Below are 72,089 nucleotides of genomic sequence, written 5' to 3'. Positions count from 1 at the left end.
TATGCAAAAAGTTTAGAATTTTGTTTCCCCTATATGAAATAGTAAATCGCTACACTATAAACATGCTCTTTTACATCTTACGAATTTCTCAAAAAAGATGCAAATTTAAACCTGTATAGTCAAATTTCAAATATTTAATAGATGATGAAAAATTTACTATATTGACACAACACTCATTTTCTTTTGAAATTTTATTTGAGAACTATAACAAAAAATGATATGAAGCTTCTTCAATATGTCCCCCTCTAATGAATAGTGGCGTTGTCACCTTTGTTCAAGGGGTGTGATTGACACCTTTTGTCATAAAATTACATCGTGTAAATATGTAAAAAAAGATTATGTGTTGAATCTTCTTGACCGCTTCGTGTACTTATTTCTTTATATTCTGAAATTTTAACGCTGCCATTGCTAATGAATATATAAAAATATATATGATGTAACAGGTTATGCACCATCAGTAGCACCGTGCCAGGCAACAGTAAATTGCAATATTAACTGCGGCAAAGATGGTTCTCCAATTTGCGTCCACAATACCTGCTTGTGCCAACGTTGCACCTTATTCTTCCCTCCTCTTCCAGCTGAATCTTTTGTAAGCCAAAAATGCACAAATTCCAGTTGTAAAAACTAAGATTGTACCCTCATACAAACAGTATCGAAAAAGAGATTAATCTTAGTATCAATGTCCTCTTTGTTGGGATATATACTTTTAACCATGGATTTGGTTTAGATATAATATTTATTATGATATAATTGTTCATTCAATTTTAATAAAGTTTTAAATAGATCATATATTAGTCTGTGTCCTTTGCTTATATAGTAGATGATTTAGTGTATAGAGTTTAGCTTATACACGGAAGATTAAATCATCGGTTCTTATAAGTATAAAGTATGAGTTCACAATCTAATGATGGAATTGGACAAACCATCAGGAATGATTGTAGCACAAGATTAAATATAATTTATCTTGATTATGGGAATGATTTAATTCCAACTTCTTGTGCTAGTACATTTTGTATGTATTGAACGGACCAAGTAGAGATAAGTATTTTATACTGACTTAATAAAATAAACTCTCTAGCCATTAAATGTACTTATGCTCTTGATCTTGATATAATTATTATTAGCTGTGTATATTATTATTGTTTTGATTTATTAAAAGGCGAGATTCTTTCGTGGGTCAATATGCCTGGTAAATTGGATAATAATAATAATGTACATTGGCGAACTAATAGTTAGTTGATGGAATCCACGTCTCGGTTTAGAGATTGATGATACACCTTTATGAAGCTTATAAGTTTTCGTGTGTAAACCCGGTCGGTGAATTTTGTATCCGACACATGAAATAAGTTAAGCGAAAGTCTAAAGGAAATAATCAATAAATAAAATCGTCAGTAATTTAATTTAATTGACTAGTATTTGAATCTTAACATGGAGAGTTAAATAAGATTTAATGGATGAATTTCGAAATTGAATAAGGAGTACAATTACAAATTTTTAGTGAAATAATTCGTAATTAATTATGGTGGATATTAATTTCGAAAATTATAAATTAATTCCATAATTGGAAGCCTTGTTAATTAAATTCTGTGGTCCCTGCTGTGCCTAAATAATATGAAATAAAGGAATCCTTTTTATGGTGGAAAAGAAAACCTAACAGGTTTTGGAAAAGGGTTTTAACCCTTAAAACTTGTGCTATAAATACATAAGGTTTTCCACCTAGAGGGAGTAGTCATGGTGGCGAATTTCAGCCCCTATTTTCCTAGAAAATTTTGCCCACACGAAATTACTATTTTCGGGTATTATTTGGGTAACACGGTAGAAGACCGTGAATTGTGATCGTGCTGATGATGGTGAATTCATTGAGTTGTTGTGAGGCTCACGTAATAGAGGAGCTTTGTTCACGCTTCAAGAGTTAACCCATGAAATCCCGTTTATACTAGTTGTCTAGATTACTTGTGATTTTGATACTGAGATTGCTCCCGCTGCACATAATAATCCATCACTCATAGAAGTTATTACAATTTCTATCGTCTTATAGAGATTTGGTGCAAGTATTTTCAAGGATCAGTGACAAATTTGAGGGTGTAAAAGATGGATTGTTGGGACTTTAATAAGACCGCGATGAGTGAAGGGGTAGAAGACATTAAAATCCTATGAGATTATTAAATTTCTTTGAATATGTTAACGACATATGAACAAAAGGTCTTGATCTTGGAATTAAGCATAATTGAGGATCAAAAAAGAAATTTTCCTTTCACTATAAAATGAAGAAATTTCGAAAAGATGTTTCACTTATATATTTGCAATAAGTTATACAACAAAAAAGGATATCAAACAATCACCTGCTCCTCATGGTCGCTTATACAAATCCTCAACATCTATTTCACTCTAATAAGGCTCGTTTCATTTTAGTGTTGATAAATAATAAGTGGGCGTTTGGACATAAGAATTATGAAATTCCAAATAAATAATAAGTGGGCGTTTGGACATAAGAAATGTGAAATTCCAAAAGAGTGAATTTTTTTTTCAAGTTGAAAATGGTATTTGAAAATTTGAGTTGTGTTTGTACATGAAAATACTTTGGAGCTGTTTTTTGAATTTTTGTGAGTGCTTTGAAGTGAAAATTTAAAAAATAGCTTTTTGGAGTTTTCAAAATTCCGAAAAATTCGAAATTTTCATGGTCAGAACACTGACTTCGAAATTCGGAAAAGAAAGGAATCTTTTTTTATGGCCAAACGGTAAATCTTTTAAAGCTCAAAATCTCACATTCATCCTACACTGACGTAATTTTCTCACCAGACTAAGGGGGAAGAACAACTATCCAGCCTCAATCCCAAGCTAGTTGGATCGGCTATATGAAATCAACATCACAAATGCTCTGTTTATGTCCATCAGACTAAGGGGGAAAAGAAATAATTTGGAAAATTTTGTATTAACGCGGATCATCAAGTTCTACCAGCAACAAAGGCCAATAGAAGCTGGATAATTTATATAAGATGCTCGACAAAAAGTTCTGTTAGCTGCTTTGCTCCACTAAACCAAAAATTTCTACACCACGCCAGTCCTTCAAAGGTGAGCAGGCTGATTGCCTGAACATTTAGAAAATAGACTCAGGCTGACTTGGTGGTAGTTTAGAAGATAAACTCTTTGCATGAGGTTTTGATGATGTTTCAGGTGGTGCCAACATCAATAAGACTGTAACCAGCAGCTTTCTTTAACCCTTTTAGATGAACAATGTCCCTCAACTCTCCAGCCTCCTTCCAGCTTCCACTAGCAACATATATGTTGGACAGTGCCAGATGATACCCGACATTCTCAGGTTCCAACAAAAGGAGTATGCTCGCTACTTGTTTCCCCAGTTGAAGATCACCATGATAATTGCAAGCGCTGAGCAAAGCACCCCAGATTCCTGGATCAGGTTGACTGGGAAGGTCTTTGATAAAATTATATGCTTGCTGCAGCCTCCCTGATCGGCCTAACATATCAACTACACAGACATGATGCTCTGTGGAAGGTTGAATTCCGAACTCATCAAGCATACGAGTGTAATACCAGTACCCCTGGTCAACAAGCCCTGTGTGACTGCAAGCCGTTAATAAGTTGATAAATGTGACTTTTGATGGAGTAAGTCCCGAATCAATCATCTCATGAAAGATTTCAATTGCTTTCTGACCATTGCTGTGAAAGCCATATGCAGAAATCATGGAATTCCAAGCAGCAACAGATCTCTCTGCTGAATTCTGAAACACTCGACGAGCAATGTCTAGCCTGCCACAGCTGCTATACATATCCACAAGTGCAGCTGATACAAACGCATTTTTGTAAAAACCACATCTGATGAGGTGTGCATGGATCTGTTTCCCATGTCTAATAAGTCCAAGTTGTCGAAAAGCTGAAAGAACGGTAGCCATGGTGATCTCATCTGGTTCAAACTCGAGTAAACGGAAAACTCCTATTGCTTCTTTAGCATTATTGTTCTGAGCTAAAGCAGATATCATGCAGTTCCATGAGCATAAGTTATGATGAAAACAAAGTTCAAACACTAATCTTGCACTTTCCACGTCACTCAGTTTTCCATACATAGTAATGAGAGCATTCTGCACACGAATATCTTGACCAGCTGAGGTCTTTAAAGCTAGGGCATGAACTGACTTTCCTTCACATGTCAATTCAAGATTTCCACATGCTGGTATGACATTGACTAGAGTAATAGTATCATGGTTGATATTGAACTTGAGCCTCATTAACTTGAAAGCATTTAAAGCTTCACAGAAGTGGCCTTTCTGGGTGCATCCCGAGATCATGGTATTCCAGCTATCCACAGCAGCAATATAAGCTATCTCCTCCAGCAAATTGAAAGAAGCTACTAGATCTCCACAAGAAATATACATGCAAATCAGGGAATTTACTATGATGATATTATTTATAAATCCCAACTTCACCTCCCACGAGTGGATCAACCTTCCAAATTGGATTAAGTTGGGCGAATCACAAGCAGGAAGAATTCCTAGAAGAGTTGACAAGCTGCATTCTGAGTTCCAACTATGGAACTTCTTAAGCAAAGACCGAGCTTCTCTACACAAGCCATTCTGGGAATACCCAGATATTATGGTATTCCATGAAACTAGATCTTTCATTGCCATATTTAAGAAGAGATGCTCAGCGTCCTTGACCCTTTTGCACTTAAAATACATATCCATGAGAGCATTTATCACCGACAGTTCTGTTCCCATCTCTCTCCGGACGGTGAAACCATGAATAGCTTTCCCTTTTTTCAATAGCATGAATTCTGCAGCTAGCGGAATAATGGAAATTAACGTCACAGCATCAGGTTTTAGAGTTCTTGTGAACTGCATTTCATGAAGAGCATCAAACGCTTCACCGACTTTTCCATTCAAAGAGAATCCATTTATCATCGAATTCCATGTTATTATATCCTTCTGCTTCATTATATTAAAGACATATTCAGCGGCATCAATGTTCCCAGACTGGGAATACAATGAAATGAGAGAATTTGCAACTGAAAGGTGGCAGCTTTCCTCATACCCTAGCTTTATTCCCCATCCTTGAATAACCTGACCACATCTAAACTCATCTAAACAAGCAGAAGCCGCAATAGCACAAGAAAGACTCACACTATCAGCGCCTTTTTCCAAATTAGCCATCTGCTTGAAGTACCACAATGACTTCTCAGAATGATCATTATAAATACAACCACTAATTATTGAATTCCATGAAACAATATCTTTACATTCTACTTCTCCAAAAACACATTCCGATGAGCTTAAATCACTACATTTTGCATAAAAATCAATAAGAGCATTTCCCAAAAGCGAATCCAAAAACATTCCCATTTTCATACTTAAACAATGAACAATCATCCCCTTCCTCAAATATCTCATATTAGACAAGGCAGAAATGACAATCACAAGCGTGGCAGAATCAAACTCCTTTCCTTCATTCACCATTTCAGCAAAGAATTTCACTGCAAATTCGAAAAACTTGTTCTTTATGCATGCTGTCATGATAGCATTCCATGTTACCACATCTTTACTTATAATTTCAGCAAAGAGAGTCAATGAAGAGTTAAAATGCTTGGTTCTTGAATAGATGATGAGGAGAGTAGTTACAGTGGGCAAATGAGCTAGCATGCCCGCTTTGAGCGCTAAGCCATGTATTTGTGAAGTACTTAAGATATCAGGCTTTTCTTTAACCAACTTAGCAAGTTGAAATATTTCATGGCCTTTGGCATTCTTGAAATCTTGAACTCTTCTTTGCGGAATTTTATCAAACAGTTGGGTGGCAAGGTAAGTGTAACCACAAGCCAGGGGATTTCTAGAGGTAATAAAAGTGCATTTGATGCGCAAAAGGGTATGCCTAAATATGGGTTTTTGGTAAAGATTACGAAAAAGGAAGTGCAAAGGTGGTACATGTTGAGGGAATTTGTTTGGCAATGATGTCCAGAAGAGAAAAGCTTTATATCCATCGCAGGACAGCTTTTTCATGAGTCATGACATGCCCATCTCAGATATGTGCTAACTGGATTTGGTGTTTTGGCTCTTCTTCTTCTGCTATTTACCAAGTATTTCCACAACATAAAATTGAGAAGTAAAATGTGACTGGGATAACGTAACAAATCTAATATAAAGGGAAGAGTTCCATAAAATTCTAAATTAAATTTTCCTATTTTAACTTTTTGAATGGTTGGAAAAAAGGGAATTATGTCTATTTGCTAAGAAAATGTTGGGTCATCGAATTATTATTATTATCATTATTATATAAATATTATTATTATTATTATTATTATTATTATCTATATCTATCTATATTATTATAAAAGCACGAATAATTTATGCTAAATGTTGAACGACTAAAATATCCTTCTAACTTTGATAGACTTTTATGCCCTTAAATATTTGAGTTAAAGGTGGATATAATTGTATAAAATATTACCCTATATGGAATTCTTTCCCAATTTAAACTCTAGATATACCGCGTGTAAATTCCTACTCTACCAATATCCGTAACTTCTATTCCAACTAAAAAGTGGTAACGTTGGAAATAAGTATATGAACTTGAACAAACTTCTAATACCAATCTAAGTTCCAACTTTTCATCTGTATGCGTTTATTTAATGTGGAAGTTTAATTATTTTTATAATGTATAGAGATAGACTTAATTATTTTTCTACTATTTAGCAATAGTCATTTAATTACTTTCCTAATATACAGAACTTTAAAATTAACTAAAACTTTGGTTATTAAATATTTTCCTATTTGAAAATCCTATGAAATCCTAATATTTAGGATTAAAATCAATTAAATATACGTAGAAACTTATTTGACGTCAGCTAGAAAAAGAATAAGACAACTAAATCCCAATTCAATTCAGTTCCAAATTACAATAGTGATACTTCTTCCTATCAAATTCGAAAGACGAATTTCATGTGATTATTGGATTCTTAATTACGCAATAGTTATAAAGCAAATGGAGGTTAACACTATAAGTATATTACTCAAAAAAGAACTATGTATAAGAGTATATTATAATAATTTAAGAATATAATATAATGAATTTGAAGTCAAGTATGAACTTTTCCATTTTTTTGTTTCTAGAATATTTGACCTTACCAGTAGAGATTTTAAATTGGACAAAATTATAATTTAATTATTTTTTTAATATTCGGAACTTTTAAATCAACTAAAATTTTGCTAATAAATATTTACTTATTTGAACTATGTAGGAAGTTCAAATATATAGGACTTTAAAATTCATTAAGATTTGAGCTTATATAAATTATTTTTATATTTAATTATGTAACATAACTATAATACTTTCCATATTATATTATGTAATATTTAGTACTTTAAAATTAACTATTCACTACTAAAAAATTAGGTTTTAGCGACGACAAATTCTGTAGCTAAACAGAAAAATCCATCGCTATCTCATTTTGCGACGGATTAGCAACGGATTATCAAGAAATTCTGCTAGCTACGAGCGTTTTAGCTTCCGGTTTTTTTTGTGTAGTGATTATATAAGAGAAGATATATACATTATGAAATTTAGAGACAGTTATTAAATTGTATAAGGGGTTAAAAAGAAATATATCTATTGTCACAACCCCAATCCCGGTCGTGATGGCGCCCAATACTAATGCCAGGCAAGCCCGACCAATTTAAATACTCTCAACCCAAATACGCAATCCGTTAACAATAATACGATTAAAATAGCAAATATCAAGGTTCCAATCCGAAACTAAATAAAATAGTACAGAAAATAATAACGAATATCCAAACATTCCCCAATAGATCTGGAGTCACGAGTCTAGAGCCTCTAGATGTAACAGCGTACTATATCCATAGTAATAAAGAAGTCTAGGATATGGAAAGATAAATGAAATAAAGGGGAGGAGTCGGGTCCTGCGGACGTCAGACACCTACCTCACAACTCCTGAAAATAAACCTCACGAAAACAGCAAACAGCTCCACTAAGTCTCTGGAGCACCTGAATCTGCACACATGGTGCAGGGAGTAAAGTGAGTACTTCCAACTCAGTGAGTAATAAAAATATATAATGGCTGAAAGTAAGAAATCCCGAAATATTACAATATAAAGCTATAATCAACGATTCAGCACGTTAAAGGATGAAACAACAGCAGACAATGACAATTAAGACCAACAGATATAAAATGCATGAATGCAATGCAATGCACATGACCGCTGCAGCGCGCAGCCCGATCCATTTGGGTACCCGCGCTCACTGTGGGGGTTCAGACTTCGGAGGGGCTCCTACAGCCCAAGCGCATAGCATTCGCTGCGGCGTGCAGCCCGTTCCATACTCAGTCCAAATATATATATGCATGCAAGCCACTCGGGCACAGTCAAATTGTTCATTTTTAGTTTTAATTATTAGGAATTATAGAGCTATGTGTTTAAGCCTTTATATATTTACTAAACATTTCAAAGCAGTGTCTAACTCAGGACTGATATCATGAAATATGCTAAGCATCATGAAAACAGTGATAAGGATCCCTGAAGGATGCACATGATAGGCACAAAGCCCCAAACAATTCATAAAATCCAAGTAGGATGATTACCAAACAATTTCTAGTCAAGAACGCAGTACGAACATAATTCGAAACGATCCCCAGTCACAATCGACCCCGCACTCGTCATAGAGTATGTGTCTCGCCTCAATATAGCGTCACAATGTGATATACCGGGGTTTCAAACCCTCAGGTCATCATCTACATCTATTACTCACCTCAAGCCGGCCACAAGTCTAGCTCGCTATGCCTTTGCCTTTCAAATCAACCTCTTTGCACGCCGAATCTGATTAAAACCAAAACGAATATGTTACAATAGGCTAAAGAAACATAACCCAATCAAAAAGACTCGAAAAACACTAAAATTCACGAAGTTGGCAAAATCCGAGCCCCGGGCTCACTTCTCGAAAAATTACAAAATTTACATCACCGGATTCCTCGTCTCGCCACGAGTCCGTACATATAAAATTTACCAAAATCAGAGCTCGTTTGACCCTCCAAATTCCATTTTTACATCACAGCTTTCCAAGCCCTAGCTTGACCCGTTTTTGATGAAATTCTACTGATTTCTATGATAAATTTACCATAAACTCGAGTAATTAGGCCAAGAGACTTACCTCCAACTGATTCTCAGTCAAAAACCTCGAAAATCCTCGCCCAAAGCTCTCCAAGTCGCTTAAAATGGTAGAAACTACCTCTTGCTCGCGGAGAAAATATAATATTAAAACCCCTCTGCCAACAGTCCTTTTCGCTTCTGCGGTCCCGCTACCGCTTATGCGGCCAAATTTCTGCTTATGCGGTCTTCACTTAAGAACCCGGACTTCGCTTATGCGACTCAAACTCCGCTTCTTCCGGGTTGAAGAAGTTCGTTGCTGCAAAGTTTTTGGACTACAAAATGGTAGATAGCAAGTCTGTTATTACCCAAGTCCAGAAATTGCAAGTGATTATTCACGATCTCCTTGCTGAAGGTATAAATCAAATTAATACTGATGTTGAAAGTAGTAATCTTAGTATTTTTACTAACAGAAATTTCATTGAAGGTCTTGTCATCAATGAAGCATTCCAAGTAGCAGCGATGATTGAGAAGTTGCCTCCTTTGTGGAAGGACTTCAAAAACTACTTGAAACACAAATGCAAGGAGATGTCTCTTGAAGATGTCATTGTTCGATTAAGAATCGAAGAGGACAACAAAGCTGCTGAAAAGAGAGGCCGTGGAAACTCAACAATAATGGGAGCAAATATTGTTGAAGAGAACAAAAAGAGGAAGAAGGCTTCTGGACCGAAATACAACCCAAGCAAGAAGCGGTTCAGTGGAAATTGCTACAACTATGGAAAAGCCGGACACAAATCTATGGAGTGTCGTGCTCCGAAGAAAGACAAGAAGAAGGGTCAAGCAAACATGGTTGAAAAGCATGATGATGTTGATGACTTATGTGTCATGCTTTCCGAATGCAACTTGGTNGACTCAAGCCTAAGTTTCTTATAAACTTCCGAAATACGCATTCGATCAAAAACCCGACCAAACGATGTTCGAATAACCTGAAATTTTACACGCATATCCAAAATCACCTAACAGAGCTACTTCAACTCTCGGAATTCCATTCCGACCCTCGGATCAAAATCTCACCTATCCACCGGAATTCGCCAAAATACCAACTTTGCCAATTCAAGCCTAATTTTACTCCGGACCTCCAAACTAACTTCCGATCACACTCCTAAGTCACAAATCATCCCCCGAAGCTAGCCGAATCACCGGAATTCGCATCCGAGCCCTCTAACTCAATAGTCAACATCCGATTGACTTTTCCAACATAAGCCTTCCTTAAAGAGACTAAGTGTCTCATTTCCTATCCAAACCAATCCAATTCAACTCTAACTCACCCGATGGCAATAATGAAACATGAAGAAGCAATAATTAGGGAAAACAGGGCTGTAATACATGAGACGACGGGTCGGGTCGTCACATCCATAATCTAGGTAAATTAAAGAAAAGGTTAAAAAATATTTCCAAAATTTCAGACGTATGTAAATAAAAAAGTAAGCCAACTAATAATAGAATTCTAATGTAAATAACTCTAGGATTCTATGATTTCTTTTGGGAATTTTAGGAACGTATAATTATTATTCAGTCAATTGCTTTTTAAAAGTTTCATATCTGCTTGACAATTGACACATTTTGTTAGGGAATGTGTTTTGGTGTTGATTCGAAAAACTAATTTTCATTCCTAGGATTTTGGTTCTTTTGTACCTTCTACGTGGTAAGTACTCCAAAAATCTTACTTCGATGTACCTCCACACCAATGTGCATTGGTGTAAGACACTAATTTCTACCCCAACTTAGTATTATGGAGAAAAATTTCGTTCACATGGTAATATATTTTTCACACATCATTTGCATGAAAGATGATGCTTTCGTTTTGTATCTCAAAATATTAATTTCAAATTTTTTCATAAATAATTGACTAATAATTTCGTGCAATGCACGAACGTAGAAACTAGTATATTACCAAAAGCATGAATCTTAATGTCGGATTACCAAAATAGCCTTAAAATATTAAATGTAATAACTCTCAAGCAAAGGCCATAATCAGAATTCCAATGTCGGCCCTCTATCCTATTAGCCATAGGATCCTATTCTTACATTAAAATTAAGTATAAATAATAAATAAATAAAAAATGAATTATAAAGATTTAAAAAGAAGAAATACGGGGTTCTTGGATAATATCCTATTTGCCTTAGCACACTAAACGTTAAACATGATCCTAGAAACACGTTATTAAACTTAAATATTTCTATATACATAAATAGATCCACACGTCCTAACCTATTCTAGGAACACTGAAACTTAAAAATTCCTATATTTGACAACACCTCATTATATTGTCTGAATCGTAAACTAATACCAATACCTCTTGGAATTAATTCCTATTACAAATTTAATAATTTGGAAACTTATTCTATTGTCTGAATCCATTAGGAATAAGGACTCAAACACTTCTATAAAAGAAGGCACTATTTTATATTCTCCATCATAAATTTTTGAGAGGTATTACTCCATAAGAAAATTCTGCAGCAAAAGGTATTATTTCTTCCTCTACGCTTACTATTGGTTAAACCTCTAACTATTTGTTACTAGCTATTTATAACTAGCATTGTTAGTGCAAGTTGCCACCATTTATTAAGAAGGTTTTTCCTTTTTAATTAAGTGAATCAGCCGTATTGAATAATAAAATTATTTCATCTTTAGAGAAGATATGTATTGTTTTACAGCTTTTTCTTAGTTACTATTACAGGTGTTTTGAGAATGGCACTGGAATCAGATTTGGCAAAACAATTTGTACCTACAAATAATCTAAGAAAGTCCGATGTTGAATGGGTGATAAAGGTAATAGTAATTGGAAAAGGGCCAATAATATAATATAAAAACGAAAGAGGTGAAGGTTCGCGGCTGCAGTTGATATTTGTGGACGAAGAGGTATTCCTTTGTATATTTATATTATATTTCTTACTTATTTTATTATTTTCTTATTAACATCAAATTATGTTCGAATAAATTTATAGGGAACAAAGATCCAGACGATACTTTTCAATGAACATGTTGAAAAGTGGAAAAAATTATTGGAACAAAACAAAAGCTATTACATCATAAATGCCGCGTGAAGGATCCTAACTCTAACTATTTATCTGTGAACAAGGAGTTGGAGATATCTTTTACCCCTTATATATAGTTAATGAATGCGACAGCTATTTTTCCACATCAAAATTTCCCAATAATATTCTCTCTTTGGAAGATGCCACCACAAAATCCACCGACGGCTCATTATTTGGTACGTACCTTTCCTTTTCACCAACTTAGAAACTTGCATGTAATTTTTCTTAATGTACTTAATAATTACTTTATAACTTACATGTAGTTTATATTTAAATTTTTTTTTTGACATACGTGGTTTGCATTCTAACCAATGTAAAGACACAAGTAGTGACCGAAAAAAATAAGAGAAGGGAAACAATAGTTACGGATGAGAGGTAACGTATAATTACTTAAGCTATTTAATATTTATCTTACGTAACTAACAGTCGATAAAATATTAGGTTAATGCAACATAACTATTACATATTCTAATTGTCAAATAGGATTGATCGTAAAATTGTGACTTTGTGGGGTGACCTAGCTAAAAAATATGATAAAATACTACGAGAATTGATAAATGAGTATTCTGTCGTAACATTTTGTGATGTGAAAAAGTCAACTTTTCAAGGTACGTATATCAAGAATATTTTATATAGATAATTATTTTTTCCCAATTAAATTTGCACTAAGATTTATTTTGTCTTTTCTAAACAGGGGAGTTTGTAATATCCACTACTCCTATTAGTAGTGTGTTGATCAACCCGACATTTGAAAAAGCAACAGAGGTGCAAAATTGGTATTATTTTTTTCCCTCATAAAATATTACTACTTATAGTATAGTTATGAATCATCTAATAATCCTCTAAATTCTATGCCAAAACACAAGCAAGATAGTATGAAAGCTGAAAATAAAGATATCACGTTAATGCCAAGTAAGCTGATTAGAGAAGCCAGAGAAGTAAAGATTGATGATGTCATAAATTACTCTACAACTATGAAGGTAATTATTTTCAAAATAATTATACTTCCTTTTTGACTGTGTAAACCTTATAATTGATATTTGTTAATATGCACGATTTATATTGTAGATTCAATGCACAAATAACAAGTTTTATAAATAAAGATGATCCGTGGTATTATTCTTGCAAAAAATGTTACAAGAAGGTGAATGTTGAAAATGAAATTGCTAATTGTAGCTTTGGTATGATAAACGACGTTGATTATGAGGCGAGGTAAACATATAACAAAATCACTTGTATTTTATTTCTTTATAGTAAATGAGTTTCTAATTTATCTAGATAACACTTTGTAGATACTGCTTAAAACTTGACGTGTCCGATGGAAAACGACATATGAAATGTCACGCTCTTTGATGCTACAAAATACTTGCTATGTTGTGATGCTAAAGAGTATATCCAATCAATCTCTCCAAAGGTTATTATTTTTTAGCTTTATTTTTAGTACATCAAATATATAATTTGATGACTATTGGATATTGTTGTGCTTCGTTTTCGTGAAGTGATATTCTAGCTAATTTATTTCTTTTGATACTACAGAAAGAAGAATCGAAGTTTTACCAGAAGCTGATCTTGAGTCAAGATAAAGAATTCACTCTTTTGATCAAAATTGATAAGAGAATTCAAGGCAATGGCGTTAGGAGGGGCGGATGCATGAAATTGGAACTATTTCTGCCATCGAAATTGATGAAAAAGTGATAGAAACGAAGAACAAAAGCAAGATGACGAGAAGCGATGACGAAGACAAGGAAGATCCTCCTTATTCAATGATAATTAATAAAAGAATCAAAATAGAAAAGGATTAGGAATTTATTGACATTATGTCATTCCAATAGATTTTCGATTGTCTCCCATAAGTTAGCTTCTATAATTTTTTTGCGAACTAGATTTAATTTTAATTTTTAAAAATAGGCAACTTGTGCTGACATAGCAGTTATAATTTACGCCTTTATGTTTTAGTTAGCATCTGTTTCTTTGGAGATTTACTCTAACTCCTTTTTTTCAATAGAATAAAGATATTAACAACTTTCTTTTATGACACAGGATATTATTCCTTTTGGAAAAATGGCACAACAAGGTAGCAACAATAATACCTGATACTTACACTTAATGCTCTTTAACGTATGCTGAAAGTTTTGAATTATTAAGTTAACTGATTATATTATCTTTTTTTAGTTGTAGAAAATCATCGTGAACACGAACATAAATTTTTTGGTAAATATATTACACATATTATTTATAAATCAGGATTATATAACGTTCGAATTTGTGCGCTAATTAAAATAAAATTTGTAGGAAAGAAACAAAAGGCAATTGCTCTTACTGAAAATCGTGATAAAGATCACGGCCGTTCGAGAAAGCAAAATAATAATGGAGCTATAATGTTATATATTGCTTAATATACAAATTGTATGCATACACACTCACGCCTTCATCCTTGGGAGGCTTGAATTTTGAACGTGCTTGCAGTGTGTACCTTGATTTTTTTTTTTCCGTGGAGCAGTGAATATATGTTCTTTTGATAGTTTTTTCCTTCTTATTTAATGTTAACATTTCATTATCCTTCAAGTATAGTGGTCTAAAGAGTTGTTGTTCTTTATCACCCCAAAAAAAAAAAAAAAAAACAGAAAGAAACAAAATAGAAAGGAATTTCTTTTTGCGGTTTACGCTGTCAGAGTCCTCATTAAATTGCTGCCTCTTATTTTATACCTGTCAAAAATATAAGTAACATATCTTTACTTAGTGTACTATAGGATATGATTTCAGAAAAAGACGTAACAACTTTCTGACTTCTTTCCTCTCTTAATGCTATTATATATGCAATTTGTTTGTGTTTCTTTTGACTTTTTTCACTCCCCATCTAACAATGATGGACTATGTAATAAGGAATTCTTACATTATTCTACCTTATATGAACTTTATATTTTAAATTGTAGAAAATTCGCAATTAGACTCTGCAATGAGAAGGTTTCAAAAATTTGTATCTTGGAATCAATCAGTACAGACCGCAGACAAACTTAAAACGAATTGGCTCTTCAAGGCACTATCAAATGAGCAGGAAAATGAAGGTAATATTCTATGTGAGTGTTTCTATTAAAAATTTATATTGCAACATATGTATACTTTGTTGATATATATTTCTTTCCTTACTCACAACTGATAAATTTAATTGACATATATTTAGGAGAAATCTCTTAAAAACCATCAGTATCACATACTCTTAAGTTAGAAAGTGTGTCAGAATGCATCCACTGCCATGCTATAAGATTCCAATATGAGCCTCCATCATTTTGCTGCGAAAATGAATCTATCAAATTGGCAAATCCTGAAGTTCCAGCACAATTATATGAGTTACTAGTAAATTGTCCGTGCTCCGCGTGATTATAAAAGATCTCATCAATTCATTAGAATATTAAAGATATTTTAACAATATTTTTTTGTCTCGAAATATAAATAGATCAGATTTCAAATTTTAATTCACCTTTTCTACTCACCTAAGTTTTATATAGATATTAGCTATGATTATGAAGATTGTTAGTAAGTTTCTGAGCCTAAGCACGAGAATATTCAAGGGGCTTAAGCTCATTTTAATAATCATATGCAAAAGCAATGGCATTAAAAATCATACTCATCAACCTAATAACAATAATTTCCGTAAGAGAACACAAAATGTCCAACTGACATGATTGCATAACTTGAAAATGTTTACAATTTGGTACCAAGCTACATCAAAATCATTAATCCACGAAAAAAGGACAAAAATGCGACAATTTGGTACCAAGCTAAGGAGTTGTTACTTATCACAAATAAATGCACCCTATTAGCGTATTCAGTTCTCGTCAAATAGAAATATAATAAAGTAAAATAAAATTACTTCAGTTTTCAATTCTATTTTTATATTTTGGATTGTTCAAAAAATATGGTCATTTTATCTCTGCTTAGTTCCTACACTCTCTAGATATTTATTTTAAAAAAAAGGTCCACCGACTTGATGCAGTTTCAAAAGTAAAATTGTAAAAAATAAATAAAACGTCCATCTGCCTAAAAGGAGATTTATTTTCTACATAATTCAAATTATTTCTCAAAAGTTGTTTGTGTCAACTACAAAAAAGTAAAAGGTAATTCTGAAGATAAACAAATGACAATTACATCAGACTAAAGAAGATGTGCAATACAATTCAATATCTTTCTTAGACATATATATATCCTATCTAACTAACTGACCCACGAAACAGTAACGTTATCTTCTAAAAAAAAAAAAAAAGAACTCTACCATTTTCTTCCCTTTTTTGGTCTTTCAAACTATAATTTTTCAAGAACAATTCATCATGCTGATCCAACCATTTGAGAAAACCACACCTCAGACCCTGCAATAAAACTCAAACAAATTCAAGAAAACTGATTAGAAAACTTTTCAGTTGGAGCAGCAATAGAATTCAACAAAAGAACTAAGATATATAAAACTTTGTGAATAAAGATTTCTGAAACGCCAACTAAACTAACATGTAATACCATTAAGTGCAAACATAATTAAGATTCCAGTTATCAATATTGCATAAAGCCTTTCGTCTTTTATCAACTTGATGAACCTTACGATATGCAAATTCCGCACAAAATAAAACTACTAAGTACCAGTAAAAATTATTATTACAGAAAAGAAAATAATAACAGACACATTGTTTTTCTTAAAATTGATTATATGATACTGACGATATAGTGGCTCGTGAGCATCCTAAAATTTAGGTCTCAATTGCACTAAGACCTCATTATTAAGCTTTTTTAAGCAAAGATGGTGACATCTACACAAAAAATAATTTAAAAGCAACAAAATATCAATAAAGTTGTAATTAGATTATTGAAAAAAAAAGAAAAAGAAAATTGAAGGTTAAAACAATATCATATACTACGATGGTTACAATTTTTTTTTATAATTAACTTACGACCAAAAAAGGGATATTCACCTCAACAGTGCTTGGGATAATGGATAAAGACGATATAATCTTTCTTTGGCTATTAATCTTCAAAGGCCGATCATCATATGTAACCCCTGTATAAGAAGGAAGAGCATACAAACCCATTTATTAACGTCCGAAATATTGACAGGTAAAAAGACATTAAATACAAGGGATAGTGATACTCCATAAAGATGTAGTCATACTCGATGGTAATCAAACACTTACCAGTTACAAGTGAAGCACGGGTCCGTGTTGTGAATTTGGAGGAAGAAGTAAAAATAGAGGAGATTTAATTTACAGATGAAAGTGGGTGAAAGAAGACGATGAGAGGTGGTATTATGTAAAAACACTAGTAAATATGCCCGCGCTTCGTATGCGGTCGTTAAAAACTTTATTCAACATACAAAATAATCCTTATACTAATATGCGAATATGTTAAAGATTCTTTTCCAACCCAATAGATTAAATTTTAAATTTTAATTCATCTTTTATCTAACAAATTAGTTTGATTTTTTTTTTTCTAATTTAGCATCGCATATCTGTTTCTAATCTTCTAGACCTCCCCAATATAAAAATAACAACACAGAATAAAAGAAGTTAAAAGAGAAATGGTAAAATCGAATATATCACACAGATCAACGAAATCAAATTCAACAAATATTTTCTCTAATTTTTTCCTTCCCTTTTCAATTCCATTTACCTTTTTCCTCTATTCTTTTTCTATTCTTTTAAATGCTCCAAATGAATTTCNGGAAAAAAAAAAGAAGAAGAAAGAAGATAAAACTCCCTTTTTCCAAATCCAATAGATTAAACTTCAAGTTCTTAATCCATTTTGCATTTAACTAATTAGTTTTATAACTTTTTTTTTCTGATTTTCCACCATTTATGAGTTTTTAATCTTGTATACCTACCCAAGACAAAATAACAACACAAAATGAAAGAAATTAAAAGTAAAAAGGGTAAAATTGAATCTGTGGCACAAGTCAGTGGAATCAAATTTTACAAATATTTTCTCTAATTTTTTGCTTCCCTTTTCTATTTAAGTTACCTTTTTCTTCTATTTCCTTTTTCTTTATCACTCCTTACGCATTTATTTTTCAAAAAAAAAAAATACAAAACTCATTTTTCTTCTTTTCTAATTTCTCAAAATAAAGATATCAAGTAACCAAAGAACCTCAATCCATAATAACGATAAGTAACCAATGAGATTCAAAGGCATAATAATGGTATGTAATTAAGGAGACACAAAGCATTTTTTATGTGATTTTTAAAATAAAACTGAGAGAGAGAGAGAGAGAGAGAGAGAGAGAGAATGGAAGGGGAAAAGAAATAAGAAAAATAAGAATCCTTTTTTATTGAAGATTATTGAAAGAGACATAGAAAACATTAGTAGTTATTCTCATCTTGTATAAGAAGGCTACTCTCACCTCTTTAATATCTCTTATCCTTTGAACAACAATAACAGAAAAATCAAACGCATAAAATAACAAGCATATATAAAGATTAAAAGGAATATGCACAAAAAACCATTGCCTGTAATTTAATTTGAAATAAATGAATAAGGAAAGTCAGTCCCATTCAACGCAAACAAAAAGAAAGAAATGGAGAATGAACTATCAGAAGTCCCAATCTCCTTTGACATCAGAAGGAAAAAAAAAAGTTACCCGAATTAAGACAACCGTAACTCCAAAGTAGAGGTTTCAATAGTTTTATTTATCCATCCGCAGTTTCATATATTGCTATGAGACATTTTGAATACAAACAATAAGACAGACACTCAACAATGAGAATGTTGAGTAGTAAGACATGGAAAGAAATACATGATCATACCTTCACGAATGAAATATCACAAAAACTCTTTAACACAAACAAAAACGTAAATAGGAAACCAATTAATGTTTAGTACGATTCAAGTCATTCCAAACCAATTTACACTCAAGAAAAATGATAGAAAGTAGAAGGAATAAAAAAACGTATCAAGCTACATAGAGTAGAAACTATGAAAACTTACAGCTTCATTTTTCTTCTTTCCTTCCGGCCATGGCGGCAAGAATGTAATTCAATCTTGGAGTTCATAGATGAGTAAATCACTATATAGAGAAAGATACAGATGGTATTGACATAAGCAAAATTTGATTTATCCTCAATGTCTAGAAAAGAAACAATAGTCAATATGTGTGAACTTCAAAATGTCTAACGCTTTGCCTTCTCATCTATTCAACATTATGCTTTTGGAATATGAAAGCTTTGAATAGCGATAGCCATTCTTCTAACGCTTTTTCTTTCATTAATGTGTGAGCATTGAGCATTTAACTGCATTAAGTTATTGTTTTATGTTGGCATGCATATTTTACAGCTTTTAATATGACTTTTTGACCAGAAAATGAGGTAAAAAGCCAAAAAATTGTAGAAAAAGATAAATACAATTGCTGGCCATAGAGAGGTGCCACATCACCTTCTCTATTCCCAGCTTTATATATATATATATATATAGATTTGCCTCTGTTGGGAATAGAAAGAGGTGTAGTGTGCGGATGAGATGTGTATTATTCCACTATTGCGGAGAAGCCGAAGAGGCGTAATTAATATGATGATAATTGTGGTGACTGTTGGGGTGTTTTAAATTTATTTAGAGCACTTACATAATAGGAAAAAAGGCAAAAATCTAAGAATATAGATAAATAAAATTACTGGCTTCTGAGATATGCCACGTCCCTCATTCAAACCCCAACTTTATTATATATATATAGATTTGTTTCCCAATCAGAAGAAGCTAAAGAGTTTCGGAGAAATATTAGAGCATATAATAGCATTTTCGCATTTACGTCCTTTGGTGTTAGACTTGACAAGCAACTAGCATCCTCAAGGAAAGGAGTTTATATTTTTAAAGCACAGGGTCAAATATAACACGATCTTCCATCATTGCTCCCACACGATAACAATCCATGTTATTTTCAATTATACTTTTTTGACACAGACAATGAGTTGTGCAATCAAAATTACAAGAAGCAGATTTATCAGAGGAAATTGTGAAAAGAATCATGCAGATAATGGATGGTAATCCTTATGCTTAATTCTTTCGCCAACTAAAGGATCATTTGGAATTTCAAGATCTACAAATTCGAATTGCAGCAAGTGCAACACTAGATCAACGTGTTTACAATAAACCCTCAGTAGATCAAATTGCTGCAATTTTGATAGACGGAAACAATCCAAATGTACCATTCGAGAGAGATATTATAATCATGAACATTCTGGAAACAAACATAGAGGGAAATATTATTTTGGATGTTATGATCCACTACAGTATCGTATACTTTTTCCAAATGGCGAAGTAGGTTGGCATCAAGGAATACTAAAAATACGTGCATCAAACACAGGATTGGGCACAAGTGATGTGGCAAACATCAACCAAAGAATCTCAACCCTCACTTCTGCCGAAGAAGTGATTAGCAGAGAGCAACAAGGTAAAGTATATATTACAAACAACTTACGCATTTCTCCAATTTCTTAACTTAAAATTACATATCATCTTATGTTTATAGTGTAACTTCTTTCCCTTGAGCATCTTTAAGCTTCTTCAATATATTTTTCATAAATGGTGATGAAAACGATAGTGAGGAACAAAAAGGGATAATGTATGTTGTATGGAGGTTAGTTTAATAACTATATTTTCATATTGCAGTAACTTTTCCCCTTATTCTATCGCTCTCAATAACATGACAATAGCATATTTGATTTCTTTGTTCTTGAAATAATCTCAAAACTTAACTCTTTTTGCAGGTGTACAACGTGATGTTAAATCTTGTGTGTCCTGTAGAGAGTACTACTGCTATAAAATACAAGTGCATAGAGGAGAAAAATCCATACTACTACTATGTGGACGATTATTGCAATAATTTGTGGCTGACATGTACATCAAATTGGAAACAACGAGACTTGAGTATTTCTGATTTGACCAATCATATTTTAGAAGGGAAATATTGCAAGGTGTAGTCGATAGTATCATGGCTGGAGAATGTAGAGGAGATAAAGTTGGTCAGAGAGTAATACTTCCGGCATTATTTATCGGAGGTTCTAGGGATATGCGTCGCCGATATATGGATGCTATGACACTGGTTCAAAGTTTTGGCAAACCAGACCTATTTATCACAATGACATGTAATGCTGCTTGGGCAGAAATTCAAGAAAATTTATGCGAAGGCCAACTTCCTTAAGACAGGCCTGACTTCGTAACAAGAGTTTTCAGAGCTAAATTGCAGGACATAAAGGATCAAATATTTCACAAACAAATATTTGGGCCAGTAGCAGCGCATGTATTTGTGGTTGAATTTCAAAAAAGAGGTCTACCTCACATACACCTTTTATTAATACTTAAAAAGAAGGGCACAAGATAACATCACCAGATCAGTATGACTAGTTTATTACAGCGGGACTGCCAGACAAAGACGAATGTCCACTATTGCACGAATTAGTTGTCAAGAATATGATGCACGGTCCATGTGAAAACTATCATCCATCAAATCCATGCATGAAGAATGGTCGGTGCAAAAACCGTTATCCTCGACCATTTAGCAATAAGTCAATACAGGTAAATGATGGATACCCTATTTATAGGAGAAGAAATGATGGGAAGAGTGTAAAAGTTTGTGGCATGTTCATGAATAATCAGTGGGTTGTGCCCTATAATCCTTATCTACTAACTCGATACAATTGTCATATTAATGTGGAAGCTCGCTCCGGAGTTATATATATATATATATATATATATATATATATATATATATATATATATATATATATATATATATATATATATATATATATATAAAGGTCACGATAGGTGTGCTATTTATATTGAGTCAGTTGATGGGGAAAGAATAGTTGATGAAATTAAAATATTTCAAGATGCGCGTTGGGTATCTCCGCCAGAATCACTTTGGAGAATTTATGAGTTTATTCTCAGTGAGATGCAACCTCCGGTCATTAATCTTCAGCTAAATCTCCCAGATAAACAAGCAGGTATAATTTTTTTTTTATCTAAAGTGAACTTTGTTACAGTATTCTTACTAATTAAGATTAAAGTGACCTGAAGAATGTTATCAAAGTTTCTAATGAAAGTTTAATAACAATATTCCATTGAGTATACTATGCTCAGTTGCATACTTCTGCCATGAATTTTTAAATCAAATTCATATTAAATTATGAAAACAGAAACAATTTGTTGTCTTCGTTTGTCTTCATTTTTCGATGGTGCAGAACGTGAAAGACCCTTTCAAACCTTTATTGTCTTCATTTTTCTTTAGTTCCCTATCTTCTACAGGATTTGTCGGGTCTCTTTTCATAACCATGATGATTTAATTCTCTTTATTTCCTTCTAAGCTGCTACTTTTTCCCCCCAACTTTCAATGTCTCATCCGTATGCAATGAGTGACAAAACGCATTTCATGATATCCTGCTTTGACGAAGGTTCAAATTTGTGTGTAGGTTATTGCATTTGCCACATTCACTGTTAAATACAAATTTTTAATTCTCATGTCTTTTTCATTGATTGGTCACATGAGATATATTGTGTTCAAATACGTTTGTGCTCACGTTATTGGTTTTATAACTTTAACACAAGATATACTAACCTATAATTTTATATCTTTATTTAGTGTACTACTGGAAAAGACAAAATTTACAAACTGTTATAGCATCAGACAATGTCAAAAAAATAATGCTCACTGAGTATTTCAAGATATGCTCAACAGACGAGAAAGCACGAATGTACCTATACAAAGAATTCTCAGAGTATTATGTATGGAACTCTCAATCAAAGACATGGGCAAAAAGACAAAAAAGATCGGTAATTGGTCGAATTGCTATAGGTAACGAAATTAATATTTCACTCAATAAATTATTTATATCTTTTGTAACGACCCGACCGGTTGTTTTGAGTTTTTACACTTTGTTCATCAGTTCCCGGGCATGACTTGCCCCGTGTGGTGTATTATGACTCATGTAGTCGTTGGTTTTGGTTTCAGGGTAATCGGAATGAAATGAGAAAAACAGTTCTCAGTTTGAAGCTTGAAATTTGAAAGGTTTGACCAAGATTTGACTTGTTTGTATATGTTCTCGGATCGGAAATTTTATGATTTGGTTAGCTCCGTTAGGTGATTTGGGACTTAGGAGCGTGCTAAGAAATGCATTTTGAAAGTCCGTGGAAGGTTTAGGCTTGAATTGGCGAAATTAAGATTTCGGCGTTTTCCGGTTGATAGGTGAGATTTTGATATAGAGGTCGGAATAAAATTTCGGAAGTTGCAGTAGTTCCGTTATGTCATTTGGGATGTGTGTGCAAAATTTCAGGTCATTCGGACGTGGTTTGGTTGGGTTTTTGATCAAAAGCGTATTTCAGAAGATTTTTAGAAACTTAAGCTTGAATCCGATGTGTTTTGGGTGAATTGATGTTAATTGAGGAGTTTTGATGATTGGAACAAGTTTGAATAAGGTATTGGGTTATGTTTGTGCTTTTGGAAGAGGTCCCGGGGGACTCGGGGTGATTTCAGAATGATTTCGGAGAAGTTTGGAACCTTGTTACAGCAACTGATATTCTGCTTCTGGTATTTTCGCATCTGCGGATTGGGAACCGCAGATGAGGCGCCGCATAAGCGGATATTTTGTCGCAGAAGCGGATTTGTGGAGAATTGTCTGGAACCGCAGATGCGGTTGAGGGCCCACACCTGCGGAGCCGCAGGTGCAGATTGTTTATCGCAGATGCGATTATTGGGAACTCAAGTGATTCCGCAGAAGCAGACGTTGAACCGCAAATGCGGTACTGCTGATGCGGTTGAGGGGCCGCAGATGCGGGGTCAGGTGTCATTAGTGAAATCCGCAGAAGCGGGGGCGCAGATGCGCTTATGGGATCGCAGGTGCGGAAATATTGGGCAGAATGTATAAAAATGCCCCTTTGCGATTTTCAGTCATTTGTTCACCATTTTGATGCGATTTTGGAGCTCCAAGCTGTGATTTCAAGAGGGGATCAAGTGTACCCACAGAGGTAAGCTACTTGGGCTTTACACCTTGTATTTTTGGTGATTATTTCATTGTTTAATCATGAAAAATTGGTGGGAAATTAGAGGAAGAGTTTGGAAATTAGGGCTTGAAATTGGAGAGTGAATTTTTAGAGTTTGAGTGACCATATGAAGTCGGATTTTGGTAAATTTGATATGTATAAACTCGTACGAAGATGGGGATTCTATTGATGTGAAAATTTCTGAGCTTCGAGAAGTGGGCCCGGGGCTCGGGTTTTGCTAATTTCGGGATTTGTGCCCATTGTTGATTGTTTTCGCTTGGGCTTTGTTCCCTTGGCATATTTTGACGTCCTCGTTCTGATTTTGGATAGATTTGACGCGCGTGGAGGCCTATTCGAGGGGCAAAGGCATCGCGAGCTAGAGATGTAGCCGCTTCGAGGTGAGTAATGATTTTAAATGATGTTCTGAGGGTTTGAAACCCCGGATTGCACATCGTAGTGCTATATTGAGGTGAGGCACACCCTTGACGACGAGCGTGGGGTCGTGCACTATTGGGGACTGTGACTTGGTCCGTCCCGATTGATGATTTTACCGCGTATTTGACTGAAATATATTTGTTATCATCATTATTTGGGCTGCATGCCATATTTGGGCTTTGTGACAACTATTTGAACCCTTCGGGGAGTGTTGTTGATGTTTCCTCACTGTTTTGACTTTATAATTTGAACTCAGTCATGTTATTTCCACTGTTTTCAAAACTCAGCCATGTTTACTCTGTTTTAATACTCAAAGGATATTTAAATGATGTTTTGGGCTGAGAATTACTGTTTTACTGTTGCCCGAGAGGCTTATGTGATTTTTGACTGAGTAAGGCCGAGGTCCTGTGTTGTGAGGATATCTTTTGGGTCGGGCTGCACGCCGCAGCGGTGATACACTGATACTGATTATGAGGCCGAGGGCCTGAGATTGTACGCCACGAGGTGGCTTGATATTGATATGAGGTCGAGGACCTGTTTATGATGCCATGAGATGACTTGATATTGCGCTTGGGCCGTAAGGGGCCCCTCCAGGAGTCTGCACACCCCCAGTGAGCGCGGGTACCCAGTGTGATGTGAGATATAGCCCGAGGGGCTGGTATTGTTCTATGTGATTGCCCGAGGGGCTGGTACTGTTCTGAGATATTGCCCGAGGGGCGGATTTGTTGATATTGTGCCCGAGGGGCGAACCTTATGTGCTTATCTTTATTATTTGCCTATCATTTACTTGCTTAATTGTGTATTTGTGCCCGAGGGGCAGATTTCTGTGCTTATCTGCACTAGTTGTTCTGCATTCATTTGCGTAACTGTTGAAAAGTCATTTTCAAAGAGTTTTAATCTGAGCTAAGATGTTTTAAGGGATTTTACAGCTTCATTGCTTTCTTACTGGTTTTGTACCACTTCTATACAACATGTTGATGCACTTTTCGTGATTTCTTATCACTCAGTCTTTATTTATGATTATTACTCACTGAGTTGGAGTACTCTCTTTACTCCCTGCACCTTGTGTGCAGATTCAGGTATTCTACACCCGGTGGCGGGTTTTGGCTGATCGGAGGCAGAGTTATCGGAGTTTAGCAAGGTAGCTGCCGGCGTTTGCAGCACTGCTTTTCTCCCTCCTTATTTTATTAGTCTGTTCTTAGTACAATCCGGACTTTGTCAGTTGTATTTAGACTTAGTAGATGCTCATGACTAGTGACACCCCGGTTTGGGCTGTGTTTGGATTGTACTTCCGCCTTGTTATGATATTATCCGCTGTTTAGCATTATTGAATCATGTTTTAGCTTGTATTGTTGTTTAGCTGTTTAACTTCGAATTGGAAATGTGTCGGCTGGCCTTATCTTCACGAGAGGCGCCATCACGATCGGATCTGGGTTTAGGGTCGTGACATCTTTCTAGAAATTTCATCTATTTTCCTTTTATCTTGAATAATGCAGCTAATCCTAGAGAAGGTGAAAGGTACTACTTGAGATTGTTGCTGAATCATGTCAGAGGACCCTTTTCGTTTGAAGACTTACTCATGGTTAATGAAAGAGAGTGTCAAACATTCAAGGAAGCTGCAAAAGAAAGAGGGTTGCTAGAATTAGATAACAATATTTCTGAATGCTTACGCGAGGCAGCTCTCTTCAAAATGCCATCGGCTCTTAAAAATTTGTTTGCAACTATACTGGTACATTGTAATCCAACGGACGTTAGAAAACTGTGGGACACATATTACGAGGATATGTCAGAGGACTTTAGAAGAATACATGAAAGTTCATCTGATACTCAACTGCAATGCATGTGAAGAGCATTAATTATTTCCTACAAAGCATGGGCAAGAGTGCTGAAAAATATGATTTACCTAAACCCGATCAGTGTCGAGATGAAAATGTTCCCATAGAATGCAGAGAGATTATTGAAGAAAAGGCTATACAAGTATCTGAAGAAGATTTTAATGCCCAATCAAAGCTAAATCCTGAACAAGAGCTAGCTTTCAAGAAAAGGCTATACAGGTATCTGAAGAAGATTTTTAGTGATTTTTTGCTTCGCGTCGGCAATGGAGAAGAGCATAAAATAAAAGATGATTTGGTCCTTCTACCAGAACAAATGGTTATCAAGTCCAATGGTGATATCGGTGGTGAGGATCGTTTAATAAGCAAAATATTTTCATCACTAAATGAAAATGGAAGTTGTGCAAAGTATATGACAGAAAGAGCTATCTTAGCGAGCAGAAATGAATATGTTGATCAACTAAATGAGATGTTGATTGACAAGTTTCCCGGTGAAAGCAAAACATTTATCAGTTTTGACTCGGCAGAAGATGATACCAACAATTACTACCAGAAAGAATACTTAAATACTTTAACACCAAATGGCCTTCCACCACACAAGTTCGTTGTGCAGTTCATTATTTTAAATTAATATTCTATCTACTGTTAGTTACGTAAAATATTAAATAGCTTAAGTAATTATACATTACCTTTCATTCGTAACTATTATTTCCCTCCTCTTATTTTTTGTTGTCACTACTTGTGCCGTTACATTGATCAGAATGCAGGCTCCATTTGCAAAAATTAGAAAAAATACAGTACAAACTACATGTAACTAACAAAGTAATTATCAAGTACATTAATGGAAAAAGGGAAATTACATGTAAGTTTCTAAGTCAGTGAAACAAAAATAAAGTGTACTTGAAGTTCTCGAAATTTTCTAGCTACTAGCATAAAAGATTCTAATACCATATTATTCTATGATATTTGTATCAGCTGAGTGTTGTTTGTATAATTGAAAATAAAGAAACAAAGGAGATTTAAATAAATAAATAAATAAATAGAAAAAGGGGCATATTAGTCCAGTTGAAACCACATAACACCCTTTGCAATTTTTGATGAAATTTGGGTCTGCAAAATACCAGGTCACAACACCGCGTCTGGTTTATATCTGGAAAATAGCCATTTCAATTTCATTTTCTTGGTCAGCTATATCGTTACTTTAATTTTAAGTGATAGTTAAAACTTAAGGTAGGCATATACACACAAAGAAAGGCATGTAAGTATTGGATTTTCTTTCTTCAGTCATGTAAACTCTTTAAGGAATAATAGTTTTAAAGTGTGGTGCTGCAGAAAGAAGTTAACAAAACTTAGTAACTTCTCAAATTTTTTTTTTTTTAAATTGAAGTGAATTAAACCTGAAAATATGTTCTTATTACTCTTTCTTTATCATTTTTTTTAATGAAGATATCCTTATTAATTTAAAATTGATCTCCTATTGTATACAGGTTGATTTTGAAGAAAAATGCACCCATCATGTTATTGAGAAACTTAGATCCATTAAATGGCTTATGCAATGGTATAAGGATAATATGTAGAGGTTTTGACAAAAATGTCATACATGCAGAAATCATGAATGGTCAATGTACTTCCAAACATGTGTTCATCCCCAGAATTCAACTTTCGCCTCCAGAAAATGAAGGATATCCTTTTAAATTTATCTGAAAGTAATTTCCAGTACGCTTCTGTTTTGTAATGACAATAAATAAAGCACAAGGGCAAACAATTCCAAATGTTGGACTGTATCTGCCGCAACATGTTTTCTCGCACGGACAACTATATGTTGCATTTTCAAGAGGAATATCATTATCCACAAAAGTTCTGGTCATGACGGAACAGCCAAAGCGTCGGAAGGGAACATACACAAAGAACAGCGTCTACCAAGAAGTCTTAGGTAAAAAATCATCATGACAAAACATATTTCTATACTATAAGTATATAATTATATTATCTAACTAACATGACTAAATTGAACATTTGTGAAGGTTTAGATGATGCTGTCCAATCAGTTTGAATTCATAACTTATGCTAATGTAATGATATTTTCCGGCATTGAATGATTGTTGGATTCTATATAATTCTCTTATTAATTAAATTGCATGCTCCTTTATATACGTAATTCCCTAAGTCATTATGTGCTATTATCAACGTGCAACGCACGTTCATAGAAAATAATTATTATAAAAGCACGAGTGGTCCACGCTAAATAGTAAACGGTCAAAATATCCTTAAAATATTGAACGACTTTTATACTCTTAATTATTTATATTAATTTTCATGGTAAGTAATAAGAAAAGGACACAATTGAAAATACTACATATTAATAAGATACAGAGTTGTGATAGAACATGGATTTAACCGTACGAAAGAAATAAAAATTGGTTTTGGAAAATGCACGTACACGTAAGAAAAAACTATTGAACAATAAGAAATCAAATAGGCAATGTTTCTCAAGTACTGTTTTATATCCTTGCGTTAAATTTTTCTCTTAGTATTTAGTGGTTTGTTTCCATGGAATACCTATGTACTCTATTTACAACAGTTCTCTTTATTTTATACAATTGTCTTATTTAGATAATTAGTAGTAGTAGTAGTATATATATATATATATATATATATATATATATATATATATATTGGAATATCAAAATCTTGTAATATTTATCAAATGTATATCTATACCTACTTATCAATATCTACATTATTACAAAATCATGAATATTATTTCTTTTACACCTTCTAAAAGCTAATTTTTTTTTTTAGAAAGATAAGTAACACTTGGATATATAGCATTGTAACATTCAAACTTTCTTCCTAATTAATATTCATGATTTTGAAATTAACTAAATTTTACTTTATAAGTCCATGTTGGATGGACTTTGCAATGGATCGGAAAGTGATTGTAGTTTTTAGTTTACTAAGGTGTCCTGCGGGTACCAAGCTTCGTTTTGATAAGATATTCAACATTTCTGTTGATTGTGCTCATAATAGGAATCAACTTTTGAAGATATCAAAATTCATAATTTTAGCTCATATATAGTAGGAGTCTTTTGTACTTGCAACGTAATTTTTTTTTTCTCTTTAACATGTTGGATGCCTATCTTTTGCAAATTGAAGTATAAACTTTTTTTGTGGTTAAATAGATAAATTTTTGTCAGTAAATTCTAGCGATAATATTTGATTGTCTTTTAGGGATCTTAGCTTGAAGATCAATGAAGATGTGATAACAAAGGCACAATATTGATAAACAAGTTAAATCTTTGAAGATTTATTAGCTTTTAGAGACCTTCTTCTACTTTAAATCTTTGCTGTCAAGTAGAGAGCTTACTTTTTACCTCATTGATACAACTCTTTGGATACGTGATATTAGAATTATTCAGATAATCACGACACATCTCATTTTTGCATGGTCTTCACTCGATCCATAGATACTTGTACAATCGTAGAGAAATAAATTCCTATACAAGTTTAGTTGAAGGCGTATGATATTATGTTTATTAGTTTGATCGAGTTGTGCAACTAATTGTTCTTTTTTTACGTGATGCAGGTTATTTTGACCTTAGAGTGGCAGTTTACACTCAAGGTAACTTCCGGTCCACTGTATGTGATAAGAAGTTTATTTCATGTTAATAATTAAATGAGCAATTTATTGCTAAGCATTATGCATATCACTTGTATTCTTATTCAGTCTTCTCAATTGATTATCTATGGTAAAACTTTCCATTAATAATCTACGAGGTATGCCATTGAAAACATCAGTTAACACCATATACAATTAAAATATTTATTTTACTCTGTATACCTACTTTATAAAATTATTTTACCATGTATACCTACTGTATTCTAAAATATAATACTATATATTCCAAATTAGAATATTGTGATATATTTCATTTGGATATTGTATTCCAAATTAGAATATTGTAGCATGTTTCGTTTGAATATTGTATTCCAAATTAAAAATTATTGTATATTTGCATTGGATACTGTATTCCAAATTAAAACGTTGTAGTATATTTGGTTTGGATACTGTATTCCAAATTAAAATACTGTAGTATATTTTGTTAGAATATATTTAAATTGGATATTGTATCCCAAATTAGAACACTGTAGCATGTTTAGTTTGAATATTGTATTCTAAATCAAAAATTATTGTATATTTGTATTAGATACTGTATTCCAATTTTAAACGTTGTGGTATATTTGGTTTGGATATTATATTCTAAATTAGAATACTGTAGTATGTTTTGTTAGAATATTATGGTATGTTTAGTTTGGATATTGTATTCTTTATTAGGATTTTAGAGTAAGTGATGTTTGGCTATAACTATGTATTTTTAGTGCATTACTTACCTTACATTTTAGGTGCTTTAATGCTAAACTATATGATATCTGTTCTTAATTGAGTTATTTTATATGTAGGNTTGATAAGAAATAAGACACTTAGTCTCTTTAAGGAAAGCTTAAGTTGGAAAAGTCAACCGAATATTGACTATTGAGTTAGAGGGCTCGGATGTGATTTTCGGTGATTCGGTTAGCTTCGGGGGGTGATTTGTGACTCAGGAGTGCGATCGGAATTGATTTTGGAGGTCCGGTGTAGTATTTTGGCGAATTCCGGTTGATAGGTGAGATTTTGATCTGAGGGTCGGAATGGAATTCTGAGAGTTGCTGTAGCTTCGATATGTGATTTGTGATGTGTGTGCAAAATTTCAGGTCATTCGGACGTCGTTTGGTTGGGTTTTTGATCGAAAGTGCATTTCGGAAGTTTTTGAAGAACTTAGGTTTGAATCCGATGTGATTTGATGGTTTTAGCGTTGTTTGATGTGTTTTGATGATTGGAACAAGTTTGAATGATGTTATGGGATATGTCTGTGCTTTTGGTTGAGGTCCCGGGGGCCTCGGGTGAGTTTCGGGGTGGTTTCGGATCATTTTGGAGAAATTTGATATTGCTGGTTGTGGTGTAACACTATAGCATCGCAAATGCGAAGGTTATTCTGGGAATTGCGAAAACACTGTAGGATTGAGTAGAGTAAGTTCTTGAACCCGGGCATCGGGGAACGGATTCGCGGTTAGGATAGACATATACCTAATTGCCTTGCTTGGTTGAAATACAGGAATTATAAATGCGTTCTTGTTGATTCTAACTCCATAGACATATAGGCGTTAGGTTAGCTTGAATAGGCGAGTAAGAACTCGACAGATTCTTATGAGCAATATTAACCCTGTCAACCAATAAACTAGATAAGTTAGTTAGTTAATTCAATTGAAGACTACAATACGAATGTTAGATAGCCCATAACCCTAGATCGTTTTCATTACATTGATATCATAAAAATCTGCTCTTTCTCTATCCAAAGTTCATTATTTATTTTAATTAGTTTAGAATCAAATATTTCTAGGTTTAATTCTTGTTTAGATAATTATGATAGCCTAATTTAGTTAATAGTTAATCACAAGTCCTTGGGGAACGATACTCTACTCACTACTTTATTACTTGACGACCGCGTATACTTGCGTGTGCGTTTGGCCGCAACAAGTTTTTGGCGCCGTTGCCGGGGACTTAGAAATTAACTATTTTTCTAGATTAGGCTTTTAATTTTATCCATTTTATTTTTTTGTATATTTTTATTTTTATAACTATTTGACTTTTCTTCTAGTGTGTTTCTAGTTCTCTCAATATGACATCTGGGAGGTCTGAATTTGAATATGGGAGTAAAGGTTTGTATTGAGACGTCTATTCTCGATTAGGCGAATATGCGGAACGACGTTGTCTTCTGACAACGTTGGTGAATGATTGGTCTAAGGAGAGAGATGAACTTGCACATCAAATTCGTAATTTTTGCTTTGTTGTACATAACTTAGATGCAGATTTGAGCACAAAGGTTGATGCGTGTAACGCCCAACAAATTAATAATGAGTTGTGTGAAACTAAAAAAAATCTTCTAGACCAAATTGAGGAGCTAAAACGACAATACCAATCACTAGACCATGTTTTTCTTGAGGATGCCAATATTGAGAAGAGTGCTCTAAAGTCAAATGAGGGAGTAGATAACATTACTTTGGGAGACTTGAGTGTGTGTAAATATGGGAATGCAAATAGTAGTAAAATTCATGAGTTAGAGCGCATTAGACCTCATTCCAATCATTTTTCCACATTGTGTTTAGATAGTAAGATAGTAATCGAGCCATCCGAGTCAATGAAGGGGTCAAAGAGTGAGGATGAGAACGCCTATATTCTTGAATTTGTTGTGCCAAAAAGCAAAAATTACATTCCTCATCTAAAGCCCGAGAAGTGCAGAGTAAAAAATTTATTACTTGGCCTGGTTATCTTTGTAGCCCCACCAAAGGAGCATAGCCACAGACTGGATGCCATGTTAGGGGTACAATTCATAAGTTCATGGTGGAGACAAAAATTGGTTCAAGTCGTGCCGCGACTTTAAATTAGACGCTTGTTGGGAGGCAACCCAGCTTTACTGCTTTCTTTTATTTTTATTTATTTTTGTTTATTTTGTTTTTCTATCTTTGTAGCGTTTTTTGTAGGATTATGAGCATAGAAGAAAATCCACTGGAAGTGCGCAAAAGTGAGCTATGTGGTTGAAATAAGTGTGGGGTGACCGCACAAAGGATCGTACCTGGGAGAAGTCTGAGTATCCCGTGAGCTACTAATGCTTCGGCCTTTGGCCTTTCAGGGAGTTTCTTGACCACCCCTATTATTATTTTTCTTTGTTTGTGCATTGGGGACACTGCACTCTTTTAAGTGTGGGATGAAAAAAAATTTCTCTATATAATTAGTAGTAGGATATTAGAAAAATATTAACTTCTTATTTTTGTTTTTGTAGTTGTGTAGTATTTTAGTAGCTATGAGAAAAAATAAAAATTAAAAAAAAAATTGAAAAATTTGGACTTTTCCCGACGATGGATCTCCTAGACACTTTTCTTGAGGGATTAAAGTCAAACCGAAAAAAATTAAAAAAATAGAAAAATAAAAAAACATGTCTTTTAGCTTTCTTTAGGTAGTAATAATCCCCTGTGATTTTTCTTTGTGCATCGGTTCTTTTTCATGGGGTGTAGTTTGAACCGAGTAGTAGTTTTTCCTTTTTTAATTTTTATTTTTTTAAATTTTTTTAGAGTAGATTAGAATTTAGGGAATAAATGGAGGAAGAATGATAAACCTAGGCGCCCTTGACTTGTTTGATAGTAGCATATTTAGGCTTTAGCATGCGTAGTATCTTCTCTATGATTTGAAATTATTGATGATGCCTTGCTTAGTTGGCTAGCATGTTTTGTGATGCCTATGTCTCATTTACTTGACTTGTGTTCACTTTGTGCTTAATGCTTAATATCTCGTAGCTTTGTGAATACTTGCATTAATTGAGAGTCGGAATGAAACTGTCCTTAGTGAGTCATGTGCCATGAGTGGTGAGGTTTTTGTATAGTCTATGTATGGTACTTGTGTCTAGAACTTGCCCGGTATGTGAATTGAAGCGAAATTTCAGGTGATGCTCGGTTTGAGAAATGATTTAGGCTTTCTTTGATCCTTTTGAGCTTATTGCTTACCATAAATAAAAGTTATCCCTAGTTAATCCCTTTGAGCCTATAGATTTTATTTGGTACCCACACTACAAGCCTATACCCTTTTTATTCTTAATTAATATTGTTTTGATCCTTTTTCCTCTTAAATCACTTTAATTGTGAGATGGGCGCTAAAAGAAGTAAGAAGGAACTAAGTGTGGGATGGCTTTGGAGTGGAACCAATAAAAGGAAGAAAGGTGCACTTGTTTTGTAAAATAATACACCACTAGCGGAAATTGAAAAAAAAAGAATAATCTGAAGAAAAAAAGAAAAAGAAAAATAAAGATGAATAAATTGTTGTCTTGTTCTTGCTAGTGAGTATGAATTAATGTAGTGCTTAAAGAAGAAGGGAGTATTTTTTGGGGTGATATTGTTTGTGAAAGTGAAGTGGATTGAGGAATTTGCGCTTAAGTTATCAAGTGATGTATTAAAGTGCTTAAGAGGTTGAGTCACTATTCCTAAAATATATCCTTCCCGTCCCTTAACCCACATTACAACCACGAAAAGTCCTAATTGATTTTAGATCGAGCAAGCCTACAGTAGTAAAGATTTACATTAAGGGCAAACCTATGGTACCAATTACATGCATATGACTTCTTTTGTGAGGGTGAGCGATTTTCTTTGATATATGTGAGCATGAGATTCGAATGTGTGGATTGATTTTACTTTCTTTGCTTTGGTTGTGAGGGCACATGGTTTCACGAAGGATAGATAACATTATTAGACTTCTCTAGGATGTTGGGTGTTCAAGCCATGANAAGTCCTAATTGATTTTAGATCGAGCGAGCTTACATTAGTGGAGACTTACATTAAGGGCAAGCCTATGGTACCAATTGCATACATGTGACTTTTTTATGAGAGTAAGGGATTTTCTTTTTATATATATGAGTCCTTAAAATATATTTAATCATGAGATTCGAATGTGTGGATTCAGCTTACTCTCTTGTTCTTGTTGTGAGGGCACATGGTTTCACAAGGGATAGGTAACGTTATTAGACTTCTCTCTATGATGTTGGGTGTTCAAGCCATGAGAGCATTGTGATATTGAGTCGATTTTTGAGGTTAGGATTGTTATAAGTATGTTATTTTTGTTATGAATATTTATGAAGTATGGCATAAGAAAAGGGAAATGTATGTGATTGCATATGCTAAAGTTGAATTGTTGCAATTAACCATGGTCATTGGTGTAGTATGTTTAAATTGTGTAAAAACAAAGTGCTCGAGGATAGTGTAAAGTGTTGGTTGACTCGAGGACGAGCAACGTTTAAGTGTGGGGTATTGATGTTTGGCTATAACTATGTATTTTTAGTGCATTACTTACCTTATATTTTAGGTGCTTTAATGCTAAACTATATGATATTTGTGCTTAATTGAGTTATTTTATATGTAGGTACGTTGAAAATGAAATTGAGATTAAAGTAGGGATTTTATATGTCTTTTCTACACTATAAGAATGGATGATTTTAGTTAATGGATATGCAATGATGGAAGACAAATTGAAGCAGTAAACAAAAGAACAATTGGAAAAGAGGAAAAAACGTGAAAAACACAAGTTAGGCAGCAATTAAATCAAGGAGCAGGTGACGCAAGCCAGTGTCTCTCGCGTTAAGGCTTGCGACGCGCGATTTGACGCGAGGTGCGTCGCGCTTTTCATGTGGCGACGCGTGGTCCGAGTTTCAAGCTTATTTTGTTTCCTTTTTGGTTTTGGATTTGGTTATTTCGCCTAGGATTTTATCTTACACCTACAAATAGTTCTTAAAGACAATTTGGAGGAGGAAGAAGGTTTTAGAGAGGAACTTTTGACGAAGGGAGAGCACAGAGCTGCCGTGGAGGCCGGGTTTCATCTTTTCTTCCACCAACTTAGTAATTTTTATGTTTCTTTGTATGATTTGTTGTTTTGCTACCATGTCTATGTGGAGCTAAACTTCACGTTCTAGGGTTGTGGTTCTTTCATGACTATTGTTATTCGGATATTTATTATGATTTCTTAGTTTATCATATTGGTTTATTTATTTAATCCTGAACTAAATTATTTAATTGCTTGATCAACAATTGAATACTATCTACGAATCTTGAATTGAACTCGAAAGTGGGAATTCTAGATTGCATATAGGATTGAGTAGAGTAAGTTCTTGAACCCGGGCATCGGGGAACAGATTCGCGGTTAGGATAGACATATACCTAATTGCCTTGCTTGGTTGAAATACAGGAATTATAAATGCGTTCTTGTTGATTCTAACTCCATAGACATATAGGCGTTAGGTTAGCTTGAATAGGCGAGTAAGAACTCGACAGATTCTTATGAGCAATATTAACCCTGTCAACCAATAAACTAGATAAATTAGTTAGTTAATTCAATTGAAGACTACAATAGGAATGTTAGATAGCCCATAACCCTAGATCGTTTTCATTACATTGATATCATAAAAATCTGCTCTTTCTCTATCCAAAGTTCATTATTTATTTTAATTAGTTTAGAATCAAATATTTCTAGGTTTAATTCTTGTTTAGATAATTAGGATAGTCTAATTTAGTTAATAGTTAATCACAAGTCCTCGTGGGAACGATACTCTACTCACTACTTTATTACTTGACGACCGCGTATACTTGCGTGTGCGTTTGGCCGTAACAATATGCTAGGTTTGGATTTTTCAAATTAGAATATTGTGGTATCTTTAGTTTGAATAATATATTCCAAATTAAAATATTATGGTCTGTTTAATTAGAATATTATATTCCAAATTAGAATATATGATAAGTGAGGTTTGGATTATATTCCAAAGCAGAATATCGTGATATGTTTTAGAATATATGAAGGTATACCGTATAATATTTTTGAAATATTTGATATAATTTCAAAACTTAAATATATCATGAAAGTGAGTTTTATAAACGGGTATATCACGTAACTTCGCTTATGAAAAGCTGCATCGACATCATGAATGCTAATGTCCAATATTATATTAATAAACGTTGATGTCTTTAAATTTTTTAATCCAGGACGGCTATTTCTTTTTCCATGTGTTTCCTCCTGTATCCTTTTTTCCCCCTCCTATTTGGGAGATATTTGGTTATGAATGATCCACAGAAAAGCCAAAAAAAAGAAAAAGAAAAAGGAAAAGAAGAGCGTAGGTTCCTGTCAACACTTCTCTGCGTCTAAATAAATTGCTTCTCTCAATCTGTTTCTAACAAAAATATTTTACGTTTATCCCTTTCTACTGCAATCTTTTAATTTGTTTTTCTCTTATTGAGATATTGTTGATTTTACAGTTTGATCTTAAATTCAGATATATTACTGATCGAAATCTCAATCATATTTCTTTCCTCAATGCCATGCCTCCTTTCAAATATTGAATATCAGTATGTATATTTCTTTCTGTCTAACTATCTCGAGCTTAAAAGCACTAGGGGTGATAGTGAGTCTTCTTTTATTGGACATCCCTAAGCGGAGAAGATGGTGAGTCTTTATTTTGTAAAATTTCGTATTATGGATTCGAACTAAATTCTGAGAGTTGTGAATGGCTGGTTGCTTTGGTCAAAGGTTAATATGATAACTATCATGAGTGACTTGACCATACGGAATATGAATGCTAAAATCTTTGAGACATTAGAGGGGAGCCCTGTGTCATGATGAGTATGTGTTCCAAAGCAATCTAAATTTATGATTAATCTGTCTAGGATCATACATTCAGGGATCTTCAAAATTATAAGAGAATTTCATATTCAAACTCCTTAACTTTCACTTATGTTATGCATAACGGTTGAACTGTAATAGAAGGTAACGGAATTTCGGTAAAATTAGTCAAACAAACAAAACTTGATTCACTAACCACCACCAATATGACTCATTCTTGATTCATAACTTCTCCAAATCGCTTCGGAACTTAATGATTAGTGGAGAAAAGATAAGAAATGTTTGTCGCATGACATTCCATAAATATAAAATTATATAGAAATATAGAGTGAAAGCAACAAATATCTAATTAATTTAATTTAATTTGTAGGGTTTGAACGATGTCCAATTACTTTAAATTTAAATAATATGTCTACGTGCAAGTAAAATTTATAATTTTTATAGAAATTTATATCATTTAACAAGGGATATACATGCAACGCACGTACATAGAATCTAGTTATTAAAAAAGCTGAAATGCATGGATGTTTTACCTATCACATATAGGAGATTTAAAACATCACCTATTCCAAAAAGGGAAAGTTCGACACAATTGGGATTTTTTTATTTTGGAAATTGGAAGGAGTTACTAATTCATGATCCGGCATATACAGAAAGTCTAAGGGGTGTTCATGGTTCGGCTTGCATCGGTTTTTCTCTAAAAAGAAACCAACCATGTAAGTCGATTTTTCTAATATTGGAACCAATCCAAACCAACTAATGTCGGTTTTTTATCGATTCGGTTTATGTCGGTTTTGTAAATTTTTCGGTTCTTTCGGTTATTTATCGTTTTTTTTTTCTTAATATATGAGACATATACTACTAAGCACATATTTCGGCGACTATACTTTCAACGTAACACTATCAAACAGATTGCTCTTCAAGAAAACTATCGTTTACAAAGATACATTGATGACAATTGAATCAAATAGTGATGAATAATTTAAGGACTCAATTAAAAGTTAATTATTTTTAACATGAAATAGATTCTTGTACCTAGCAAAAGAAAATTACCAATCAAACTAGATTGCAATAGTAAAGAACTAGACTAAAAATGCAAACGATTTACATTTACCAAAAAAATTTAGAAACTATATATATATATATATATATATGTATGTTTTAAATTTTTTCTATATTATCAAATTTTAAATAACTTCTATAGTCGGTTTGGTTCGATTTTTTTGTTTTTTTTATTAAAACCAAAACCAAACCAAATTTGATCGGTTTCTAAATTCAAAACCAAAACCAAACCAAAAAAGTATCGGGTTTTTTGGTTCGATTTTTGGTTTGGTTCGATTTTTCGGGGTTTTATAAACACCCCTAGTTCTAATAATCTCGAGGTAACAAAAAAATACGCGGGCATTTGTGGGTTCAATGCAAAAATTGTTGTGGATTAAATTTAACCTCGTGAAATTCAAATGCATAAGATGTTAAAAAATGGATCTTTACAACAAAACAAAAAAAAGATGTTACAAAATTGATTTAAGCTAGCTAAGTAAAATGATATATGTAAATAATAACATTTCAACTCACTAAAATTTGAAGTGTAGTACAAGTTATAATCTAACTATTGAAAAGAAAACTTTGTGAGGCGTATGAAACAGTCAATTTGAAGCATAAAGTGTGCAAGGGATGGTCTTGGATACGAAGATTCTTCTTCTCCCCGCTGCCATGGTTGAACTGTTGATTTGTTGTTTTGTTTCAATAGTATAAACCCCACAGCATCAGCAGTAACAAAAGTATGTTCTCTCTCACTATTTACTTTTTTTTTAGATAAGATGATCATAATTCAACATGGATAACACTTTTTAGCCTACAACAACAACAACAACCACCCAGTAGAATCCCACTAGTGGGGTCTTGGGAGGGTAGAATGTACGCAAACCTTACCCCTACCCTGAAGGGACAGAGAGGCCGTTTCCGGTCTTTTTAGCCTATAAAACAGAAATCTTATAGCCTGGGGAAAATGTTAGACACTGCAACTTCTGTGAAGGAAAATTGCTCAGATCAGGATCATACATTCATCTTATTGTACTTTCTATGTCTGAACAATCAAAATTTCTTGCTTGTACGGACAAAAAAAAAGAAGCAAATATTTCCTATCCTAATCAAGGACTAATCCTCCATACCAAGCCTATGAATTTTAACGTACATTCTCTATGAAACATTGTTACAGCCCTCTTGAAGTGCAAGATGTTAAGAGCATTGGAGCAGATTTTGCACAGTTCTTAGGAGGGTAATACTCATGGAGTCCAAGCTTGACGGTCAGGAAGCCTCACCAAGGCGGATGATCATCTTCCGTAGAGTTGGGAGGTGCTGCTTTCCAACCAGGTTTCTCATCCCAATACATATCATAGTATATATGACCTGGTGTGTGATTCTCCACACAACACCAAATGCCTACATACCTCTTGACACGGTTCCTGAATCGTTCTTCCCTTGTCTGTTACAAATTCAGTACACATTATTCTCGGTTTCATTTAACCAAAAACTAATATATAAAGACTGAAAGGGAGGGAGAAAGGTGGGGGAAGGAGAGTAGAATGAGGGGATATTACCTTGTCCGTGAAACCATCAAAGGCATCTTGCATTGATGAGAACTGGATTACTTTCACATCGTTAAACTTGGAGAATACAGTCTTCAACTGTTTATAATAAACAAAGTTTAGAACATAAACGGCTATTTCTATTTGGTGACACTAATACTTTCTAAAAGCACATGACGAGCTCATTAAAGTTTAAAGTTTTAGAAGACGTAACATTATGTTGCTGTTTCTACCCTCCCCTCCTTTTCCCGAGTACAATGAATGAGATTCCAGGGAAGGGGAAGGGAAAGGTATTTCTTGGTAAGAATTGAATCACTGGCTACTCTAGGGTGGGAGAAGTTGCCAGCCATTGAACCAGATAAAATTCCTAGTTGTTACTATTCAAACTATCCAGGCATCAGGTATTACTCTTGTCACATCTCCACCAGTTTTTTCTTCTGGGTGTCTTCTCACTTATACTTCAGTAGACATGTTTCATTTCTAAGGTAGTACTTGGTTTTGTAACAGTGGGAAAATATCTAATCCATCACCAACTAGTTCAGGTTTTACTGAAATGAGCAAATTTTCGACATCAATTTGTAAGCACTGTTGTCAACTACTTTGTGAAAGTTCGTCTTTTTGCCAATAGTAGTAATCTGTTTCCGATAAGAAATCAGAATTACTAAGACAAGAGAAGGTTGATCCAGTTATAGAGCCCTCCAAAAAGTGGTATAAGGGGATGGGTTGACCTGGTCCAAGAAAAAAGCAAAGAGATAAATCAGAATTACCGTTTCTTCATTAGTGTGTTTGGGAAGTTTGAGAACCCCAGTTTGACTAGTACTGTTAACCTGACAGCCAAGTGACCCTTCTTGGCAGAGATGTACATCAAGCCACGACTTTTTCACCTGAAAGAATAACAAGAGAGAATTAATCTATTTAGTATATGATGCAAGCTTCTGGAGTAGACAAGGTATGAAGCTAATGGAACACCTCTTGTGGCATTGATGGATTCTCGAATACTGTGTACTCCCTAATACTGATTCCAGGTCCGAATTCCTCATTTGGCATTTCCTTCAACATCACATTAACCTGTACAAAAAATAGAAGATCAAGAAAGGTGAAGACTCGTAACTATCCATCTCATCTTTGACCTTTATACAACTTCTGGACAGTGAATTAGAGTGCAGAGAAGTGCACTTCAGGTCATAAATGCAAATATCAAAAGAACAACTGCTTTCTCCTTTACAAGGAGTACGCTCTAAAGTAGAAAAGAAAAGTTCATAGCAATGACCTCAACTGCTATTTTTCTCGATATGCTTTACACAGTTGACATTTGGAAGGAGTATGTTAGTTAAGATATACAGACAACAATGACCCAAAAACTACTGAAAGAAAACTGAACTTGAAAAATATTGACATATCAGAACACGAGGAACCTTCATTAACCTTTGATTATTTTGGCAGATTTTATACAACACTATTTTACGGTATCCATGAAATTGGACCTATAGAAACTTAATAGTCCTAGAGAGAAATTGACAATGGTTATATGCTGTAATCATGTATTGATTTTCTTTCCTTTCTTAGGGCATGTAAACATAGTTAAAGCCCATGAGGGAATAATCAAGCTGTGTTCTCTCTCAAATTCTCTTCTTTCTCACAACAACATTATATTCTGGACTATTGACATACTTCCTTTACTCAATGGAGAACGATCGAACAGACCTTTAACTTCTATTCAAGACACAGGTATTAAAACTCCAGAAACTCCACATTCACATCTCAATGTGATCTCACGCACACAAAAACAAATGTGAAAGTAATTCATCGCACAGAACTATTTTCCTTTTAGTAATTTCTTTGCTTTAGTCACAATTTTCTTGTCATCAGGTGAGGACATTTAAATAGTACCAGTTTAAAAAATGAAATATGTACCTCAAAAACATGATCCAAAGGACAAACAAAAGGTTGCCTTGTTAAAGAACCGTCCAGAATACCAGGATGTCCAAACCACAACCTATCTAACCTGCACCATAGTGGGGGCATTACCTAAAATCACAAAGAACAACATAAATCACGGTGTATGCTTTTCGCGTAACAATGAAAGAAAAGGTAATTGAACAGCCTTAATGATTAAAGGAACAAGGACGTCGGATCATGTCAAAACGCATCCAAAGTTCAGAGATGCTTCTGCCATGCTTATTGGCCAACGTATTGTAACTTATTGTGTGAAGTATCCATATAAATTTCAAAATCTTTTATCTTCTCATCTTATAGCTCACTATACGTGGCAGAAATGCAAAGTTCACAAAATACATGAAGCATGTAAGCTAATAAGTAAATGATCAGGGTAGTATCTCACCAAGGTACGATTCAGCACCGAAGCAACAGCAAGCGCAGTCCTTATTTGTTTCATCTAGGGGATAATAATTCAATAATCATACTTTAAACATGCAAGAAAGTCCATAAAATTGTAGATAAAACAGCAGATTGGGGTTGGCTACTGCTTACCTGATAATTAACAAGAGCAAAGTGTGTATCTATGGAGTGCACTCCATCCAGTAACAAGTTCTTGGGGATTGAAGGCTTAAAAGTTAAAAGCCCTCCTGCACAAAGGATTAATTAACACACACCAAAGCATACTTATTTATTTTTTGAAAAAAAAAGGAATTATTACACCAAATTCATTGTTAGTAAAATTTTGTAGGAAGCGGGATATATTTCCAATATAGTCTGATCTCGATCTAAGTAATATGATTTATTCATTTAAAACACAATTACTTCTTTCAACATTAAGGGGCAAAATTTGTTTGGAAGCTCACTTGTCCAAGCTTCATTTTCAAGATTGGAAAGTGTACCGACTTCTAAGGCCAAAAGGAACCTTATTCTTGATCAAACTTTGCTTAAAACTAAAGACAAGTAGCGGTTTGTCAATCAAAATATGTTGTAATTTACTAATGTGAAAAACGTAGAATATGGGTCTAAGATGAACTTGATTGGAGCAGCATGGTCAATGAGGATTCATAGCCAACCCCAACTTGCTTGGGATTGAGGTATAGTTATTGTCGTTGTTGTACAAAGATTCAAGCATAACTGCATCTGTCCAGTCAGATATTGGTTCATGACTTTCGACAACTTCCATCATCCCGAAGTGGTTGTTGGATTCGTACGGGATCTAGGGAGGCCAGGTGGAAATAAGCTATTCACTTTTTTTTCAAGTTAAACTAGTTAGATAGTCCAATGCGCAGGCATAGAAGATGCAAAAACAAAAGAGAGACATCTCCGAGGGAGACTAGAAACTTGCAAAATGAAAGGAGAGGAAAATTGAATGCTGAACCACTGCTAGAGATATACGAAATAAGGAGATTAGAATGCTAATAGGGGTAAAGAAAACCTGGTGGATCATAGTATTCAGGTAAATCATAGAACACCATGGCTTCACGTAATCGGTGACGCTTTCCTTCAGTTCCAGCATATTGGAATGTTGTATGTACAGCATAAGGCTCCAATCTTAGATGTTGAAACATAGCCTGCAATGGCAAAAGGAGCATTAGGAACATTCTGCAGTTACGAAAGTCAAAATTCAGGAGTAAGCATCTACTTCTGAGGAAAAATTAGGAAAGATTAACATTTTCATCAAGCGAGTCAACAGGATTTTAATATCAGGATGAGAAAAGAAATAAAAAATCTCCAAAGTGAGGAATTACCTGGACAAAATAGGTGTGCCCACTACAAAAAATACTTGCTGGGAGAAGACCAAGCTTGAGATTTCCATCATAAGCATAGACGAGCCCACTGTCATCATCAACAGAAGGTCCCAACTGTCTGCGCACAAGTTCATTGAAACCATTCTGATCCCATATCTTGTCGTCAGCTAAAATCATTTCTTTCCATTCCCTGGCCAGTTTCTTTGAAGACTCAGTGGCCCGCCAGTGGAAGATTCCGATATTATAAGCAGCGCCAACTATGCAAGGAAGACAGAAACTTCTTATTTAACAGAATGACTGACGAAGACGTCCTAATACCCAAGAATAAAGGAAGACCAATAGGTTCCCAGACTGTGGATATATAAAACAACAAAGGACTGTTTAATGACCCATCAACTATACCAGTAACTATGATGTGCCCAGGAGAAGTGAAGTATCGCGGACTGCAGAGATTAGTTAACACCTAATGTTAAGGGTTCTAAGAATTTTTTTTTTGGGTAGGAGTCCAATTCTCTAATTCTTTTTAAGAAGGAGTCCGATTCTCTAACTCCATGCATATGGCTTCACCCTACCGATAGACTTCCCCACAGACAAAAAAATAAATTCACAGGTTAGAAAATGTTTGGAGACAAGGTCTCCCAAGCAAATGTTTGGAGAAAAGACACGGACCTCCCTTAAAATGTGTAGACAAAAATCACGATTGACACTAAAAATTTGTATCTCTCCACGCCTACAAAGTAGTCCAAGCTCACTAAAGCTTTTCGTCTTCGCTTACAAGATCTGGGAACCGGATTTAGAACTATGATCTTTGCATGCAGTTGCATTTAAAGATCGTTCTATGCAATTCCATCCAACGTACATGATAGTACCATTTATAGAATCCCAAAGCCACAGCTTGAAAACAAACAATGAAATCTAAGCATCTCAGGAAACTATAATTTCTTGTGCATCAAAAGATCATTATGAGTCTGTTGTGATGCATAAAGTGGAGCATAAGACACGTTATGAGTTTCGCATTGAAGCCTTATAAGAACCACAGACCGATAGTAGTCAGAACACATTCAGATTTCAAGTGAATTGCCCTCTAAGCTTCCTTATTTGCACTCAGCAAGACTAATCACCTTTATACACCCTATCCCTCTATAAGGAATAGGTCAATGAATTTCAGTGGATGCCAAAATCAAAAGCAAAAGCCACATCTTCCACGTTGAAAAGGAAGGATGCTGCTTCATTTAGCTACCGAGCAGTATAGAAGTGTAACGTCACTGGTTATCAAACACTTATATTCCATAGCTAATAAGATATCAATCACGTACTAATAATCCACTTTAAAATAGTGATGAACAAGAAAGGTCTAGACAGTAAGTAAGCACACACTTTGGATAAAAACAGAACAAAGCTGTTCTCCATTACAAGTAACACCCTCGTGATTAGTCAGCTCCATTAAAGCTAAAATCTAATATTATGCCAAGCATGAAAATGTCTTGGAACCAACTTATCTCTATTGACAAACTTACAAAAGAAGTTACAATAAAGGATGACATAAGAACAATTTGAAGTCACATGGTGATTCACCATCCTTTGAAAAGCTTTGTTTCCATCGAAGTCTTACCTTGTTGCCACATGTCCAATCTGTCATCGGTAACTGTTGGTACAACTTGATCAGTAGAGGTCAATACATCTGCTTCAGGGAAACGTGCAATATAAGGAAGAGGATTCTGTTCATTGAACATAGCATGCAGAATTTGGCATTAGAATTGGCAAGGTGAAGATAAAGCAACACGAAAATTCCACTTATCAAAAGAATATAAAATATAAAAATAAAAAGAGCGCGAAACAAGAATTCCTCAAAGCACCTAGAGAGAGATACAGGCTAAGCAGACAGCAAGAAAATATGAGAGGATGCAACAATAGGAAAACACTTAAGAAATTAGTGTACAGATAAAATAGAGAAGACGTTAACAGCTTGAGTAGAAATAGTACACGAAGTTAAATTCCACAGGTAATATAGGTTCTGGTACATGGACTCAGAAACACCAACTTCTCCCCTCTTACACCAAATTAAACTAGCATCCCCCAATAAAAATATAGTAAGAAAGAAGGTCATTCATGTTAACTGGAAAAGTGCTAGCTGAATAAATTGATTATTCTCCCCATATTTCGCCGACATGCCACTAATAATGCACTAAAAAGCAGAGTATCAATATATTTGCAGACAATTTTATATCCATATAAGGAATGACCGTTGATGCAGGAAGTATGCACAAGGAAGAGCGAGTATCTTGTCTTCTAGAATTTGGGGTCTCACATATTCTCTAGATTTCCTAACACAGCTTGTCTGATCTAGCCTAACTTTACCAAGTTATAAATCATTAGATGTAAGAAATAATTTTACAGAGTTTACAAAGCTTTGCAGTGTTCAACAAGTTTTTTATTTTCTTACTTCCTCTGGAAGGTTAATAAACTTGCAACTAAAAATACTGATAAGTTGCTTTCGATTTGGTCTGCTCCAATATTCATACAAAAAAGGAGGTGCTAGGTTTAAGGTATCCGTGTTCTTTTCCAGATAAATGGTGGAGATCATTTTTCTTCTATTGATATATTATGGTAGAGTATTATCAGTTGATCATCATGAATATAGGTTTTCATCTTGATTTCATATGGTGCCTGAGGCAATGTCATGTTCATGTTTCACCTAATGATATTCAGTGCAACTCCTAAACTGGTTTTCCTGTTTTTTCCTTCTTTTTTTGGGCGGGGGGATTAAGCATTGCCTTTTCTGCTTCTTGTCCCACTCCTTTTCTTTGCAAGAGAGGGAAAGAATGAAATCCTATCCTTTTGAACACAAAAATAGTCTTTCTTTTAAGCACCTACCCTGAACTCATCAAATTGAAGTACTACCCATCTAGTTAACCAATTAACAACTCATAATAAGCCCTAAACTTTTAATTATCCAGAAGTTCTCATATATCAGCTAGTCTTCAAAAGATGGGTGAGTAGATAAGCAAATCATTACCTTTAACTACACCAATTAAATAAGTCATAATAAGACCTAAATTTGCTATCAATCACCAGAAACTCTCAAAAATCAGCTAGGATTGAAAAGACGAGTAGATAGACAAGGCATTACCTTTAACCACACCATATCGGTATCACACATTAGGAGTTCAAAGCCAAAAGGTAAGATAGAATCTATGAGTACAACTTTCTCTCTCCCCATTTTGTGAAATGTTGGTGAACCCCATCCAACATCTACGGTGCTCATATGGCTACCCATATCAAAAACTGGTACTCCTTTCCAATAAAGAGCCTCTAATAGCTTTGTGTCCATTGCACCTGACAATCACAGACTTAGTGGTTTTTTCACAAATCAAGTGATCAAAATATTATCCTCTCTATCAACAAACAGAGTTTATTGAAAGACATACATTTATCACTTACCAACGAGAAGGTTTTCAACACCCATATCCGTCAAATGTTTAACCCACGTCAAGATAAAATCCATGAAAGCATAGTTACCAAAGGTCACAACTACAACATTGCCTATAACTCTTTCCTGAACCAGTTCTTTTGATAATCTGAAACTTTCTAAATCTGGCATCTTTGAACCCGCTGGGGGAACTGTCCAAATTGGCTTCAATAATTTGCTTTGAAGCTGGGGATTCAGTGCTGTTGAATCACCATCTGCTTGTAGACGAGAAAAATTTGATGCTTGACTAGAAGGTTCTGCTTTTGCATCTGGAACAGAAATTCATTGCTCTGATTTTCTTTTGTACAGTAGAAAGAACAAAAAATGGGCAGTGGAGAGGAAGAAGAAGGAAATACAGACAAACTCGTTTTAAACATATCTAGCACAGACAAAACACACACATGTTGACGGAAGGTAAATTGAAGAGAACAGCAAAATTCAAGCATTTGAGGTGCTCTTATCTCTTGTTGCCTTCTGGAGATGATTCTCCAGAAACCTCAGTCATATGATTGGCAGTCATATGTTTCCCCTTTTTTCCTTATAAATGCTAATAATAGACTTCAAAGTTAATCAAATAAGCAAGTCTTCTAGCCATTACATTGTAGGAATGCGGACAATGGCTGGACGACAATCACTACTAGAGGACTGCAATTCAAAGCAAGCCAAACTACTAGAGAGTAAGCAATGAAGTACTCATAGTGATAGGCTCCAATCGGATTAACAAATTTGGAATCTATTGCTTGTAACTCTTCTCCACACATGCATCTCACAAGAGTTCCAAATGTGAATGGTCTTTGTATGGCTGTGGCCGAGAAGTCACTCATCATTTATACAATACAAATTTAGTTCTTGGAAACTAATAGAATCCATCGCATGCTAACACTGTATTTGGTTACGGTAAAAAAGAGAAGGAGCTGGGGAATGGAAGTAGAAGTTGTGGGTACAGATCACTTCCTGCTATGTTAAGGAAGTAAAAGACAAGGCGCAGTAAAAGAAAAGGGTTGAGTACCCTTCCACGTGAACTTTAACAATCTGTCCAAAACTAAACAAAAAGGAGGAAGTATATTACACTTCTTCCCTTCCGTACATATAAAAAAATCATAATCAATCATCAACGCTTCACCTCCGGGAAATAAATCAGTTACTTTCTCTCTCCTTGCACTCCTCTCACATTATAGGAACCAAACAGTGTTAAAGTCGAAATTGATGAGTCAGACTTCGACCTCAATGTACACACTTTTCGTATCCAAGTCAACTAATATGACAACTACGCCAATGCCAAATTAAAATAGGTGAAAAAATTTAACCAACCCTCCATACTCATTAGTGAAGCAGTGACATAAATCAGTCACCACAGAGCTCAAAATTGAAGCACCAAATGCTGCTTGGATACAAAAGTCAATCCAAACCAATTCGTTCGTCTTCCAGCACAAACATAAAACACTGTCATGATGTTCCTTTTCTTGATCTAGTATTGCGTCCTCTTCTTCCCTCTTATTTCTTATATTCAGCTCCACAAGTGCAAATAATTTGCTATCATACTTCAAGATATTGGAATCCTCAAAGGACTAGTTCTCTTTAAATTCTATCTTCTATAACTATCTTCATACAAAGAAGACAGAAACCAGGGAAAAGAATAATGCTCGTGAATGTACAAACTTCAGAATCTAATAAAAATAGAAGAGAACACTCTTTTTTCAAGACGTAACCAATGTCAACAAATTACGTAGACCATTGCTAAACTGGAAAGTCAGTGCAAAAATGCAAGTTTTCTTTTTTAAATTTCTCCAGACACCCTAGTACACACCTATAAACACACACAAACATACAAGTATTGTAGAAAAAACCCGAAAGCAGAAATCTATTCTTAAGTACAATGATCACCAACCAACTCAAATGTCATACAACCCACTGGACCCTGCCCCACCCCACCCAAAAGAAAAATAAAAGGCTCATAAAAGCAAACCTCAAAATCTTATAAGGTAGAAGGGGGAAAAACCATTCTCAAGACATAAGCAGCTAATGAACAAAGTTAATGAACCACTGATGGGTTAAGTATATACAAAGTTATATAGTGTAATGATTATTTTAAACCAATCAGTGAATTCATTTTTGTGAGATTACCAACTAATGTTCAAGAGATTTACCTGTAATTAAGTGGATATTTTACACGGTCAGTGTATAGAACTTAAACTCATACAGATATACACATAAGTAAATTAGAAAAGCATAAACCCAAAAATGCCAAATGCAATTGTTAAAGTACCTGAAGAAGCAGAAGGAGCAATGGAGAGAGAGAAGGTGGAGGAATGAGGAGAAGAGTAAATGGCTGAAAACACATAAACAGAAGAGAATACTATCCCGATCAACACCGTTGCATAGATCGTCAAGAATAATGGCTTGGAATTCGCCATTTCCTTAAATGGATTGTTCCAAGCCATAATTTTTTTCACTTTTTCTTTGAAAATCCCCCAATCCTCCTACTCTATACCATTTTTGTCTGAGGAAAGGAAATATATGTTTGAATTATCAATCTAGCTGTGTAGCAGAGTGTGGCAGCCAGCCTTCAAAGTCAACCGCCACCAGCCTGTCTGAAATCCGAATCTGTTTGAATGAAAAACACTTTAATTTGGAAAAATGAAATTGGAAATGTAGAATTTTAAATGTACAGATTGATTCATTAATTAAGTAGTGATAATAATTGGATTAAGTAGAAATCGTGCTGCTAGTGGACTTGTACTTGGATCGGTGGCTTTTTTCATTTATATTTTTTTTAATTATGACAGATATAACAAAAGAAATTGACCAAGGCAAGTGGCGATGACAGACTTTTTCCTTTTTGGAAAGAGATGGTGAGACTTAAAACATGTGTGGTTTATACTTTTAAGAGAAATTTAGGAGATAAAAATTGAAAAAGATATGGAAAAGAGAAAAATACCAAATGCAAGGTTATAGCATGTTCGGCCTAAGCTCAAGGATCAAAAGTGCTTTTTTTTCAAAATTTTTGGTGAGAACCAGTTTGTATTTGGCTAATTAATTTGAAAAACACTTTTGAGCAGCAATTAGTATTTGACCAAGCTTTTTAAAAGCGCCTCTAAGAGCTTGTTTGGCCAAGCTGCCAAAATCTACTTATTTTGAAAATTACTTTTTTTTGGAAGTACTTTTTTCAGAAGTACTTTTGAAAAAAACACAATTTGTGTTAAGCCAATTCATTTAATAAGTACTTTTTGCAACATTTAGTATACAAATTGTGTTTGACCAATCTTCCTAAAAAGTGCTTTTGAGTGATTATCAAAAAGGATAGTCCCAATGTCTTATAATTCTTTTAAAGAGGAAAATGAACTTAAATATTTATCATAGGAGACTTTTAGTATTTTTATTTTATTTAATTAAAATATAAACATAAAGTAAACAAACATATTAAAGTAAATCAATTTTAGTTATACCAAAGCATATAATACTATCTAGTATAATTACTTATTGTTACATGATGATTTGAATAATCAAAATACATTATTCAATATGAATTAGAAGTCTATTCGACATATTACTATATATAGATAATCCACCATGAAATAATAAGTAAAGTCACTCACACATGATAATATTTCTCAACAATTTTATATTTACTTCTATTATACAACGCCTCCATATTAGTAGAAGACTTGCCTTGCATTTCTAAAGGAATATCAGAAGGCCCATCTCCTTCCTCAATCTTTGCAGTAATGTCTTCATTAGCATAATAGTTGAATTCCTTATCGGTAGAAGAATATCGTCGGATGAAATTATGTATATCTATGGTAGTTGTAACTAGATGATTCTAAGTGCCAAACTTGAAAGATGGCATTGAGCGTAATATAGAAATAATTTTAAATATATAAAATAAAAAATTTCGTAAAAAAAATAGTTAAGTATGTTTAAATTCAAATTCAAAGAGTAACTAATTATTAACAACACATAATGTATAATTTAATTTTTTTTATAAATTTAAATACAAAAAGACACTAATTATTACTTAACCTTACTAACTTTGTCCTAAATTGCCAACTGGCCTATTGTGAGGATGCCACTTAGCTTAATGTGGATGCTTTTTCTTCTTCTTTTAATAATATAGATAGATAGATTATGCGATGCAATTGTAAATCCATTACCTATTTATAGGTAATTTTCACAAATTAGATTTGATAACTGTTTTAAAGATTCGGGAACTAATAGCATATAACATAAGAAATTATAAATGATTACTTATAGGAAGAGAATTTGTAACGACCCGCCCGGTTGTTTTGAGAGTATTATCCCCAAACCCCTATTTATTGCATCCAACTATTTCATTTGGTGGCTACGTGACTTGCCAGGAGGATTTATTTTTAGTTTCGAAGTGAAATGGGACACTTAGTCCCTAAAATGGAAGCTTAAGTTCTAGGAATTTGACCGTAGTTTGACCTATGCGAAGACGACTTCGGAATGGAGTTTTGTCAATTTCGTTAGCTACGTTGGGTGATTTTAGACTTAGGAGCGTGTCCGAATTGTGATTTGGAGGTCCGTAGTTGAATTAGGTTTGAAATGGCAAAAGTGGCATTTTTGCAAAGTTTGACCGAGAGTCGAATTTTTTTATATCGGGGTCGGATTGGAGTTCTGGAAGTTGGAGTAGGTCCATGGTGTTATTTGTGACTTTTGTGCAAAATTTAAGGTCAATCGGACGTGTTTTGATTGGTTTCGGCATCAGATGTAGAAGTTAGAAGTGTAAAAGTCCATTTAAGCTTGAATTGGGGTGCGATTCATGTTTTTGATGTTGTTTGATGTGATTTGTGGGCTCGACTAAGTTCGTAGACATATTAGGAATCGTTGGTATCTTTGGTTGATGTCCTGGGGGCCTCGGGAGTGTTTCGGATCATTATCGGATTCATTTTGGACTTAGAGGAATGACTGATGCTGGGCTCTTTCTGGTGTCATCGCACCTGCGGTGGGATTAGCCGCAGGTGCGGACTCGCAAAAGCAAGCTTTAAGTCGCAGATGTAGAGCTGGCCTTGCCCAGCAGTGGTCGAAGAAGCAAAACATTTTTCGCAGAAGCGCCTTCACTTCTGCGAAGGTAGGGGCGCGGAAGCGCATTTGATCGCAAGTGCGATCTTCATCCTGCAAAAGCGGTCTCGCAAATGCGGACCCTTTGTCTGCAAAAGCGGAAGCCCAGGACTTAAGTGTTTTCCGCACCTGCGATGTTTTTCCGCAGGTGCAGCATCGCTGAAGCGGTTCCTTGTCCACAGATGCGGTTCACCGGGCAGAATGATTTAAAATCGAGGGTTTGCCTTTTTCTTCAGTTTTTGAGATATAGAGCTCGGATTGAGGCAAAATGTCGAGGATTTATCAGAGGAAATATTTGGGTAAGGATTCTTGACTTGTTTATGATTAATATTCACTAATCTATCGTTAATTTCACCATTTAATTAAAATTTTGGATTGAGAAATTGGGGGAAAAATGTGGAAGATCCTTAGGCCGAATTTTGAGATTTTAATCGACGTTTTGTGTCACGACCCAAACCGATGGGGCGTGACGAGTGCCCGAGTTCTACGTATCGAACATTCCTAAGCATATGTCTAAGATATAACATGAAATAAGTGTAGGTCATGCATAACGCCTGGCAATAAAATACTGATTCATGTGAATAACATACGCGGAAAAACATGCCCAAAAGACATATATACATATATATACGGAATACAACATGGCGAGCTGAAAAGGACTCATACTATCTAACAACACATGACTATCTACAGACCTCTAATAGAGAGTACACTGTATAAAGGACGGGAGTGGGCCCCGTCATACCCATATGTATACAAAAGTATCGTACCAAAATCAATAGTAGCTCTGGATCAAATGGAGCACACCAACTCTTGCTGAGCAAGGATCCTAAGAAGGGGGACCGTCAGCCTGTCAACCTGCACCTGCGGGCATGGAATGCAAGCCCTTAGGCAATAGGGGCGTCAGTACGAATAATGTACCAAGTATGTAAGGCATAAAATCAGTATATAAAGACATGAAAGAAACGTGGAGTAAAGGAGTCAACATGTAAGTCTGAATAGCTCTATGAATCATGAAACATTTATAATGTCATGCATATGCGTATAAATGTCATGTCATGCATAGGTATATGCGTAAATAACATCATAAAGCCTCTGAGGGCATCCCATCATATCATCTCAGCCTCCATGGGTAAAATCATAAACGTATACCAGCTAATCAGGTGGTGGTGCATGTATAACACCATAACCTTTCCCCATACCCCATATAAATATACTATACACGTATATAACGCCATCTGGTCATGGGTCAATATACATGCATAAATGGATGCAATGCATAATGAAGTAAGTCAATAAGATCTCTCGGAACATCATGAGACCCATGAACAGACGATATGATAGTAGGACATATGGGGAATCCAAAACATAGGCAACCCTAGTACTTCTAAGAATAGAATCATTTGTGAAAGTTGCATGCTTGCTCGCTTCGTTGTATCATATGGATCATGCCAAAAGGAAAGGAGGGATAGCCTTAACATACCTCAAGTCGTCAATGCAATTCCACAACAAGCTTTTGATAACTAGCGCGCCAACCCTATAACAAAGAAATACATGTACGACTTAGATGGCGCCAGTGTATTACGTATGTCAAACGATAACTTAATTCTAAAATAAAACGGGCAGCATTTCCCCTGATTTTACTGCTCCCTCAGGCCTACTATAGGCGAGATACAAACACAATACAATCAGCAACTCAAAACCAACCTAATTACAATTTGGAACCTTTAATACAACAAAAACCCCAAATATATCATAACACACCCAATCAACAACATATCAATTAGCCTGAAAATGCAACGACGAGTGACCAACCTACTACCCTATCACATGTGGTGTTTCTCCATGCCTTTTATCCTTCCAAACTCCATAAATCAGTAGCAAAATAGGCCAACACAAATGGACTACAAAACAGAAAACTAAAAGTGGAAAAAAATCGAACTCACGACTTCCAATCACCGTCCCGTGAGTTCTAACTATGAGGAAACCACTTTTCAACCTTCCTTGATATTTAAACACTTAATTACAAAAATTAGACGTTTCTTAACTATGAATTAACTTGCAAAAATCGAACTACAAAGAGAAAAGAGAGGCGATATAATGATACTTACATCGTAGGGATCGTTCTGATGTTGTTGCTTCTCGATTTCGTACCCTGGATGTTAGTATTCTTGGAACCCTTTGAAGAGCTTAAGGAAAGGTTTTTATGGTGTTCTTTGGTCTGGCTTTATGTAAAAGTGAAGAGAGAGACGAGCTAAAACCAAGATATAAACTTTTGAAAAGGCAAAGAGGTGCTAGCTTGGCACCCTCGCATTAGCCCATCTTCTGACGCTTATATCTTTTTATCCGGATGTCGTATAAATGAAAGGTTAAGTGAATTGGAAACTAAACTCCAAGACCTTCAATTTGGTATATAATATGTCCCAAAAATACCTCACACAGTGCACGAAATGTATTTCTCAAAAAGCTCCATACAAGGCAAATCCTTAGTCGGTTTTTCCGCAACTTAAATCCGATTTTTCCCAAACTTTATATTTTCTATCCAAACATCATATATAGTCATATTATGACTTTTAAATCATTTAAATCATGGTTAACAAGTCTCATATTCATTATATGTTGCCTTGGGACGTACATGATGTAACAATCTTCCCCCTTTAGAAATATTCGTCCTCGAATGTTAAACTCCCCGAGATCTATAGAAATTTTGGCAGAGTCTCCTCTGTAATGGCACCACTACCAACCTGTCAGACAGGAAACCCAACAATACAAAGCCATACAGGTCCACAATCATCAATAACTCTAATGGCCTCACACGACCAAGGACAATAACTAACATAAGAATCAAGTACCATATACGTACCTAAGGCTGTGATATCTCAGTCCGATCCTCCTTCGGAAGCGGAAACAATTGAGGATACCTAGACTTCATGTCTTTCAGCTTCCCAAGTCATCTCCTCCATATTATTGTTCCTCCAAAGTACTTTAAACGAAGATACGTCTTTAGTTCTCAATCTCCGAACCTGTCTATCTAGTATAGCAATAGGAGCTTCCTCATATGATAGCTGCTTTGTGACCTGAACATCGTCAATTGGAATGATCTAGAAGGATCTCCGATACACTTACGGAGCATAGACACATGAAAAACAGGATGTACTGACTCCAAGTTGGAAGGCAAGTCAAACTCATATACTACCTGGCCTACTCTGCGTATGATCTTATAAGGTCCAATGTACCGAGGGCTAAGCTTTCCTTTCTTACCGAATCTCATAACGCCTTTCATCGGTGATACCTTTAGGAATACCCAGTCATCTACCCAAAACTCCAAGTCTCGTCGTCGATTATTTACATAGGACTTCTGACGACTCTGAGCTGCTAATAGCCTTTTCCGTATAAGCTTAATCTTCTCAACTGCCTGTTGTACTAAATCTGGTCCTACTAACTTAGTTTCCCCAACCTCGAACCATCCGATAGGTGACCTAGACTTCCATTCGTAAAGAGCTTCGTATGGAGCCATCTGAATGCTGGAATGATAGCTATTATTATATGCGAACTCAACAAGTGGAATATGATCATCCCAGCTACCCCTGAAGTCTATCACACAAGCCCGTAGCATATCCTACAGTGTCTGAATAGTACGCTCAGCCTGACCGTCTGTCTGGGGATGAAATGTTGTACTAAGAGTTACTTGAGTCCCAAATCCTTTTTGGAAGGACCTCCAGAAATTTGCTGTAAACTGAGCACCTCTATCTGAGATAATAGATATAGGGACACCATGAAGTCGTATTATCTCCTTAATGTAAAGCCTTGCATAATCCTCTGCTGAATGCGTAGTCTTGACAGGCAGAAAATGGGCTGATTTTGTAAGTTTATCCACAACAACCCATATAGAATCAAACCTACGCTGGGTACGAGGTAAGCCTATGATGAAATCCATATTAATTACTTCTAATTTCCAAGTCAGAATCTCTATAGCATGCAATAATCCACCGAGTTTTTGATGCTCAATCTTAACCTACTAACAATTAAGGCACTGAGCAACAAACTCTGCTATATCCTTCTTCATTTCATCCCACCAGCATATTTCCCTGATATCATGATACATTTTTGTCGCTCCTGGATAAACAGAATAATGAGAATAGTGTGTTTCTCCCATAACCTGCTGGCGCAGCCCTGCCACATTAGGAACACATAATCGACCTCAGTATCTGAGGACTCCGTATCCTCTAATCTCAAATGGTGTCTTCTCCTTTTGAGGGGCTGTATCTCTATAATGAGCTAGCACAGGATCCTCATACTGGCATTCCTTCGCTTCAGTTACTAAGGAGGATGTTGCCGTGTCCTGGATAGTAACTCGGGTATCACCTGAATCTAGTAATCGAACTCCAAGATTAGCTAGCTGATGAATCTCACGGGCTATCTCACTCTTCTCTGGCTGTAAATATGATAGGCTACCCATAGATCTACGGTTGAGGGCATCGGCTACTACATTCACCTTCCCTGGATGGTATAAAATATCAACATCATAGTCTTTCAGTAGCTCCAACCATCGCCTCTGACGTAAATTCAATTCCTTTTGCTGGAAGACATACTGAAGGCTCTTCTGATCCGTAGATATCAACATGGATGCCATACAAATAGTGCCTCCACATCTTTAGTGCATGAATCACCGCGGCTAACTCTAAATTGTGGGTCGGGTAATTCTTCTCGTGCTTTCTTAGTTGTCTAGAAGCATAAGCTACAACCTTACCATGTTGCATCAGTACACAACCCAATCCAATGCCCGAAGCGTCACAATAGATAGAATAACCATCCGTACCCCCTGGGAGTGTCAGAACTGGTGTCGAAGTCAATTTGTCCTTTAATGCCTGGAAACTCCGATCACAAGCATCATTCCACTGAAACTTAGTTTCCTTCTGAGTCAACTTTGTCAATGGTGCTGAAAGAGAAGAAAATCCTTCTACAAATCTCCTATAATAACCTGCCAAACCCAGGAAGCTATGAACCTCCGTCGGTGTCGTGGGTCTAGGCCAAGTCTTCACTGCCTCAATCTTCTGTGTATCAACACGGATACCCTCATCTGAAATAATATGTCTAAGGAAAGCTACAGAATTCAACCAGAATTCACATTTAGAGAATTTTGCGTACAACTTCCTTTCTTGTAAACTCTGAGCACAATACGCAAATGATATGCATGCTCAGCCTCTGAACGAGAATAAACCAAAATATCATCTATAGGTACAATCACGAACAGATCTAGAAAGGGTTTGAACACACGGTTTATCAAGTCTATGAATACTGCTGGGGCATTGGTCAAGCCGAACGACATAACACGAAACTCAAAGTGCCCGTATCTGGTCCTGAATGCTGTCTTCAGAATATCTTTCTCTCTAACCCTTACCTGATGGTACCCCGACCTTAAGTCTGCCTTCGAGAAACACCTAGCACCCTGCAACTGATCAAGTAAATCATCAATCCTCGGGAGCGGGTACTTATTCTTGATCGTCGCCTTATTCAACTGTCTGTAATCAACACACATCCGCAAGGAACCATCTTTCTTGCTCACAAATAACACAGGTGCTCCCCACGGTAATGTACTGGGTCTGATAAAGCCTTTTTCAAGAAAATCCCTCAGTTTTTCTTTCAACTCTCTCAGCTCTGCAGGTGCCATTCTATAAGGAGGAACAAATATCGGCTGAGTATCTGGTAACGTGTCAATAGCAAACTCAATCTCCCGCTCTGGCGGAAGGCCTGGAAACTCATCGGGAAACTCATTAGCCACCGGGATAGATTGAAGGGTCAGTGACTCTGCTTTCACGTCCTGTACCTGAACTAAGTGATAAATATAGCCCTTTCTGATCATCTCCCTTGCCTTGAGATAGGAAATAAACCTACCTCTCGGCGATGCAGTGTTACCTTTCCACTCTAGAATTGGCTCCCCTGGAAACTGAAATCGAACCATCTTTGATCTACAATCAACATTAGCATAACAAGAAGCCAACAAATCCATACCCATTATAACATCAAATTCTACCATATCTAGCTCAATCAGGTCTGCTACTGTATGGCGACTAAGAACTACTACTATACAATATCTGTCACGACCCAAAATCCACTAAGGGTCGTGATGGCGCCGGACACCGCAGTCAGGCAAGCCAACCAAATTACTTAATTAAATTCTCGTTTTAAATATTTCTGAAATCTCTCCTTTTATACGTTTAAGCTGTACATAGTAAATTTCACTGAATAGGAAAATGAAACCTTTAACAAATTTTAAAATTCTGAATAAACCCATAGACATCCCCAGAACCCGCTGTCACAAGTGCATGAGCTATTCCTAAGAAACAATACAATACAACATTCGTACGGAGTAGAAATGGATAGAAGGCAAATACAATACACTGAAAGAGACTATACTAGCTGCGGGTCGCCTCGAGTAATGCAGCTCACCTAGTTCAAGTATCATCCATGCTGCTACGCCCAGTAGGCCACTAGAAGTACACGTGCCTGTGCAACAAAAATGAACAGAAGTGTAGTATGAGTACAAAAACAACGTGCACTCAGTAAGTATCCCGCCTAATCTCGAAGAAGTAGAGACGAGATGGAAACTTCGACACTTACTAAAGGTCCAGTAATAATATTATTAATGTGATGACCCACGGGTTTATTAAGAACAACAGTAGATTCAAGTGAATTACTAAACAGGTAAAAGTTCCTCTTTATTAAAAATCTCCGGATTCATAATCCATTAATTAACAATTATCTCAAGTCGGGGAGAGCGGATATTAGTATCAACAAATATCAAGACAAGCAATACGAGCACGCGCAACTCATGCCGAGGTCGTACGGCCCGATCCAACAATATTTAAACTGTACACTGCCAGAGGGTCGAATGGCGCGAACCATAGATGCATCTATTTAATCTACCGAGGCGTTCGGCCCGTTCCACAACAGATAAAAACATTCAAACAATCAAATCAGTAATCCATCAAGGAGCAAATATTCAGGAAAGGCAAGTTCCTATTTTAAAAGTCAAGAAATGATATCTAGCCTTTTTTTTGGAAATTCATTTATACGTTCGATATGTTTTAAGCATTTTAAGTTTGTCAACAAGGTTGCAAGTATTACAAGAAGGCATGCTTTTGGGCCCTAAACTACCCGGACTGAAGCATAATAGTAGCTACGCACGAACTCTCGTCACCTCGTACGTACGTAGCCCCCACAAATAGGAGCACATAACCAATTAACTCACCTATGGGGACAATTCCCTCTTACAAGGTTAGAAAGGAGACTCACCTCGCTCCGAAGATCCATAACCGGCCTTCCACGCCCTTCCGAAGACTCAAATTGATGCACCACGCTCCAAAACTAGCCAATAATTATGCAAATCCATTAATATATGCTCAATTACTCATTACAATCCTATCTATAACAATTCCTAACCCCGATCGAAAGGTTGACAAAAATGCCCTCGGGCCTACGTTCCCGGATTCCAAGATTTTTCGAAGAGTAAGTTTACCCATAGCCTCACGAACTCAAATATATAATTTACTCTCAATTTCATATCCAAAATCGTGGTCAAAATCCAATAATATAAATTTCTAGGTCTTTCTACCAAAACCCCAAATTTCTACCAATTTACATGCTAAAATCCATACATAATCGATATATTTAACTCAAGATGGATGGGATTAGCTTACCTTATCATTGATGATGAAAATCCCCTCTTGAAACTCTCCAAGAATCGCCCAAGCCAAGAAAATATGAGTGAAAATGGCCAAATCCTGATTTTAAAAGAACTATTCTGCCTCCAGCACTTCCGCACCTGCGGTCCCTTGACCGCTTCTGCGGTTCCGCAGGTGCGAGCCAACCTACCGCTTCTGCGGTTTCCTCCAGGCTCCCCTTTTCCGCTTCTGCGCCTCGTCCACCGCAGGTGCGGTCCCGCATCTGCGGCAAAATGACCGCATTTGCGGTCCCAACCTAGCCGCCCATTTTCGCTTCTGCGGCCCAAGTCTCGCAGGTGCGGTTATACCAGCAACCAGCAACTTCAGATATCTCCAAAATTCCATTTTTGATCCGTTAACCACCCGGAATCCACCCGGGGCCCCCGGGACCCCAACCAATCATACCAACCAGTCATAAAACACATTACGGACTTGCTCGAGGCCTCAAATCATATCAAACAACGCTAAAACCACGAGTCGACCTCCAATCCAAGCTTTATGAACTTTAGAATTTCAAACTTCTACTTTCGATGTTTAAACCTATCAAATTACGTCCGATTGACTTCAAATTTTGCACACAAGTCATATTCGACATTACGGACCTACTCCAACTTTCGGAATCGGATTCCGACACCGATATCAAAAAGTCCACCTCCGGTCAAACTTCTCAAAAACCTTCAAATTTCTATCTTTAGCCAAATGACTCCAAAATGACCCACGAACCTCTGAATTCACTTTCGATCGCGCTCCCAACACCAGAATCACCATAGGAGCTACTCCCAGACTCGAATTCCCAAACGGACGTCGGTAACACTGAAATGCACTGCAACCCAAACCTATGAAATTTCTTCCAAAATGCTAACCTCCAAAATAGGCGCCAAAACGCTCCCGGGTCATCCAAAACCCGATCCGGGCATACGCCCAAGTCCGAAATCATCATACGAACCTGATGGAACCTTCGAATCCTGATTCCGATGTCGTTTACTCAAAAATCCAATCCTAGTCGATTATTTCAACTTAAAGCTTCTGAAATGAAAATTCTCCTTCCGAATCAACCCCGAACTTCCCGAAATTCAATTCTGACCACGCGTACAAGTCGTAATACCTGAAATGGAGCTGCTCATGGCCTCGAACTATTGAACGACGCACTAGGGCTCAAAACGACCGATTGGGTCATTACATCCTCTCCCACTTAAACATACGTTCATCCTTGAACGTGCTAGGAACTGTGTTGGGGTTGTCCGGAATCACTGTTTAACACCTCGAGCACCTACCCCTGCTACCACAACTCAGCTGGGCACCCTAGTTCGGTCAATCTGAAGATATCCTTTTTCACTTAGGCAAATAAGCCTTAGAGCCCAATTTCAACATCTGAAATCCTCTGCCAGGCCTGCTTCTGCCATATGAACACCGTATCAATAACTACACGCAGCACCAAAACATGATTGCGTATCTTAGCTGAATTCACACCTTGCACCACTTTACTCACAGGACCACAATAGCATTCTCTGATCGAATAAATCGAAATTCCACGAATCTGATGCTCCCATTGAACCTCATGACCTACATAGGTCTTGCTCTAACTCTTACAATACGGCCAAGATGGAAGAGGTGTGTAGAAATTCATAACCAATTGCCGAACCAACAAATCATTGGGCCTACACTCCTGTCAGGAACCATCACCTCATCTTGAACCAAATAATGGCCTTAGCTCCTTAATGTACTTCATATAATCCGATTGCACTGATCCTAGATCCGGTAACCTTATCTTGCTCTGTCGAACTGCTCAGGCAGCAAGTCACCCCTGACATGACCAAAAGTCTCATATGGTGCCACAATGTGCCAATAGGCTACCAACTCGAACGCGATACATAAGGAAAATGAACTCTGGAAGGAACTAATCAAATCACGCAACTAATATGAACCTTCCTCAAAAAATGGAGAAACAAAACACATAGAATGGAATATAAAGGATTGTAATGATCATCACACTGTTGCGGCGTGCAACCCGATCCGCACATAAAACTCACATAAGGAGATACACATCGAGCTGAATCGCTCATTACAACAAGATATCGAGTATCGATCACAAGCATGCTAAGTGCATAATACCACCCCTGAGGGGACATATAGTGCCATAAGCCAACAAACTCAAGCACAACTGAGGTGCGATATGTGTTCTGAAACTAAAGAGCCGTACTGCTCACACACCATCGCTACGCGGAACCTCAACACATAAGAAATTACCAAGCCCTTTCGCAACTCACACGGTACAATATAGCATTACATGAAATAACTGACGATGAAATAACACCCTGACCGCCCTTCCACAAGGAGCGCCTTACTGAAATGAACACATCTGGCCTGATATAAAGCCCATATTCACATTTAAACCCCTCCGTGGACCTCAAGCTGGTTTTGATCGCACTGAACTAGGCTAATGACCCTTCAAGGTCCATAAATACTCCCCGTTTCCTCATAACACACAAGAACAACCATCATAACCGGAGTAGTCCTCCACGGTCCACAACCCAAATAACCGTGTGCCCTCCAGGCATAAATTCTTAATTTAGCGACATCACTACAATTTCATACTTGATTTAACTCTTCAATCGATCAAGTTACTACATGCTACACTAATACAACCTTTCCGTGGGCACGCTCCCACAACCTTCCGTAGCAGATAACAGATCTGTACATCCAACTCACCGGTCGCGCTAGCGCTAAAAAGCGATCAAGAACCCTTAGCTAGGATGCAAAGCCTTTTTCCATAAACACCAATCTCAGGTTACGCTGAAGACAATACCAACTTACTTTAAACATCGAAACTACTTTCCTGCTCATCCGAGCTCGTGACATTCCTGTCGACACCGAACTGTAACCTTGATCCTTACTTCAAATTCCATACCACTCTCTGCACCCAACACACCAATATACGATTAAACACGATTTTTCATCATAACTCCAGAACCACTAATAGATTAACACTTCATCATATAGAAATATTTCACTTAACTCACTTCAGGAGAACCATTGCGACACACAGGTGAATCCTCGTAACCGTAGAATACGCCAAATTTCTAAGTAGTGGTCTAAGCCACCATAGCCCTTCCGGAATCCGCCTACACATGACAGGCCATAACAGTTAGAATACTTCTGAATAACATCAATCACGACGGCCGATAAGCCTCACATGTACCACCACAAATCACTTGCATAACTTGATCGCGTTGAAGGAACTGATCACTACCACCAATATGCCAATTCAACTATGGCTAACCAATCTATCTTCTTCCAAATTAATTCTTGATTGCCTTAGAAATAATAATAATTCCATTCAACACATAACACCCTCCATCCGCACTCATCCCGAGTGACCTTGAATCACGAGACCATGCTGTCTCAATTCCCCCTAACCATTTCATACCTCCCAAATGCTACCCTGCAGGTCAAAATATCATAGAATCTTCTGGGCACCCCCTCATACGCTGCTACAAGGCTTGATTCTTAACTGAATCTATAGGCTCGAAGCCATTAGGCACCCCGCTTTACCCCTTTGAATCCACTAGGACTGTTGTTGAGAGCCACCCGCTCTGACTTGGCCCCGAATATAATCAACTCCATAAATCTTCTAGCACATGAATACCCTCTCGACGAAGCACCCGGCAGGATCACTTCCCTCGAAACCCACATCTATACAAGGCATAAATCCTAAATCCTTCCCCAAGTCTGAACATGGGCAAACAAGGCCAACTATAGCACACCTTTAACAATTCCTTTGCTCAAATCATCGCTTATGTCCTTTTCGTAGCTGGAATGACCCATCAATACGCAAATAACCAAAAACCTCACATGTAGTTAACCATGCAACCCTAATCATAGGCGGTGGGACTCTCCCACTTAGCTTGAAGCCATTATTACATAACTCTGGACTTCACCCGGATCTTTGATTTCTTATTGACATAACCTTGCGCAATCAACCGCCAAAATTCTCGAAATCTTTCTATAAAACCTCCTTTTATACTCTGAATCATCAACCACATTCGCACGACCGATCTCCTTGCTGTATAGCCAATAGAATTTCCGCAGAAGCTTCGCCAACCACGCAACTACCGATCCGCTCACTAAAGATAACCCACCTGTGGGATTTACGTGCCGACGTCTTCCAACGCTGCTACACGGGGTGCAATCCCCACGACATTAATGACCCATCCTGAGTCCAAGCTGACTCTCTAGCTGCACAAGTTCATTCACCTCTCATGGACATCAATTAAGTGCGCGGCAACATCCTTCCAATTCAAAGTTAGGTCATATCCTTTTTCATTTCAAGCAGCTCCTTTCCGTTATATCAAATCTCCTGCCGCCTAATAGCCCATACTCCAAATTAATCCGTAGGCCCCAATCATCAAATCACTAAAATTCCCAAATCACCCCAAACTCTCCCACTTTTGCGAAACTCACCCCTTTAGTCGACTATTCGACCTTTACTTCTTATACCTGGCCTTCTAGAAGTTTTAACCGCCGCCTGACACTCCCCACATGTCCTTCCTTATCCTTTGCTGCTCCGTTATTGCCATACATAAAATCTATCTTCATGGCACTTGAACCCACAACTGCTGCTAACTTTAAACCTTTTCGAAGATCATTTTTTTTCTCAAACCGTCGACATTAGAAACACTGATTCAATCCTAAACTACCGCACCCTGCGATATCTGATAGCCGCATCTTCAATACTATTTCACAATAGCTTACCCCGAAGGCAAATTGTAGAAGATCATAACATCGGCAAACTTAGTACGTTCAATTAGGACAACGACACCTCATCATAGAAGAAAACTCCACCACGCTCGCAAATACCAAGTCTCATTACTCCACCAGCCCATCTCTGACCATTCTCAGTCCGATTGCCTTTCCCCTGCCGGGAATAAAATACCGAATCTCTAGATCATGCACTGGGTAAACCTCCATTCAAGTCATTCATTGCCCCGACACGTAGGCAAACATCCTACCATCATATCAATACTGCGGAACAATCGTTCATAGCATCATGGAAACTTGTTCCTAGCCTCAAAGCTCTTAGAAGCATCGCTACTGAGCCGAAACGACAGAATATCCTTTCACAAGGCGGCGATAATAGCCCAGACAACCATGCAGGGAGAAACATCCCGCACCACATCGGTAGTACTATTACAATTCTTCAATTCTCGATTTATAACAGGCGGTTCGCGTCGCATAAGATTGAATATGAAGGAATTAAAGGCGTAGCCTCCAGGGAACAAATCGCACGATGGGAAATCAAGAAGGGAAGTACTCCTAACAGTCCTGCAGCCTCCCGAGGATAAGTACAGATATCTCCGTACCGATCCACGAGACTCTACTAGACTTGCTCATGACTCGTGAGATCCTAGGAACCTAGTGCTATGATACCATGTTGTCACGACCCAAAATCTACTAAGGGTCATGATGGCGCCGGACACCGCAGTCAGGCAAGCCAACCAAGTTACTTAATTAAATTCTCGTTTTAAATATTTTTGAAATCTCCCCTTTTATACGTTTAAGATGTACATAGGCACTGAATAAGAAAATGAAACCTTTAACAACTTTTAAATTTCTGAATAAACCCATAGACATCCCCAGAACCCGGTGTCACAAGTGCATGAGTTATTTCTATGAAACAATACAATACAACATTCGTCCGGAGTACAAATGGACAGAAGGTAAATACAATACACTGAAAGAGACTATACTAGCTGCGGGTCGCCTCGAGTGATGCAGCTCACCTAGTCCCAGTATCATCCATGCTGCTACGCCCAGTAGGCCACTAGAAGTACATGTGCTCGTGCAACAAAAATGCATAGAAGTGTAGTATGCATACAAAAACAATACTTAGTAAGCATCCCCCTAATCTCGAAGAAGTAGAGACGAGATGGCAACTTCGACACTTACTAAAGGTCCAGTAACAATATTATTAATGCGATGACCCACGGATTTATTAAGAACAACAGTAGATTCAAGTGAATTACTAAACAGGTAAAAGTTCCTCTTTATTAAAAATCTCCGGATTCATAATCCATTAATTAACAATTATCTCAAGTCGGGGAGAGCAGATATTAGTATCAACAAATATCAAGGCAAGCAATACAAGCATGCGCAACTCATGCCGAGGTCGTACGACCCGATCCAACAATATTTAAACTGTGCACTGCCAGAGGGTCGAATGAGGCGAACCATAGATGCATCTATTTAATCTACCTAGGGGTTCAGCCCGTTCCACAATAGATAAACACATTCAAACAATCAAATCAGTAATCCATCAAGGAGCAAATATTTAGGAAAAGGCAAGTTCCTCTTTTAAAAGTCAAGAAATGATATCTAGCCTTTTTTTTGGGAAATTCATTTATACGTTCGATATGTTTTAAGCATTTTAAGTTTGTCAACAAGGTTGCAAGTATTACAAGAAGGCATGCTTTTGGGCCCTAAATTACCCGGACTAAAGCATAATAGTAGCTACGCACGGACTCTCGTCACCTCAAGCTTACGTAGCCCCCACAAATAGGAGCACATATGACATAACCAATTAACTCACCTATGGGGACAATTCCCTCTAACAAGGTTAGAAAGGAGACTCACCTCGCTCCGAAGATCCATAACCGGCCTTCCACGCCCTTCCGAAGACTCAAATTGATGCACCACACTCTAAAACTAGCCAATAATTATGCCAATCCATTAATATATGGTCAATTACTCATTACAATCCAATCTATAACAATTCCTTACCCCGGTTGAAAGGTTGACAAAATTGCCCTCGGGCCCACGTGCCCAGATTCCAAGATTTTTCGAAGAGTAAGTTTACCCATAGCCTCACGAACTCAAATATATAATTTACTCTTAATTTCATATCCAAAATCGTGGTCAAAATCCAAGAATATAAATTTCTAGGTCTTTCTACCAAAACCCCAAATTTCTACCAATTTACATGCTAAAATCCATACATAATCGATATATTTAACTCAAGATGGATGGGATTAGCTTACCTTATCATTGATGATGAAAATTCCCTCTTGAAACTCTCCAAGAATCGCCCAAGCCAAGAAAATATGAGAGAAAATGGCCAAATCCCGATTTTAAAAGAACTATTCTGCCTCCAGCACTTCCACACCTGTGGTCCCTTGACCGCTTCTGCGGTTCCGTAGGTGCAAGCCAACCTACCACTTCTGCGATTTCCTCCAGGCTCCCCTTTTCCGCTTCTGCGCCTCGTCCACTGCAAGTGCGGTCCCGCATCTGCTGCAAAATGACCGTATCTGCCCCGCCCATTTTCGCTTCTACGGCATGAAGGGCGCTTCTGCAGCTCCGCACCTGCGGCCCAAGTCTCGCAGGTAAGGTTATACCAGCAACCAGCAACTTCAGCTATCTCCAAAATTCCATTTTCGATTCGTTAACCACCTGGAATCCACCCGGGGCCCCCGGGACCCCAACCAATCATACCAACCAGTCCCAAAACACATTACGGACTTGCTTGAGGCCTCAAATCATATCAAATAACACTAAAACCACGAATCGACCTCCAATTCAAGCTTTATGAACTTTAGAATTTCAAACTTCTACTTTCAATGTTTAAACCTATCAAATCACGTCCGATTGACTTCAAATTTTGCACACTATTCGACATTATGGACCTACTCCAACTTCCGGAATCGGATTCCGACCCCGATATCAGAAAGTCCACCTCCGGTCAAACTTCTTAAAAACCTTCAAATTTCTATCTTTAGCCAAATGACTTCAAAGTGACCCACGGACCTCCGAATTCACTTTCGATCACACTCCCAATACCAGAATCACCATACGGAGCTACTCCCAGACTCGGATTCCCAAACGGACGTTGGTAACACTGAAATGCACTACAACCCAAACCTATGAAATTTCTTCCAAAATGCTAACCTCCAAAATAGGCGCCAAAATGCTCTCGGGTCATTCAAAACCCGATCCGGGCATACGCACAAGTCCGAAATCATCATACGAACTTGATGGAACCTTCGAATCCCGATTCCGATGTCGTTTACTCAAAAATCCAATCCTAGTCGATTCTTTCAACTTAAAGCTTTCGAAATGAAAATTCTCCTTCCGAATCTTCCGAAATTCAATTCTGACCACGTGTACAAGTCGTAATACCTGAAATGGAGCTGCTCATGGCCTCGAACTACTGAACGGCGCGCTAGGGCTCAAAATGACCGGTCGAGTCGTTACAATATCTATATACCCGTCTAGCTATCACTGATCCCAACAGGTGCAGACACCTCAAAAGGTTTAATCAACTCAGGTTTTATACCAAACTTGCTAGCAACCAACGGAGTGACATAAGATAAGGTGGAACCTAGATCAATTAATGCATATACATCATATGAGGAGACTGATAATATACCTGTAACAACCTCAGGTGACGACTCTTGATCCTGTCATCCCGCTAATGTATAAATGCGGTTCTGAGGACCGCTCGAGCTAGATGCTCCACTTCTGCCTATACCACGACCGGCTGGTGCCTGTGAGCCTTGCCCAGAGGGGCATACTGATGATGACGAACCAGCTACAGATCCCGCTGGCTAAACTATACATGCACCACCTCTCGTCGGACAATCTCTCATAACATGGCCTGGATAACCACAAGTATAACAAACACCCAACCCACGAGGCACTGTCCGACATGCTGCTTGCCACACTGAGCACATCGTGGCAAGGGTGGCCTCATCTGACTTGACTCACCCCTATACTGAGAACTAGAGGCCCTAGAACTCTGACTGGGCCCTGGATAGGTGGAACCATCAAATCTCCTACCAGCAAACTGAGGGGGTGCACTAGCCGTTGAGGGTCCTCGTTTGGGTCTGCTCCAGTGAATATCGGAGGGTCTAAATTAATGAAATCACGAACCCTCGCACTAATGGCCCTATCTGCATGACCAATACCTACCTCCTGGCGCCAAACATGTGCAGACACTAATCGAGTCAATAGCTAAATAACATCTCTCATCTCCTGACCCGGTGCATCTGGTTGAGGAGCTAGGGGTACTGGAGCGGGTGCTGGAGCTGATGCCCCTCGAATATCCTCTGGAGAGGGAAGGGTATGTGAAGTCTGAGATGGAGTCTCACTATGCGACTCTCCCCGAGCCCTGGTAACTCATGGCACTCGACTTGTAGTCTCATCAACCACGGACTTGCCCTTCTGGGCGGCTGTAGCTTTCTTGGGCATCACTGAAAACATAACATATCGTTAGGAAAATGAATCCTCATATCGCACGATCTAAGATAAGAAGGGAGGATAGCATCCTATATGTCCTGCAGCCTCCTGTTTATAAGTGTGGTGCACAAAACACTTATTAACAAGACTCTACTAGACACGATCTGTAGACAACCCTAGAATGGAACTACTTTGATGCCACTTTTGTCATGACCCAAACCGATGGGGCATGACGAGTGCCCGAGTTATACTTATCGAACACCCCTATGCATATGTCTAAGATATAACATGAAATAAGTGTAGGTCATGCATAACGCATGGCAATAAAATACTGATTCATGTGAATAACATACGCAGAAAAACATGCCCAAAAGACATATATACATATATATACGGAATACAGTCGGGCGAGCCGACAATGACACATACTATCTAACTACACATGACTATCTACAGACCTCTAATAGAGTGTACATTATATAGAGGATGGGACTGGGCCCCGTCATACCCATATGTATACAAAAGTATCGTACCAAAACTCAATAGCAGCTCCAGATCAAGTGGAGCACACCAACTCTCGCTGAGCAAGGATCCTAAGAAGGGGGATCGTCAGCCTGTCTACATGCACTTGCAGGCATGGAACGCATGTGAGCACGTGATTTTTGCCCTAAGTGAATTGTTCCCAAATATTCAAACAAAATGATTTCTTTCATTATTTTACAAGTTGTGAATTTTGTGTTATTTTCTGTTAATTGTTTGCATTTTATTTGTGCATTTTAATTCATATAAAAATATAAAAATACGCTTGACATTTGCATTTAGGATCTAATTTCATATTTTAGGATTAATTAGTGGTTAAGTTGTTTTTAGAACAAAATATAAAGAAAATTACAAAAATAGTCACTTGTTTGCATTTTTGCGTTTTGTTTAGTTTTCTTTTGTTTACTAGGATTTATTCTATTTTTAGATAATTAATTGGTCTGAATTTGGAGTTAAATAAGGTTTGGTTAATTTTGCAAAAGAAATAAATACAATAAACAAAATAGAATACAAAAGAAAAGAAAGGAAGAAAATAAACAACAATCAAGGGCTAAGTTATTTGGGCCATTTTCGTGACCCTTTCCAATACCCATTTCCCCAGCCCAATCCACAAAGTATCCGGTCCAGGTCTCCTTACCCTAAAACGACGCCGTTTCGGCGTCACATAATCCAGGCCATTCATTCCCTATGATCAAACGGCCCTGATGTGTTCACAATGATAAATAAATCTGTCCGAAAAAACATTCCAAACCCTAAGACATTCTTCCCCTTCCTCGTACCCTGTAGCGCCACCGTCCCCACCATGCCTCCGCCACTCCGCCGCCGTCCGCCGGCGGCGGCGATGCTCCAAACGACCCCTAAACTTCACCATTGATTCTTCTCGACCTCTTCTTTCCATATCTAACCTTAGATTCCCTCAAATCCCGGCCAAACATTTCGAACGTTAGATCAAAGTTTTCCGGCCATGACACCACTTCGCCCAAATCAGTCCAAATTAAAATCATGGAACCACTTTGTCCTCCTCTATCAAACTCCCAAACCCCGTCCCTCAAATCTGACCGGAACTCTTCGAATATCGATTTGAAGTTTCTGGTCAAAACCTTAAATTCCCAAATCTTGTCAAATCCATACCACATGGTATCCTCCTTCCCCTTATGGCGAATCCAGTGTCAATGGTGCTCGAATCTCGCCAGAGTTGGTTTATTTTTAAGGTGATAAGCCGACAGAACCCTAGAGTCAAAATTAGTGAGTTCGTTTTAATTTTGTTTCTGTTTCTCGTAATTCCATATTTGTTCTTGCTCCATGAGTAGTTGATAACATGAAATTGTTTTCAAATTGTCACTAGTTTAGGAGTAGGATTTTATTCAAATGCCCCAAGTTTAGTTTGAGTTCTTTATTGATTATTCGTCAGTTAGGGTTGCAGTTTGTTCATGTTAATTGATGCAATGTTATTTTAATATGTTCTGTGGATTTGATGGGGTAATTCATACCAACTCTAGGATTTCAATTTGAGTTTTGCTTTGATTATTGAAGTTGCGTCGATCTGATTTGGTTTGAGTGTGAGTTTGAAGATTTAAAGCAATTTTTGTTCTTTTAAGTTTGTGTTTGAGAATAATCTGATTCTAGCTTGAATCTAGTTTAGTGCTTAGTGTTAGTTGGAAGCTATTTGATTAATAAGTTCAATTATTAAATGTTCTTAATTGGTGGTGTTTGGTTATAACTGAAATTAGAGTAGTTAGTTTAACTATAGTCAGTTGTTCAACTAGGACAAAAGGGGTTTGGGTGGGTTAGTAATTTCAGGGGCAGTCAAGGGTAGGTTAGACATCTAAAATGGACTGGTTTGTTAAGACATGGTAATTTTAGAATTCAAATAAGGGTAAGATAGGCAATTCAAGGGTAGGGGATATAGCAAGAATTTCCTAGAAGCTTCTAGATGTGGGTTTTAAGGTAAATTTCAGAAGATAAGTGTGTTAACTTGAGTAACAAGTCAGAAAATAGAGGGTTAAGTAGAAATAAGTGAGGGACTATATGTAAAACTAAAAATCTGAAGCTGCCCC

The 72,089-nt window shown here is 36.4% G+C and overlaps 3 protein-coding genes across 3 annotated transcripts; all 3 read right to left on the bottom strand.

The window, feature by feature from the left end:
* Nucleotides 1-2,742: 2,742 nt before the first annotated feature.
* On the bottom strand, nt 2,743-6,178 carry LOC109212755 (pentatricopeptide repeat-containing protein At4g19220, mitochondrial). The gene has a single exon (XM_019376426.1). The coding sequence runs from the start codon at nt 6,003-6,005 to the stop codon at nt 3,171-3,173; it is 2,835 nt and encodes a 944-aa protein (XP_019231971.1). The 5' UTR covers nt 6,006-6,178; the 3' UTR covers nt 2,743-3,170.
* A 33,565-nt stretch (nt 6,179-39,743) lies between these two features.
* On the bottom strand, nt 39,744-50,211 carry LOC109212752 (arabinosyltransferase XEG113). Its single transcript, XM_019376424.1, has 13 exons — nt 49,728-50,211; nt 47,434-47,730; nt 47,123-47,328; nt 45,605-45,710; nt 43,993-44,249; nt 43,680-43,815; nt 42,797-42,891; nt 42,648-42,701; nt 42,221-42,334; nt 41,276-41,374; nt 41,074-41,190; nt 40,319-40,405; nt 39,744-40,203 (listed from the first exon to the last, which is right to left on the bottom strand). Exons 1-13 carry the CDS (start codon nt 49,900-49,902, stop codon nt 40,036-40,038), a joined length of 1,911 nt encoding a protein of 636 aa, XP_019231969.1. The 5' UTR covers nt 49,903-50,211; the 3' UTR covers nt 39,744-40,035.
* Nucleotides 50,212-55,236: 5,025 nt separating this feature from the next.
* On the bottom strand, nt 55,237-56,645 carry LOC109212750. The gene is made up of 5 exons (XM_019376423.1): nt 56,564-56,645; nt 56,229-56,461; nt 55,737-56,024; nt 55,525-55,641; nt 55,237-55,284 (listed from the first exon to the last, which is right to left on the bottom strand). Exons 1-5 carry the CDS (start codon nt 56,643-56,645, stop codon nt 55,237-55,239), a joined length of 768 nt encoding a protein of 255 aa, XP_019231968.1.
* Nucleotides 56,646-72,089: the final 15,444 nt, after the last annotated feature.

The sequence above is a fragment of the Nicotiana attenuata genome, unplaced genomic scaffold, assembly GCF_001879085.1.
Source record: "Nicotiana attenuata strain UT unplaced genomic scaffold, NIATTr2, whole genome shotgun sequence".
NCBI classification, from domain to species: Eukaryota; Viridiplantae; Streptophyta; class Magnoliopsida; order Solanales; family Solanaceae; genus Nicotiana; species Nicotiana attenuata.
The sequence above is the reverse complement of the archived record's forward strand: the minus strand, read 5'-3'. Positions and strand labels throughout refer to the sequence as shown.

What these genes read in the sequence shown, in the direction of transcription:
- LOC109212755 (XM_019376426.1), bottom strand. Translation starts at nt 6,005, where the DNA reads ATGAAAAAGCTGTCCTGCGATGGATATAAAGCTTTTCTCTTCTGGACA.
- LOC109212750 (XM_019376423.1), bottom strand. Translation starts at nt 56,645, where the DNA reads ATGTATCATGATATCAGGGAAATATGCTGGTGGGATGAAATGAAGAAG. An exon ending in TGTTGCTCAGTGCCTTAATT is followed by an intron (nt 56,462 to 56,563) that starts GTTAGTAGGTTA and finishes ATTTCATCATAG; the next exon opens with GCTTACCTCGTACCCAGCGT. An exon ending in TCATACGCAGAGTAGGCCAG is followed by an intron (nt 55,642 to 55,736) that starts GTAGTATATGAG and finishes AGATCCTTCTAG; the next exon opens with ATCATTCCAATTGACGATGT.
- LOC109212752 (XM_019376424.1), bottom strand. Translation starts at nt 49,902, where the DNA reads ATGGCTTGGAACAATCCATTTAAGGAAATGGCGAATTCCAAGCCATTA. An exon ending in TGCTCCTTCTGCTTCTTCAG is followed by an intron (nt 47,731 to 49,727) that starts GTACTTTAACAA and finishes TTTCTGTTCCAG; the next exon opens with ATGCAAAAGCAGAACCTTCT. An exon ending in TGAATACTATGATCCACCAG is followed by an intron (nt 42,892 to 43,679) that starts GTTTTCTTTACC and finishes TCCTTTGTGCAG; the next exon opens with GAGGGCTTTTAACTTTTAAG.